Source organism: Pinus tabuliformis, chromosome X, assembly GCF_031772625.1.
Source record: "Pinus tabuliformis cultivar Carrire ecotype Pingquan chromosome X, CPIR1, whole genome shotgun sequence".
NCBI classification, from domain to species: Eukaryota; Viridiplantae; Streptophyta; class Pinopsida; order Pinales; family Pinaceae; genus Pinus; species Pinus tabuliformis.
This window is the reverse complement of record NC_142308.1, coordinates 1167799791-1167871879: the sequence shown is the minus strand read 5'-3', so window position 1 is coordinate 1167871879 and position 72089 is coordinate 1167799791. Positions and strand designations below refer to the sequence as shown.

Genomic DNA, 72089 nt, shown 5'->3' with positions numbered 1-72089 from the left:
AATATAAAATTCCATTTTTTTTTTTAATTTAAACTTATAATTAAATAAAATAAAACAAATACATTTCACCATTACACATACACTTTTATATATATATATATATATATATATATTAAATAATATAATATAATATTATTCGTGAAACCATATTTTAATCACACTTTTTATCCGACTAAAAAAATAGCAGGAAAAATTGAAACCAACCACAACCCTTCAAATCATAATATTATGACGCTGGCATTTGATCCTGATCCACAAGTCCGCTGGCATTGACATGCTTCGATCATCGAGTAAAACAATTAGCGAACCGTTGATTCAAACAATGCGGCTGCCTGAGTACGAATAGAGCAAATTGAAATCATCAGATACCCACAAAATTACGAAAATTTTGGCCATGTGAAGGCGCTGCTTCAGCGATGGAACTGTCTTGCATGTTTGTCATCGTGCTCCATTTTCCGTTCGTCGAAGGAAATTAGGAGGTTGAAATCATGTGTGAACCGTTGATTCAAACAATGTGATTGCCTGCGTAAGCGTGACGGAGCAGTCTATTTTTATTTGTATTTTTTTTTTTTGTGGGATAGTTATGAAGCCTGAATTTGAATTCAGATTCAAGATTCATTTTAATTTTTAAAAAATTAAATAATATGTTTTGAAACTAGTATAATCACATTTATATAGGCTAATAGGTTTATATAAAGCATATATACAACTGTATTTTCTAACATAATTGATATAAGTCCATAATCTATATCAACCACATTAATAATTATTATGTATATTTTTTTTAAATACCAACTATTTATTATGTGTATTTTTTAAAAACCAACAATATAAATAATAACAACTACATTCTTATATATTTATGATTATTATAATAATAATATTAACTCATAATTATATTAGTAATATTAATTAACAATAATTATTTTTGAGTTAGTATAATAATAATAATAATAATTATTATTATTATTATTATTTTAGTAAATGTGGCTCATATACTTATAAGGTTTTATTTCTATTTATTACATAATGTATAATAAAAATTATAATAATAATAATTTGTTATTCATTTTTTATCAAATGTAAATAAATAATTACTTATTTTATTAAAAAACATTAAATTTTAATATTGTTTTTAGAAAAGTATAAATATTTTTATTTTATTTTATTTTATAAGTTATAATAAAAATAATAATAATAATAATAATTTACTAATAAAAATAAATAAATAAATAAGTTAAAAAGTTAATTATTGTTAAACAATAATAATGTTTTTTTAATAAAATATTATTAAATAATAATAATAATATGAATATTAATTAATTAAAAAAAATCCTTATGATAATAATTAATAATAATAATAATTAATTCTTTGTCACAATGTGACGTTGGACCATGGTTGATTGTGGTTGGCTATGGTTGATTTTCATATTGAGACAATCTTTGTCACAAAGCGACATTTGAGCATGGTTGACTATGATTCACTATGTTTGACCCAAAGGAATAACAAACCATTGGGATTAATGAAAAAATCCAAGATTGACCATGGTTGACCATGTTTGATTCTATAAAACATGCTTGACCATGATCAACCATGGGTGACCATGGTTGACAATGATTGTCCATGATTTTTATATGGAGACAATTTTTTTCACAATGCAACATCCCACCATGGTTGGTTATGGTTGACCATGATTGATATTATAAACCCAAGTTAATAATAACCCCAAGGGAATGATATTATGAACCCAAGGGAAAAATAAACCGAAGGGATAAATACTAAAATACTAAAACCCGATGATTGACCATGGTTGGCAATCGTTCACCATGTTTGATATTATAAACCTAACCGAATAATAAACCCAAGGGATTGATATTATAAACCGAATGGAATAATAAACCCAAGGGATTGATATTATAAACCGAATGGAATAATAAACCCAAGGGATTAATACTAAAACCCCAAGGCATTATGAACCCAAGGGAATAATATTAAACCCAAGGGACTGATATTATAAACCCAAGGTATAAAAACACTAAGATAAATATTAAAAATACTAAAATAAACATGGTTGAGCATGGTTAATTTTCATATTGAGAAAATCCTTGTCACAATCCAACATTAGACCATGGTTGATTATGGTTACCATTGTTGAATAATATTAAACCCTAGGAATATGAACCATTATATCAATAAAACCAAGGGATTTATATTGTAAACCCAAGGGAATACTAAACATAAGGGATAACAATTATAAAGCCAAAGTATATAAACCCTAACATCAATATTATAAACCCTAAAATCAACATGGTTTTCCATGGTTGACTATGGTTCATTTCCATATAGAGACAATCCTTGTCACAATGCAGTGTTGGACCATGGTCAACCGTTGTTGACCATGATTGATTTGCATATCGAGGAAATCTTTGTGGGATGCAATGTTAGACCATGGTTATCCATGCTTGATTTCCATATCCAACCTTGTTTGACAATGGTTGAAAATGATTAATATTATAAACCTAATGGATTTATATTATAAACCCAAGGGATTAATACTAAAACCCCAAGGGATTATGAACACAAGGGAATAATATTAAACCCAAGGGAGTAATATTATAAACCCAACATATATAAACCCTAAGATAAATATTATAGACACTAAAATAAACATCGTTGAACGTCGTTGATTTTCATATTGAGACAATCCTTATCACAATTCCATGTTGGACCATGTTTGACCATGGTTGACATCATAATAAACCATGCTTGACTGGGGAATAATAAACCCAAAGGAACAATAAACCTAAGGGATTAATACTAAAACCCCAAGGTATTATGGTCCTAAGGGCATATTATTAAACCCAAGGTATAAAAACCCTACTATAAATATTAAAAATACTAAAATAAACATGGTTGAGCATAATTGATTTTCATATTGAGACAATCCTTGTCACAATGCGACATTGGACCATGGCTGACCATGGTTGAATATGGTTGACCATTGTTGAATAATATTAAACCCAAGGGAATAATAAACATAAGGTATAAAAAATATAAACCCAAGGTATATAAACCATAAAATAAACATGATTGACCATTTTTTATTTCTGAGACAATTGTTGTCACAATGCAATGTTGGACCATGGTTAACCATGGTTGCGCATCATTGATTTTCATATCGATATGATCTTTGTCAGAACACAAAGTTGGACCATGGTTGACCATGGACAATTTCCATATCCATATGGTTTGACCATGGTTGAACATGGCTGGCTATGATGACCATGGTTTACCATGATTAATATTATAAACCTAATGGATTGATATTATAAACCCAAGGGAATAACAAACCCAAGGGATTAATACTAAAACCCCAAGGGATTATGAACCCAAGGGAATAAGATTAAACCCAAGGGACTAATATTATAAACCCAACGTATATAAACCCTAAGATAAATTTTATAAACACTAAAGTAAACATGATTGACCATGGTTGATTTCATATTGAGACAATCCTTATCACAATGCCATGTTGGACCATGGTTAATTTTCATATTGAGACAATATTGGTCACAATGCGATGTTGAACCATGGCTGATCATGGTTGATTTTCATATCGAGACAATTTTTGTCACAATGGAACATTCAAACATGTTTGACCACAATTCACAATGGTTGACCATGTTTGATTCTATAAAACATGGTTGACCATCGTCAAACATGGTCGACCATGGTTGACCATGATTGTCCATGATTGTGAATGATTTTTATATGGAGACAAATTTTGTCATAGTGCTAAATCGTACCATGATTCACCACAGTTAACCATGGTTGGTTATGGTTGACCGTGCTTGACCATGATTGATATTATAATCCCAAGTTAATAATAAACCCAAGGGATTGATATTATGAACCCAAGGGAATAATATTAAACCCAAGGGACTAATATTATAAACCCAACATTGATAAACCCTAATATAAATATTATAAACACTAAAATAAACATGGTTTTTTCATCGTGAGACAATCCTTGTCACAATGTGACAATTCAACCATGTTTGACCATGGTTGGCTATGATTGAAAATGATTAACCAGGATTGATATTATAAACCTAAAGGAATAATAAACGCAAGAGATTAACACTAAAAACCCAAGGGATTATGAACCGAAGGGAATAATATTAAACCCAAGGGACTTATATTATAAACCCTACATATATAAACCCTAATATGAATATTATAAACACTAAAATACACATGATTGACCATCATTGATTGTCATATTGAGAAAATCCTTATCACAATTCCATGTTGGACCGTGGTTGACATCATAATAAACCATGGTTGACTGGGAATAATAAACCTAAGAGATTGATATTATAAACCCAAAAGAACAATAAACTTAATGGAATAATACTAAAAACCCAAGGGATTATGAACCGAATGGAATAATATTATACCCAAGGGACTAATATTTTAAACCCAAGGTATATATACCCTAAGTGGAGACAATTTTGGTCATAACGTGAGATCGAACCATCATTGACCACATTTGACTATGGTTATTTATGGTTGACCATGGTTGACCATGATTGATATTATAAACCCAAGTTAATAATAAACCCTAGGGATTGATATTATGAACCCGATGGAAACATAAACCCAAGGGATTAATACTAAAAACTCAAGGGACTATGAACCCAAGGGAATATTATTAAACCCAAGGGAATAATATTAAACCCAAGGGACTAATATTGTAAACCAAACATTGGTTAACCTAATATAAATATTTCAAACACTAAAATAAACATGGTTTATTTTCAGAGTGAGACAATCCTTATGACAATCTGACATTCAACCATGGTTGGCTATGATTGACAATGACTGACCATGATTGATATTATAAACCTAAGGGAATAATAAACCCAAGGGATTGGTATTATAAACCCAAAGTAATAATAAACCCAAGGGATTAATACTAAAACCCTAAGGGATTATAAACCCAAGAGAATAATATTAAAGCCAAGGGACTAATATTATAAAATCAACATATATAAACCCTAAGATAAATATTATAAGCACTGAAATAAACATGATTGACCATCATTGATTCTAATATTGAGACAATCCTTATCACAATTCCATGTTGTACTGTAATTCACCATGGTTGACATCATAATAAACCATGGTTATCTGGGGAATAATAAACCTAAACAATTGATATTATAAACCGAAAGGAACAATAAAACCAACGGATTAATACTGAAAACCCAAGGGATTATGAACCTAAGGGAATAATATTAAACCCAAGGGACTAATATTATAAACCCAAGGTATATAAACCATAAGTGGAGACAATTTTTGTCATAATGTGAGAGTCGGACCATCATTGACCACACTTGACCATGGTTGGTTATAGATGACTATGGTTGACCATGATTGATATTATAAAGCCAAGTTAATAATAAACCCAAGGGATTGATATTATGAACCCAAGGGAAACATAAACCGAAGGGATTAATACTAAAAACCCAAGGGACCCAAGGGAATAATATTAAACCCAAGGGACTAATATTATAAACTGAACATTGGTAAACCCAAATATAAATATTACAAACACTAAAATAAACATGGTTTATTTTCATAGTGAGACAATCCTTGTCACAATGCGACATTAAACCATTGTTGGCTATGATTAACAATGGTTGACCATGATTGATATTATAAACCTAAGGGAATAATAAACCCAAGGGATTGATACTATAAACCTAAAGTAATAATAAACCCAAGGGATTAATACTAAAACCCTAAGGGATTATTAACGCAAGGGAATAATATTAAACCCAAGGGAATAATATTATAAACCCAAAGATAAATATTATGAACACTAAAATAAACATGATTAGCCATCATGGATAGTAATATTGAGATAATCCTTATCAAATTCCATGCTGGACTACGGTTGACCATGGTTGACATCATAATAAACCATGGTTGATCGAGGAATAAAAAACCCAAGTGATTGATATTATAAGCCCAAATGAATAATAAACCCAATGGATTAATACTAAAAACCCAAGGGATTATGAACCTAAGGGAATAAAAACTAGAACCCTAGGGGATTGTGAACCCAAGGGAATAAGATTAAACCCAAGGGACTAATATTCTAAACCCAACGTATATAAACCCTAAGATAAATTTTATAAACACTAAAGTAAGCATGATTGACCATGGTTGATCTTCATATTGAGACAATCCTTTTCACAATGCCATGTTGGACCATGGTTGACCATGGTTAATTTTCATATCGAGACAATTTTTGTTGCAATGCGACGTTGGACCATGGTTGATCATGGTTGATTTTCATATCGAGACAATTTTTGTCACAACATGATGTTTAAGCATGTTTGACCATGGTTGACAATGGTTGACCATGTTTGTTTCTATAAACATGGTTGACAATGGTTGACCATGTTTGTTTCTATAAAACATGGTTGACCATCATCAACCATGGCTAACCATGGTTGACCATGATTGTCCATGATTGTCAATGATTTTTATATGGAGACAAATTTTGTCATAATGCGATATCGAACCATGATTCACTACAGTTGACCATGGTTGGTTATGGGTGACCATGATTGATATTACAAACCTAAGGTAATAATAAACCCAAGGGATTGGTATTATGAACTGAAGGGAAATATAAACCCAAGGGACTAATACTAAAACCCCAAGGGATTATGAACCCAAGGGAATAATATTAAACCCATGGGACTAATATTATAAACCCAAAATTGGTAAACCCTAATATAAATATTATAAACACTAAAATAAACATGGTTTATTTTCATGGTGAGACAATCCTTATCGCAATGCGACATTCAACCATGGTTGACCATGGTTGTCTATGATTTAAAATGGCTAACCATGAATGACATTATAAACCTAAGGGGATAATAAACCCAAGCGATTGCTATTATAAACCCAAAGGAATAATAAACCCAAGGTATTAATACTAAAGCCCTAAGGGATTATGAAACCAAAGGAATAATATTCAACCCAAGGGACTAATATTATAAACCCAGTGTATATAAACCCTAAGATAAATATTATAAACACTAAAATAAACATGATTGACCATCATTGATTGTCATATTGAGACAATCCTTATCACAATTCCATGTTGGACCATGGTTGGTCATGGTTGACATCATAATAAACCATGGTTGACCGAGGAAAGATAAACCTAAGCAATTGATATTTTAAACACAAAGGAACAATAAACCCAAGGAATTAATACTAAAAACCCAAGGCGTTATGAACCTAAGGAAATAACGTTAAACCCAAGGGACTATTATTATAAACCCGAGGTATATAAACCCTAAGTGGAGACAATTTTTGTCATAATGCGAGATCAGACCATTAATGACCATAGTTGACCATGGTTGGTTATGGTTGACCATGGTTGACCGTGATGATTTTATATACCCAATTTAATAATAAACCCAAGGGATTGATATTATGAACCGAAGGGAAACATAAGCCCAAGGGATTAACACTAAAACCCCAAAGGACTATGAACCCAACGGAATAATATTAAACCTAAGGAACTAATATTATAAACCCAACATTGGTAAACCCAAATATAAATATTACAAACACTAAAATAAACATGGTCTATTTTCATGGTGAGATAATCCTTGTCACAATGCGATATTCAACAATGGTTGACTATGATTGACAATGACTGACCATGATTGATATTATAAACCTAAAGGAATAATAAATCAAAGGGATTAATATTATAAACCCAAACGAATAATAAACCCAAAGGATTAATACTAAAACCCTAAGGGATTATGAACCCAAGGGAATAATATTAAACCGAAGGGACTAATATTATAAACAACGTATATAAACCCTAAGATAAATATTATAGACACTAAAATAAACATGATTGACCATCTTTTATTTTCATATTGAGACAATTCTTATCATAATTCCATGTTGGACCATGGTTGACATCATAATAAACCATGGTGACCAGGGAATAATAAGCTCAAACGATTGATATTATAAACCCAAAGGAACAAAAAACCCAAGGGATTAATACCTAAACCCCAAGGGATTATGAACCTAAGTGGATAACATTAAATCCAAGGGACTAATATTATAAACCCAAGGTATATAAACCCCAAGTGGAGACAATTTTTGTCATAATGCGAGATCAAACCAAGATTGATGACAGTTGACCATGGTTGACCGTGATTGATATTAAAACCCAAGTTAATAATAAAGCTAAAGGATTGATATTATGAACCCAAGGGAATAATATTAAACTCAAGGGACTAATATTATAAACCCAACATTGGTAAACCCAAAATATTACAAACACTAAAATGAACATGGTTTATTTTCATGGTGAGACAATCCTTGTCACAATGCGACATTCAAACATGGTTAACCATGGTTAGCTATGATTGACAATGCCTGACCATGATTGTTATTATAAAGCTAAGGGAACAATAAACCCATGGGATTGATATTATAAACCCAAAGGAATAATAAGCCCAAGGGATTAATACTAAAACCCCAAGGGATTATGAACCCAAGGGAATAATATTAAACCCAAGGGACTAATATTATAAACCCAACATATATAAACCCTAAGATAAATATTATAAACACTAAACTAAATATGATTGACCGTTGTTGATTTTCATATTGAGACAATCCTTATCACAATTCCATGTTGGACCATGGTTGACCATGGTTGACATCATAACAAACCATGGTTGACTGAGGAATAATAAACCCAAGGGACTAATATTATAAACCCAAGGTATAAAAACCCTAACATAAATATTAAAAATACAAAAATAAACATGGTTGAATTAATAAACCCTAAGAATTAATATTTTAAACTCAAGGGATTAATAAACCAAAGGGAGTATTAATATTATAAACCCATGGAACTAAGAAACCTAATTGTTTAATATTATAAGAGATTATAAACCCTAGGATTAATAGTATAAACAAAATGATTACAAAGCTTAAGATTATAAACCCTAAATCCACCATTATAAACCCTAAATCCCAAACTAAATACTATAAACGAAAATATTAAACCATAATTTATTCAATGTTGCAATATCACATTGAATAAATTGCAATGTGATGTATCATTGTGACAATGATTGCCATGTTGCTTGATGATTGTCACACGGCAACCTTGCTTGTCACACTGCGATGTTGCTTGTCCCTTGGTTGACCATGGTTAATCATTGTTGAACATGGTTTATCATGTTTGACATTGATTAACCATACTTGACCATGACTGACCATGTCCAACCATGGTTGATCATATTCAACCAATGTAGAGCTTGGAATGTTCTAGGTTTGCTTTGGTTAGCCAAGGATGCCCATGGTTATGACTATGGTTGAACAAAGATGACCACAAGATCTTGACCATGGTTGTGACTATGGCTGACCAAAGATGACCATGAATGACCATGTTTGACAAAGGTTTTCCATGGTTGAACATGATTGGATGTGGTTTCATATATCTGGGCATGGTTGACCATAATTTTCTATGATATAATATGTTTGTCCATTTTTGCAATGGTTAACCACGTTCAACCATACATATCTTGGTTTACCATGTTGGACCATTAGGGATGGGTAAAATAATAGGTTTCCTTAGTTTAAAGGGATGAGCATGGTTGACCAAGGTTAATCATGGTTGATTATAACTAACAAAGCGTGTACGCCATTGAGCATGGGTGACAATGAGTGATAATGATATTAAAAATGTTAATGTTAATATCATTATAATATTCAAACCAAGGGACTAATATTATAAACCCAATGTATATAAACCCTAAGATATATATAATAAACACTAAAATAAACATGATTTACCATCATTGATTGTCATATTGAGAGAATTCTTATCACAATTCCATGTTGGACCATGGTTAACTAGGGAATAATAAACCCAAGCGATTGATATTATAAACACAAAGAAACAATAAACCCAAGGGATTAATACTAGAAACCCAAGGGGTTATGAACCTAAGGAAATAATATTAAACCCAAGGGACTAATATTATAAACCCTAAGTGGAGACAATTTTTGTCATAATGCGAGATCAAACCATTATTGACCGTAGTTGACCATGGTTGGTTATGGTTGACCATCGTTGAGCATGATTGATTTTATAAACCCAATTTAATAATAAACCCAAGGGATTGATATTATGAACCCGAGGGAAACATAAGCCCAAGGGATTAACACTAAAACCCCAAGGGACTATGAACCCAAGGGAATAATATTAAACCTAAGGGACTAATATTATAAACCCAACATTAGTAAGCCCAAATATAAATATTACAAACGCTAAAATAAACATGGTTTATTTTCATGGTAAGACAATCCTTGCCACAATGCGATATTCAACCATGGTTGGCTATGATTGACAATGGCCGACCATGATTGATATTATAAACCTAAAGGAATAATAAAACCAAGGGATTAATATTCTAAACCCAAAGAAATAATAACCCCAAGGGTTTAATACTAAAACCACAAGGGATTATGAACACAAGGGAATAATATTAAACTCAAGGGACTATTATTATAAACCCAACATATATAAACCCTAAGATAAATATTATAAACACTAAAATAAACATGATTTACCATCATTTATTTTCATATTGAGACAATCCTTATAACAACTCCATGTTGGACCATGGTTGACCATGATTGACATCATAATAAACCATGGTGACTAGGGAATAATAAGCCCAAATGATTGATATTATAAACCCAAAGGAACAATAAACTGAAGGGACTAATACCTAAACCCCAAGGGTTTATGAGCCTAAGTGGATAATATTAAACAGAAGGGACTAATATTATAAACCAAAGGTATATAAACCCCAAGTGGACACAATTTTTGTCATAATGCGAGATCAAACCATGATTGACGACAGTTGACCATGGTTGACCGTGATTAATATTTAAAACCAAGTTAGTAATAAAGCTAAGGGATTGATATTATGAACCCAAGGGAATAATATTAAACCCAGTGGACTAATATTATAAACCAACATTGGTAATCCCAAATATAAATATTACAAACACTAAAATAAACATGGTTTATTTTCATGGTGAGACAATCCTTGTCACAATGCGACATTTCTATGATCGACAATGGATGACCATGATTGATATTATAAACCTAAGGGAACAATAAACCCATGGATTGATATTATAAACCCAAATGAATAATAAGCCCAAGGGAATAATACTAAAACCCCAAGGGATTATGAACCCAAGGGAATAATATTAAACCTAAGGGACTAATACTATAAACCCAACATATATAAACCCTAAGGTAAATATTATATACACTAAACTAAATATAATTGACCGTTGTTGATTTTCATATTGAGACAATCCTTATCACAATTCCATGTTGGACGATGGTTGACAATGGTTGATATCATAACAAACCATGGTTGACTCGAGAATAATAAAACCAAGGGACTAATATTATAAACCCAAGGTATAAAAACCTTAACATAAATATTAAAAATACAAAAATAAACATGGTTGAATTAATAAACCCTAAGAATTAATATTTTAAACTCAAGGGATTAATAAACTAAAGGGAGTATTAATATTATAAGCCCATGGAACAAATCAACCCAACCATTTAATATTATAAGAGATTATAAACCCTAGGATTATTAGTATAGACCGTATGATTACAAACCTTAAGACTATAAACCCTAAATCCAACATTGTAAACCCTAAATCCTAAAATAAATATTATAAACAAAAATATTAAACCATAATTTATTCAATGTTGCAATATGATATTGAATAAATTGCAATGTAATGTGTGATAATGAGTGTCATGTTGCTTGATGCTTGTCACACTGCGATGTTTCTTATCGCTTGGTTGACCATGGTTAATCATGGTTGAACAAGTTTGATCATGTTTGACATTGATTAACCATACTTGACCATGAATAACCATGTCCAACCATGGTTGATCATATTCAACCAATGTAGAGCTTGGAATGTTCTAGGTTTGCTTTGGTTGACCAAGGATTCCCATGGTTATGACTATGGTTGAACAAATATGACCAGAAGATCATGACCATGGTTGTGACTATGGTTGACCAAAGATGACCATGTTTGACCAAGGTTTTCTATGGTTGAACATGATTGGACGTGGTTTGATATATTTCGGTATGGTCGACTATAATTTTCTATGATAGAATATGTTTTTCCAGTTTACAATGGTTGACCATGTTCAACCATACATATCTTGGTTTACCATGTTTGACCATTAGGGATGGGTAAAAAAAAAGGTTTCCTTGATTGAAAGGAATGAGCATGGTTGACTATAACTAGCAAAGCATGTAAATCATTGAGCATCAACGACAATGAGTGGTAATGATATTAAAAATGTTAATGTTAATATCATTAATACTATCATTAATAATTTTTTAAATATCATAATTAATATTAATAATATAATTATTAGTATATAATTTATATATTTAAATTTTTATTAATTACTTGATTATTTATCTATTAATATTAATATTAAATCTATTTATACGAACCATGTTAATGTGTTTAATAAAAATATTATTAATATCTATATTACAATTTAAATGTTATTTATAATATTAATGTTATTATGTTAATAATACTAAATGCTAACCATTTTAAAAATTTATTATGATTAATAATATTATTTTTCTAGACAAATATTATTAATTTGAATGTAATTATAACTATAATGATAATTATGAGAGTGTTTATATACATAAAATTAGTGTTGGGGAGGAGCGATGGAGACGGGACGGGAGAAATCGCGCGTTGGATTAGGTTAGGGTTACTGAACCCTCTGCAGCTGCTGAACCGCGATGCCCTCCGTTTACCCGCCTTTCTCTGTTACCGCCTTTACCTTAACCGCCGTGAACCCTGTCGCTTTCGTGCTGGAAGTTTAATCGAAGGGGCGATACTGTGCCGCGACATCCGGTAACATTCTGTGGCGGTTTGGAACTGCCCTGCACGGTCTGTTAACTGTGAACTGTCGTTTTCTCCGGGTTTCTCTACTCACCGAGGTGTCCGCCGTTCCGAGACGCAGCTGGCAATGGAGGATCTAGAAGCCGTTGATTATTCAGCTGACCCGTTGGAAGGGGTCTCCATCTGGCGCTCACCCTTTGCCACATCAGAAGGTATGTTCAGTTCAGGCCTCTCCGAAAATTTCTCTCCATTTTCGCTTGGTGATCAGTCGAGGTCTTATCCTGTGGTCCTCCCGGATGTACCACCGACCTGGCCTGCCCTCTCTACTCCCCCTCACTCTCCGGCAACCCTCGGTTTCGTTTCCGGCTGCCTAAACCCTAACCCTGGTTTTGAACCTCCGGCATCTGGCTCCTTTTCTCGACCGCTACATAACCCTTCCCTGCCCTCTTCCTCAGCCGGACTCTCGGGCTCTCTTGGTCCTTCTTCCGGAAGTTTCACCTCCGTACCTCCGCTCTCGGGCCCCCCTATTGTTTCAGGCATCTGTGACCCCTCCTCCTCTCATCAGATCCCGGCACCGTTGAACGTTACCGCCCCTCCCCCCGGTCGCCCTCAGAACATTCCCCCCCCCCCCTGGGGCCCTAAAAGGAAATACAAGTGTTTCAAATCCAAGGAGGACGATATCTTTCTCAGACTGGAGGAGGACATCCAGTGGGGAGAGACAATGGATTTTGCAGATCGAGTACTGGTCGGGCGCATCAGGGGTCGAAGCTACTCGGCAGCACGTTTGAAGACCTGGGCAGCTGAAGTTTGGGGCCATCATTTGGTGGACATCCCTTTCGTGCAAACCTTCGTGAGGGGATGGTTCGCATTGAGGTTCGCTCGTGCTGATCATACCAACTGGGTTTTGTCCTCCTACTGGCACTTTGAACATGCCCCGGTGCTCCTTAAGAGATGGACTCCATTATTTGACCCCGAGACAGAACAGATAGGCATCGGACCCGTATGGATTCGGCTCCCAGGGCTACCTCTTCAATACTGGTCAGAAGATATCTTCAGGAGAATCGGCAATGCCATTGGCACCTTCATGGACTACGACAAATCCTACCAGCAGACTGGCATGATGGCTTATGCCAGGATACTCATTAACCTGGACACCAGGGGAGGACTACAAGAGTTCATTACCATTCAATGGAGAGACACGGCACGCAAACAGATCATTGACTATGAAGGCATTCCCTATCGCTGCCGTAGATGCCACAAAGTGGGACATCTATACAGGGACTGCCCACTCCTTCGGAAAGCGGTGAGGAATGACAAGGATGGAGTGGCCGATCAACCCCTGGACAACTCCCCCAGGCTGCATCCAGTGCAGAATCAAGAGGAACAAGTGCACACACAGGATGTTGGTGAACCCCGGAGCTCTCCAGAGGCAGCAGACACTGCTATAGTCTCCACTGCTCCTCCTCCTGCATCACCAGCACCTGTGCATCCAGCGACTGAACAAGCGGGCACTGCGACAACGGGTAAGTCTTATTCACTCCCCTCTCCGATACCACCTATTTCTTGCATATCATTGGGCATTTCATCTCAGTATATTATTAGCTCTGATCCTATCTCCGCTCTATCATCTCCTGTAACTCACCGTTACCCCCAGGGCTTACACCCTCACTCATCTCTCATTTGCTCCCTCCCGCTTCCTTCACCGGTGGCCCCCCCTTCGCTGATCACATCGTCCCTCGCATCCCTCTCCTTTCTTTCGACCCAGACATCCCCCCGTTATTCTCTTCGATCCCGCACGAAGGACAGAGGTCTTGATGCCGTTGGACTCGACCCTGTGAACGCTCCTATCACCCTTAAGAACTCCCGTGGTCGACCCTCCCGCATTACCAAAGCAAGACACACTGCAGATGAAGAAGTTGCCCTTGGGCGACAACAAACTATCTTCAGGGCCCTTAGAGCGAAGGATGGCCCTCTATCCCTCCCCACATGAAGATACTATCCTTCAATTGCCGTGGGTTTGCTAGTTCAGCCAAAAAACTAGCGCTCAGGAGACTGCTCATCTCATCTCAGCTGGACATTATATTTCTTCAAGAAACTCTCTGTTTGGCCGAACCTCTTATCCATACCCTCACCTCCTGGCTACCTAACTGGACCTTCCATGCACTGGATGCGTCCGGGCGATCCGGTGGTTTGGCTATTGGGGTTTGTAACAGAGCTTTGGAGATCCGGAACATTTGGGGAGGTAGGGGTTACATTGGTCTAGACATATTCGCTCACTCTGTAGCGATGGACATTCGAATCATCAATGTCTATGGCCCTTGTGCTGACCGAGCCAACTACTGGCGGTCCTTACTGGAATCTGAATTACTTCAAGCAGACAACATCATACTTGGAGGTGATTTAAATTTTTCCCTTGGATTCTGCGAGTCATGGGGGCACATGGCGCAGGTCGATTCCCTTACAGATACATTATCCAGCCTACTAGAGGAACACCAGTGGGTGGATATTCCATCTGCTAGATTACAGTACACCTGGTCAAATAACAGAAGTGGAGAACAAAGCTTGGCCAGAAGACTCGACAGATTCCTTATTAAGGAGACACTGATTAACAGTCTCCCCAGAATTCGCCAATGGGTCGGAACGGGAGGCATATCCGATCATCGGCCTATATTCTTAGAAGCAGAGGACTTTAATCACAAAATCAAAAGCCCCTTCAAGTTTAATGCCTCTTGGTTACAGGACCCCTCTTATATACAATTGGTTCATAATTATTGGCAGAACAACCTCATCAGGGAAGATGAGGATCTCTCAGCGGGCTTTGTTAGAAAACTAACTGAACTCAAGCAGATTTCTAAAAACTGGGCTCATCAAAAGCGCATCCAAGATAATCAAACTCTGAAAGAGGCGGAAAGAGTCATTGCTGAGTTCGAGGATTCATCATCTGGGACCTTCCCCACCCCTGAGAGCAAGGAGCAGTACACCTCACTTATAGCGAAGCGCTCTCAAATTCTGAAAGAAAGAGAAGAAAGCTGGAGGCTTAGAAGCAGGGCTATTTGGCTCACAGAGGGGGATGATAATACTAAATTTTATCATAAATTTGCCAATGGTCGCAAAGCCATCAACACTATATGGGAGTTAAGAGATGAACGAGGTCACCCTGTTTCATCACAACAGAACCTGGCCAGACTGGCCACAGAGCACTTTAGGGGCATATATAAAGCTCCTGGAGACATTAATATCTTGGAGATCATGAGGGTGGCTGAACTTTTCCCCAGATATGTTGAACAGGAAGAGTCAGATGATCTACTGAAGGAAGTGACCATGGAAGAATTGGAGGCTACTTTGAAATGGTTTAAAAAAGATAAAAGCCCCGGCCCAGATGGGTGGTCCATTGAATTCTACATCGCTTTCTTCGAAATCCTGGGAAACGACCTTCTGAAGATTGTAGAGGATAGCAGAAGGAGGGGCAGAATATCCTCTGCTATTAAATCCACCTTCATCGCCCTAATCCCCAAATCCAATGCCCCGGTCTCTTTCGATGACTTTCGCCCCATTTCTCTCTGTAATTGCCTCTATAAGATCATTGCCAAGATAATTGCCAACCGCCTCAAACCCATACTCTCGCAACACATATCCTCTGAACAATTCGCCTTCTTGCACCACAGACAGATCCACGAGGCTATAGCCACTGCTCAAGAACTCATGCACTCCATGCAGATTAAAAAGCAGAAGGGAATGATTCTAAAAGTGGATCTGTCCAAGGCTTTTGACAGAACAAACTGGTTGTATTTAAGGTTGCTGCTAACACATCTTGGTTTCCCCTATGAATTTATCAAATGGACGATGAGCTGCATCACCGATGTATCCTATAGTGTGCTACTCAATGGGGAAGCTACTTCATTCTTTACTTCAGAGAGAGGACTTAGACAGGGATGTCCGCTCTCACCTCTGCTGTTCTTGCTTATTATGGAAGGATTAAGTAGAGTTATCTCATCAGCTCGAGATAGGCATCTATTGACTGGCATTAAACTTGCGGATAACTTCTACCTCACTCATCTGTTATTTGTTGATGACATCCTGATCTTCTTGAATGGCAGCATTGGGGACTCCACTACCCTTCATAACTCCATTCTTCTCTTCCAGCAAGCTACAGGAATGAAGATCAATGATAATAAGTCCACGATTACTACAGTTGGCTGCTCTATTCATGAAACCGCCTTTGCTACACAGCGCTTCCCCTTCATCAATTTGAATCTGTCGGATGGTATAAAGTACCTCGGTTTTAGACTGAAACCTATTGGTTACAGAATAGCAGACTGGTTATGGCTCATAGCTAAAGTGGAAAAGAGGCTACAGGTATGGTACCACAAATATCTCTCTCGTGCAGGCAGATTGGTCCTTATTAAAGTTGTGATTGAAGCCACACCAGTCTATTGGATGGCCCTAGCCTGGATACCTAAGGGCATATTGAATAGGCTACAAAGTATTTGCTGCAGATTTCTTTGGAAAGGTCACCAGCCGGGAAGGCTCTTCGCCTGGGTCAAATGGGATACCATCGCCAAACCCAAGCGCTGGGGGGGATGGGGTATAAAGAGGCTCGACCTTTTCTCCAGAGCACTGGCAGCCAAACTTGGGTGGCAGCTTCTCACCTCAAATGGTCTATGGACTCGAGTTGCATATGCAAAATATATCAAGCCTCAGAACGTTTTGGACTGGATCTGTACACAACAAGGAACTAATCAAAACATTTCCAATATCTGGAAAGCGGTTATAGGCACCTTACCTCTGCTACGAGAAGGAATCACTTGGCGCATTAAGGAAGGTAATGCAGTGCGCATTGGTCTGGACCCGTGGGTCGGATGTGGAAATGCCCACAGGTTATCGGCTGACCTTATAAGGCACCTTCATAACAGAGGGATTACGCACATTAAGCACATTGGAGATAATGAAAACTCCTCTTTCCTCCAGCAAGCATGGACTACCGCTCAAGTGTTAGAAATTCCTGAACAGTGGCAGAACGAATGGTTGGAGTATACGGATGCACTCACACAAGCTCACATCAGGCTCACAGAAGGACCTGATGAGATCATCTGGGCCTTTGCCAAGCATGGAGCATACGCCCCGAAGCTAGGATATTTAAGGCTCATGGAACCTTATAGGCCCCCGGATATTCATCCCACCTGGAAAGCGCTCTGGAAACTTAAGTCGGCTCCTCGCACGCGATTATTAATGTGGAACATTCTATTTGACAAAATCCCTACAGGCACCAATCTCATGAAGAGATCTTTTTATGGACCTTTTCGTTGCCACTTATGCCAAGGGGAGGAAGAAAGCACAGATCATTTGTTCTTAAATTGCAGCACTACTCTACAGTTTTGGCAATCCCTCACCTCACACTATCCGCATTTGAAAAATTGGCAAGGTAATAACCTCATGGAAGCATGGAATAACTGGTGCCAAAATCACACTGGGAAATCTATCAACATTCCTCTGCTGGCCTGCTGGGCTGTTTGGATCGCGCGCAATCAGGCTATCTTTAATCTCAAAGCCCCACACTGGCCCACTATATTACACCATACGATTGCTGACTTTAACATGATACCTGAAGAGGAATCCACTGCCCCACCTCGTATCATTAGACCTGTGAACATCGACAAATCAAAGCCATGGGCATTCTTTGATGGCTCGGCACAAGATGCGGGCTGTGGGGGAGGAGCAATACTCTATCTCAATGAAATGCACTGCTACAAGATACAAATAAAACTAGGCAGAGGCACCAATAACTTTGCTGAACTGTGCACGGCTAAACACATCATACACTTTGCTATCCATAAACAATGCAGACACCTTCAGCTGTTTGGAGACTCTAAAATTGTTTGCAATTGGCTGAATGATGCATCTCATTGTCATGCATTTTCATTGAGACACATTCTAGATGAAGCTAAAAGACTGACTGCTTCCTTTGAATCATTTGTCTGTCGACACGTTTACAGGGAACAGAACACCGTCGCCGACCAGCTCTCCAAAGAGGCAGCGCACAGACAAGGAGATGACTGGTTGATCCAGGAGGAAATCGACGGAACTTACTATCAGCACTACCACAGACCTTTTGATGATCATATGGGAGATGGGCTATAAAGCCCACACACTTTCAGTACCATTTTTGTTTATAGCATGTATATATTTCTACTGTCTAGTCATGAGTACAGCTCTACTTTTTTGATATTATCAGCATATATATAGCTCTCTGCGCAGAGCATGGACACAATTTTGATCACTGCTAGTTTTACTGTTTTGATAATGCTCCCTGCGTGGAGACAACTTGGTTCCTCTTCCTAGATTTACAGACTATGAACTTGACAGGCACTGCTGCCTCCATATGAATATGCTTCGGCATCTACAAAATGTAATTTCTCAATACTAATAGAAATTACGACTTTTTCCCAGGGGAAAAAAAAAACTATAATGATAATTATAATAATAATAAAATTTGTTGATGATGATATATATCAATATTAATGTTTTAAATGATTAATATTAATGTTATATAATAATTTATATTAATATTAATAATATTTAAAGATGATTATGATTAAGCATAGTTGACTTAGGCTTGTTATGGTTGAATATTATTGGCCATGGTTTGATATATTTCAGCATGTTAATCATATTTTTCTATGATAGAATATGTTTGTCCAATTTTACAATGTTTGACAAAGTTAAATCATAGAGAGCTTGGTGACCATGTTTAGCCATTCTAACCTTGGTTGATCCTAGTTAGACAATATAATTACTACTAATAATATCATTATTAGTACATAGTTTTTAGATCTAAATTTTTATTAATAATTATTACACACTAAATATTATTAATATTATTTATCAAAACTAATGTTAATTCTACTTATATTGAAAATGTTAATGTGCTTAATAATATTGATATTATTAATTAAATCATATTAATATTATTATTGTATTTTAAATGCTGGACAATATAATTACTACTAATAATATCATTATTAGTACATAATTTTTAGATCTAAATTTTTATTAATAATTATTACACAGTAAATATTATTAATATTATTTATCAATAATATTTTTTTATTAATAATATTATATTAACAATTTTATTAATAATATTGTTTTTATTATTATTATAAATTAGGATGATATTTATTAATATTAATGTTTTCACTAATTAATAGTAATGTTATACAATAATTGATATTGAAATACTAATATTAATATTTAAATGTTATATTATGAGTTCGAAGAATTTATAATATTATTATTAATTTTATTGATAAATATAATATTATTATTAAATTTCAATATTAATGATTAAAATTAATACTAATATTAATATTAATCTTAATCTTAATAATATTATTAGTATCATCTCAATCTTAATATTAATTTTAACTATTTGAAACATAATTAAATTAAATTGTAAACCTTAAATCTTAAAGGATACTTTAAACTAAAAGCTTAAAACATAAAACCTTTGATCTCTTAATTTTCACATTACTTCAATGGCCAATTGAACTACCCTCAAAAAAATTTCAATATATAATTAATTCACTTAACTAAATAATAATTTATTATAATAATAAAAAATAGGCATAACATTATAATCACAATAACCAATATAATTAATTAACATAATTAGATGATGTTGTTTAGGTTAATAATTCATTATGATTAAAGATGAAGATGAGCAAGACAAAGTGATGACAATGACCATTTCTGTAAATAAAAAGCTACGGAGAAAGAAAACATTATGTGTGTCATTGCCTTAGCATGGACAGAATATAAGGACTAAACTATAAGCATTATTGTGGGTTTTGCATAAATAAATGGAGTTGTCATAATCAATTGACCATCATTGCTAAATGTGGTTGTGCTAGTTATTAACCAATAATTTTTTTGGTCTGTGCACACAATGAAACTTGTCCTCACTTCCTTACCCACTAATTGTACCATTTTTTCCTCTACTGTATATTGATAGCCCTGAGGAAGAGTTACCATCCTTCTCAGGGTAGGATGAGCTAGAGGGCTTAGCGGCTTCTAAACTAATCCATTGTGCAACTACAGAATTCAGGCCATCACTACCTATTACCATCTGATTCGCCTAATCGGAAAGAAAAGAAATTAGGTTAATTGTACATTTTAGAAATATTTTAAAATTTGATAAACAAAAGTTAAATTTGAGGAAAATAAATCTTTCAAATTCCAAAGTAATCTTTAAAACTATAATCAAAATTAAATTCAACCGTTACCATCAGCACCTACAATCCTACCTTAGATGTGATGAATGTTTTGTTTGTTAGCTCTAGTGTGGTGAAATGAGAACCTGCTTTTTTTATGTATGGAAACAAGTTAAGAGTTGAATCTAATACTTCCATCAAGCAAAGCTTTGGCTAGTGTTTCCATGCGCACCGGGATACCAGGTAATACATACTTGATCTCTTGAACTTGAACATTGTAATGAAATTAAAAATTAACCTCTAATTTGTTTTCTTCCCTTCCGAGGTTTGGGTTGAAAATAATTTTACATACTAATGCTAGATAAATTACCCTGTGCGGTTTTCTACGAGTTCAGCATATTTCTGGACACCAGAGCAGCCAAGTGAGAAATTTAGTGATTAATTATTATTTTTACTTTAAAAATTAAATTAATTATTAAATAATTGATTTTATTTTTATTTATTAAATTATAAAATATATAATTAAATTAATAATATTAACTTATCCATCACGCAAACAATAATTTGCACTAAGTGTATCTGACTACACCAAGAACTTTCCACGCATTGACCCATAGAATCAAGCCTGTCCCAAAAGCTAGAAACCAATCAAAGTGCCTCTTAAGGCCAATTCTGCGTGCAACCCATCCCCATATAAAATGTTGGGTCATAACTTTTGTATGCACAAACATAGTATCAGTACTGCACTATTAAGCTAAAAATATGAAATGAGGTCAGACAAACCTGTGGAGGGCAAAGGCTATGGCTAGCCCTGCAATGCCGCCTCCTACGGTAACAATATCAATTGTTTGATGTCCAGAGCAGAAAAGCAGTCCCGCGCGGCCATTTTCCTCCCACCTTTCTCCCTCCAACCTGATCTGCAACAACTTTGTTCGTGCGATCTAAAACAATGAGGTCCCAAGGGAAATATATGGAGATTTAAGGGGAATAATTCTCAAGGGATATCCAGAGACAAATTGATGACAATGATTTTCTTTGAATAAATTAATTGAAGCCAAGGAGTAGGAATTTATATACCTTGTCGCAACCTAGAATAAGGTCCTGTAAAATTTTTATGGGTTTACTCATTCTCTCTCTTCTGCAATACATTTCATAGTGTGTTAGTGGGTGATATTGAACTAAATAATTAGTGGCAATGTATTTAGCCTTTCGGCCAAGCTATGCTTGTGAGTAGCCTAACCTCTTATTGCTCTGAGATGAATGTAATCTTTCTGAGACTTGGCCTTATGTCCCTCCACCAGAATATTGGGCATGAATTCTTAGCATTGCCCCTTGAAACATGGAATATAGGGTTTGAGTTCTCCTTATGATCTTTGCAACCATTGGCACATAACTAAAATTTGGCACATATTTAAGATTTGTTGATGACTCTCCAAGATTACTATAAAACCACATATCAATCAATGCTAGAATTAAATCATAAAAGAATGGGATTAGGTATAATAAACCGCATGTAGCTTGATTGAATAAATTGATTCAACTATCATAATGTACATTAAGAAGTAAAGTCTAAAGTAAAACGCCTTGAAATATCCTTCCGAGCTGAATCTTGCACAGATGTCTCGATGACACTCTGGTTGATCGATTTCTCCAATTCATTATGAGGAATTGGAACCGACTTCTCATCTCTTGAAAGAAACCATGGGGCACAAAGAGAATATGAACAAGGGACAATTACACAGCCACATTTATGACAAAGGCGCACAAGTAGAATATTAACAAGTAGTTGTTGTAATGCCCCGGGGAAAAATGTAAATATTTGACTTTACTGTGGTAAAAGACAAACTGAATATGACATTATTAGCTATTTTAAATTTAATAATATTTCTTTTATTATTATTTCTTTTCTATTTTAAAGATGAGAAATATTTTCTTTGAGGAGCTGGCAACACCTCAAGGAGGAAGTTGGGAAAAGACAGTTGTTGTGATTGCAACCCTAACTACCTCCCCTAACTGGCAGAGCATCTAGAGAAAAGGAAGACGGGGGAGGAAAAATATGCGCTGTAAGGACAGGCAGAAGGAAAAAGAGAAAAATGGCTAAGTTTGGTGACGACCAAATAGCCAAGCACTCGGTGCAAGTGTCTTGCTAAGGACAGTGGTCCTACAAGAGAGCAAGGGGGGAGATTCTGGTCCCGAAAGATGAATCTCAAGGTCAGGTGGCAGATTGGAAGCGGGTGACATAGAGACAAGCCCAACTTCTGGAGAACTTTACGAGTCACAGCAGTACAGGAAAGTTAAAGGTGGACGGTTTTGATGAAGTATTACTGGAGCATCGAAAAACATGCACTGAAGTATAATTAAGTTTTGTGTCATTCATAGAAAATGGGAAGTTGTAGAGGTAATCTTTGTGCAGAAATGATTCTTGAAAATAATAGATTGATTAATTTTTACTTTTGCTTTTATAGAAACAAGAAACAGAGATGGGTACGTAGTACCACCTTAAGCTCTGGAAAATTTGTAAGTAAACTTTAACTACAGTGAACTTGTAGGGTTCCGAAAATGATTATGGAACATACAAAACTCTGACATGAGAACAGAGCAAATCCTTAGGGGTGATGAAAGAATATAGTGTAGCACTGCCAACCTATTAACCAAAACCCTAGCTGAGCATGTGAGAATTAGAACTACAATTACAGACTTTATGCCAAAGGAGTATCGAACAAGGATATACATACTAATAGAAGTGAATTACTGGAAGTGCTGGAGTCAGGGAAATCACAGACAATCATGGCACGCAAAGTGCGGAGGAGCTTTTCCTCAGTTTGAAAGCCAAGGATGGGCTCCAAAGTTTCACGATAGGAAAATACCCTGAATCGTGCTGGAGAGCACGTAAAAGAATATATTGAAGAATATACTTTCCAAAACCCTACGGGTAGAAATCCCATAGCACTCGAATAACCCAGAAAATTACAACCAAGAATTAGCTATCTAGACATCAACATAAATAGCAAAGAACCAAAATTAAGCATTATCACCAAGAACAATTGTAGGAATTACAGACAGATTAGTGTTGATCTCTATTCCTTGTAAACTATAAAATGACAAATGGAAAATCCTGACAGAGGCTATCATGGCCATATACGCATATCATCTGAGCAGAAAATAAGAACGGGAGAGAATCTCATTTGTATCATAAAATAGAATGTAGCATGAAAACGATAACCAACCAACAGTAGATTATAAGCCTTAAATTCATGCGAATGGAATATTTGAAAGAATCAATAAGCCTAAAACATGGCAAAGTGAACAGCTACACTCAGGTTACTTCCTAAAGAATAAGACGCTGCCAACCTATTAACCAGAACCGTAGCTGAGCATGTGAGGATTAGAACTGAAATTACAGATTTTATGCCAAAGGAGTACCGAACAAGGATATACATACTAATAGAAGTGAATTACTGGAAGTGCCGGAGTTAGTGAAATCATAGACAATCATGGCACGCAAAGTGCAGAGGAGATTTTCCTCAGTTTGAAAGCCGAGGATGGGCTCCAAAGTGTCACGATAGGAAAATACCTTGAATCGTGCTAAAGAGCATGTCAAAGAATATACTTTCGAAAACCCTACGGGTAGAAATCCTGCAGCACTCGAATAACCCAAAAAATTACAAGCAAGAATTAGCTATCCAGACATCAACATAAACAGCAAAGAACCAAAATTAAACATTATCATCGAGAACAATTGTAGCAATTATAGACAGATTAGTGTTGATCTCTATTCCTCATAAACTATAAAATGACAAATGGAAAATCCTGACAGAGGCTGTCATGGCCATATACGCATATCATCCGAGTAGAAAATAAGAACGGGAGAAAATCTCATTTATATCATAAAACAGAATGAAGCATGAAAATGATAACCAACCAACAGTAGATTATAAGCCTTAAAATTCATGCGAATGGAATATTTGAAAGACTTAATAAGCTTAAAACATGGCAATGTGAACAGCTACACTCAGGTTACTTCCTGCAGAATGATTTCCAACACATTTCCAATCCACATAGAACAACCAAATAAGCCACGGGCTTAGCCATGGCGAGTTAAGCACAGAATTACACCGGTGTGGCCACTGTAAAAAACTGAGAGCTGGAAAGACAAAACCCTCTACACGAGTACAAAACATAGGTCTTAATCACTACAGCTCTCAGCTGTTAAAATATTACAACACTTCTAACTCAGAAAGACTTCGAACTAATTATGCAACATAAACAGTTATATACTTGGAAGTCGATAAACCCCAACTCCAGATAACTAGAGGAGCCAAGCTCAACCGAAAAGAAAACAACTGGGGATAAATACCTTACTGATGAATCTCAGGCGATGAAGTCTGGCAAGGTGCCTACCACGCAACAATGATGGATAGCCCAGACTCTTTGAGGAGAACCCAGCAAGCAGAGAGCATCGCATCAAAACTTTAGCGACAAAGTTTGTGGAAAACGAATAACAAAAAAACAAAACTTCTTTGATAAAGAATTTATGCAAAACTACATTACTGAGTACTTACTGGGTTCCACCACATGATGAGGATGCCATAACCCTGCATCTGTAGACCTTCCATCTCATTTGAGACCCTGGAACGACAGACAAAGCAGACCCGCAAACAAACTAAGGGAAAAACCAGAGCTGGCGCCTAGGAGTGAAAGTGAAAAAGCAGCAAGGTACCCGAGAACTGGATAGATCTAACCCCGGGAAGATTTGGACCGTAGGATCATAACTCAGTCTATCCTCCGTTGATGCAGCGATAAGCTCGAGGGAGGTGACTGTGGAGGGATGGGCCTGCTTGTGCCACGTACAGGGCAGAGCAGGAAAATTAATAATGCAAATAAAAAAAAATAACCATACAATACAACTTGCCAGTTGAATACTTAATGAGGTTGAAAAATGTAAACATATAACTATCGAGTTTATAGATTGCAAGGAGGAGGGAGTTTTCCAAGGTGCAAGTATAGTTAATGACCAAACAGTAATGGTAGTACCAAGCCTTTAACCATCACCGCAGAAAAATATTCAGATCACCAAAACTTTATTATCGATTGGAGTAGTTAGGTAATGTATTAAGGTTGCAAAGTTAAGTTAACAAGAAGTTCACCATTATATTTTCAAGGGTAATATGTAAAAAAAAAATATTACGATTGTATCTACCTTACGTGTTTAATTATGGGGATATGACAAGTGGTATCAGAGCCAAGTTTCAAAAACTGTGGCCTCTGGAAAAAAAAAAAATAGACAAAGTGTATTCATTTTTTTTTTCATATCTACAGATAAAGAAAAACAGTTAGTGCGTTAACCCTTCTTTTGTTACTTTTCTTATGTTAAGAAACTCAGGAAAATAGAAGACAGCCAATATGAGGAGAGCAGACAGTGTCTCACATAGGTTTGTGGTCGGTCAGGGACTTGCAACAGGGCCTGAAAACAACCCAGAATTATGGGTACACCATGGAGAGGAGGCTCACAATATGAATCTTGCAATATTAGAGACGGTACAGGAGTTGAAAACTGAAATGGCCCGATTACGGGAGGATAATGCGAGGTTAACCATGGAACAGGAAAGGATTATAAAGAGCCTATCTAACAAGCAGAATCAACAACCGCTGAATCCCAGCACTAAGCAACAAAGGGTGTCAGAGGAGTAGAATCACCGCACAGAACCTGAAGAGTCAGAAGGAAGGAAGCAAGAATGAGAAGAATGATCTGATAATGCTTTTGAGAAACAGACATCAAAAAGGCGGTGGATAGAGTTGCAAGGGGAGTTTCATAAGATCAAACCACCACACTCTGATGGGGAATTGGAGGAAGCAGCCGAGGCATGGTTGATTAATATGAATAAATACTTCTAGCTATATGAGTACGATTACAACCTCAAGGCACAGTTGGCCATTTTCCAATTACAGGGAAAAGCCACCCTGTGGTGGGAAGAAGTTAAGATTGTAAAAGGTGTAAGTAAACAAAATATAACTGGGGAAAAATTTCAAAGATACTTGAAGGAAAGATACCTGACCGAGTGTTTTTATGACGAAAATGCAAGAGAATTCCGTGACTTGCAGCTAGGACAGCAAACCATGGATGAATTTATCACTCGTTTTACCTCATTACTTCGTTACGTGCCTTATATTAGAGAGGAAAAGGCTAAAGTACAGAGGTTTGTCAGTAGTCTACCTTTGAGCAAGAGGGAAAGAATTGAGTTTGACAATCTAAAGACAATGGATGAGGTAATACATAAAGCCAGGATTTGTTACCAACAAAGTAAACAAAAGGGAGAAATTCTGAGTAAAAGATGGAATAATAAGAGAAGTAGCAAATTGGCTGGAAATAATAAATGGAATCGTGGAAGTGGTAACAAGGGTTTTGCCAAGGGGCAAAACAACAGAAATTTACAGAAGAATTTTCTTAGGTCAAAGCCAACTAATGAGTCCAGAATTAGCGAACAACCTAGAAAGATGGACAGTGAAGGGACAGCAAGACCTCCGGTGCAATGTTGGGGCTGCGGTGGACCTCATTACGTTAAAAATTGTCCTCAACGGAAGGGAACGGAACAGGTTTCCTAGATCCATGAAGCATCAATAGTCGGCGATGTAGGACGTAGTTTACCGAGGATTAATGTTGTCGTGGAAGATCGTCAGGCGGAGTACCAGCGGACCATGGTGGAATTTGAAGGTAAGATCTCAGACCTTGCTGTAACAGTTTTAATTGATCCTGGAGCTACATTAAGTTATATTAGTCCTAAGGTTGTGGAGCAATGTGGATTGCAACCCGTTAAATTTAAGGACCCTTGGCTAGTACAACTGGCTACAGGGGCAAAAAGATGAGTGCTTGCTAAAGTCAATAACTGCCCTTTAAAGATAGCAGGACAGCCAGTGATGGAAGATTTAAATGTGCTTCCTCTTGGTTCATATGATGTACTGATTGGTATGGACAGGTTATAAAAACACTGGTCCATAGTTAACTGCAAAACAAAAACTATTTATTACAAAGATGACCTTGGGGTGAGGCAGGAGATGTAAGGAATCAAGTGGCCAGTGCAGATTTGGCCAATAACCGCCTCTCAGTTAGCAAAATGCATCAGAAAGGGATGTCAGCTTTATGCCATCCAAGTGGGTTATGCTAACTCGAAAACTAAAACAACCACGTTAGAAAACATTCTTCTGATACAAGAATTTGTTGATGTATTTCCGAAGGAGATTCCCCGACTGCCACCTAAGAGAGACATAGACTTTACTATCGAGTTGGTGCTAGGGGTAGCCCCGGTATCCCGAGCACCCTATAGAATGAGCACACCAGAATTGAAAGAGTTAAAAATGCAATTACAGTAGCTGTTATAAAAAAATTACATTCGCCCTAGTGTGTCTCCCTGGGGGCCCCCGGTATTGTTCATTAAGGAAAAGGATGGGACCCTCCGTATGTGTATGGATTACCATCAATTGAATAAATTTACAATCAAGAATAAGTACCCTCTACCCCGTATTGATGAACTTTTTGATTAGGTAAAAGGAGCAACAATATTATCCAAGATTGATTTGCGATCCAGGTATCACCAAATCAGGATTAAAGAAGAAGACATAGCTAAAATTGCTTTTAGAACACGATATGGTCATTATGAGTTTGTGGTGCTACCCTTTGGGTTAAACAACACCCCCGCAACTTTTATGTGTTTAATGAACAACATATTTCATCAGTATTTGGATAAGTTTGTGCTAATTTTTATTGATTATATAATGATATATTCCCGGACTATGGAAGAGCATAAGGAGCATCTCAGATTGGTACTGCAAACCCTCCGATAACAACAGTTATATGCCAAATTGAGCAAGTGTGATTTCTTCAAGGAACAAATACAATATTTGGGACATATAATCACTAAAGAAGGGATCGCGGTGGATCCCAAAAATATAAGGACCATAATGGAATGGCCAGTACCAAGGGATGTGGTAGACATCAGATCCTTCATGGGATTAGCGAATTATTACAAACGGTTTGTAGAAGGATTCTCGAGAGTAGCTTATCTTATCACTTCCTTACAGAAAAAGGGAAGAACCTTTTGATGGACCCCAGAATGCCAAAAAAGTTTTGAGCAACTTAAGCATCTGCTCACCACCACACCCATTTTAAGCATATCCGATCCTAGTAAAGATTATTTGGTGTGCATGGATGCAAGCAAGGAACGGGTAGGAGGCGTGTTGATGCAAGAAGGGAAGGTAATTGCTTACGAGTCAAGGAAATTAAAAGAACATGAGAAAAATATTCCGCTTATGACTTGGAGTTGGCAGCCATCATTCACACATTAAAAATGTGGTGACATTATCTTGTGGGAAGAAAATTTTTATTGTTGACAGACCACCACAGTCTGACCAACTATTTTAGCCAGCCCACCTTAAACGCTAGGCAAGCACGGTGGGTGGATTTCCTAAGTAGTTTTGATTTCGAGATCAAGCATTTGAAGGGGAAAGAGAACTAGGTGGTGGATGCATTAAGTCGAAAATTACAATGTCTTTATGAGATTTCTTGCAGTGAAGGGAGAGGCACCTTCGAAGGAATGATTAAGAAGGAAGCATAACAAGATATTACATATCAACAAATAAAACAACAAGTACAACAGTCAACCAGCAAAGAAAATCAGCAAGGTTATGCTGTGGATGTTGCTGGAATGTTGTATTACAAGAAAAGGTTGTATGTGCCCAATCAAAACAACATTAAGAACCTGATTTTGGATGAATTTCATAAAATTCATTATGCTAGACACCTGGGATATCAGAAAATGATCACTGCACTCTGAAAAGAATATTACTGGCTAGGTATGAAGAGGGATGTGGCTAAGTACTTGGCACGTTGTTTGGAGTGCCAACAAATTAAAGTAGAACACCAACACCCTGTGGGGATATTACATCCATTACCCATTCTGGAATGGAAGTGGGAAACCATTTCTATGGAATTCATAACAGGCTTGCCCAAGACAAAGAAAAATAACGACTCCATCATGCTAGTGGTGGACAAATTAAGTAAATGAGCACATTTTATACCTGTGCAATATACTTATAGAGCTGTACAGATCGCCCATATTTTTATGCAGAACATATTTAGGTTGCATGGGTTACCAAAAATAATAATTTCAGGCTGTGATGTAAAATTTACATCGGTCTTTTGGAAAACATTGTTTGCAGAATTGGGGACTCAGCTGAATTTTATTACAACGTATCACCCTCACACTGACGGAAAAACGGAATGGGTGAACCAAGTGGTGGAAGACATGTTAAGGGCATATGTAATGCAGCAACTAACTAAGTGGGAATATTATTTGCACTTGGTCAAGTTCGCGTACAATAATGGCTATCATACATCACTGCAAATGAGCCCATTTGAAGTATTGTATGGGTGGAAGTGTCACACACCCTCAAGCTGGGGTGGACCGGAAGACAAATTGATGTTAGGTCCCGAAATGCTTAAGGAAATGGAGGAAATGGTTAAGAAGGTACGGTCCAATTTAAAAGTAGCTCAGGACAAGCAAAAGAACTTTGCTGACTGGAAAAGGAAGTTTAAGGAGTACCAAGTTGGTGATCATGTGTATGTTAGAATTCAAGAAAAAAAGAGCACATTACAATGGAGCGGGTGCACTAAGTTGGCACCTCGATTTTGTGGACCATTCCAGGTCTTAGTATGAATTGGGCCAATGGCTTACCAGCTTGCTTTGCCAAGTCACATACGAGTCCACAATGCTCCATGTTTCTGTGTTGAAAAAATATGTTTATGATCCTAAACATGTAATCAGATGGAAAGATATACAGCTGAAAATTATCTCCGGTAAATCAGTCTAAATGTTTTTTCTTTAAAAGAAACTGATTTAGGATGTTTCATGTTGTAGGTTGAACCAGAAGGAGAAATCTTGGTCGAACCACTGAACATCCTCGACCGGAGAGAAGTAATGTTGTGGAAGCAAGCTATTACCCAAGTTAAAGCGCAGTGGCAGCACTTTGGGCCTGATGAGGCCACCTGGGAAGATGAAGAGCCCATGAAAAAAGCTTACTCGAGGCTATTCATGGTAAAAAGACATCGGGATGATGTCCAATTTCAGGAGGGGGAGATGTAATGCCCTGGAAAAAATGTAAATATTTGACTTTACTGTGGTAAAAGACAAACTGAATATGACATTATTAGCTGTTTGAAATTTAATAATATTTTTTTATTATTATTTCTTTTTTTTTTAAAGATAAGAAATGTTTTCTTTGAAGAGCTGGCAACACCTCAAGGAGGAAGTTGGGAAAAGACAGTTGCTGTGATTGCAACCCTAACTACCTCCCCTAACTGGAAGGGTTTCCAGAGAAAAGGAAGACAGGGGAGGAAAAATCTATGTTGTCAGGATATGAAGAAGGAAAAAGAGAAAAATGGCTAAGTTTGGTGATGACCAGATAGCCAAGCACTCAGTACAAGTGTCTTGCTAAGGACAGTGGTCCTACAAGAGAGCAATGGGGGAGATTCTGGTCTCGAAAGACGAATCTCAAGGTCGGGTGGTAGATTGGAAGTGGGTGACATAGAGACGAGCCCAACTTCTAGAGAACTTTACAAGTCACGGTAGTACAGTAAAGCTAGAGGTGGACAGCTCTATTGAAGTATTACTGGAGCATCGAGAAACAGGTACTGAAGTATAATTAAGTTTTGTGTCATTCATAGAAAATGGGAAGCTGTAGACATAATCTTTGTGCAGAAATGATTCTTTAAAAGAATAGATTGATTAATTTTTACTAGCACTATGTACAACCTTGAGAATATAACTTAGAAGAAACTTATACATGGTATCTGTGTTGGTGAACTTACAGAGCATAAGGTATCATAGTAGTTGCATCCTTGGCAATGACACATCTACTAGAATTTTATAGAGAACATTACAGGCCTTAACATGAGTAAAGCAAGTAAAGAAAATTCAAGAGACTTAAGGGCCATCAATTTTTAACTTCAAGAAGAGAACAAGCACTTGAAGGAGTATGTATAAATGTTCAACAAGAAGATTCTAGAGATGGTGCAAAACATTAAGAGCTCTACCAAATTTTTTCCATTTATAATCAAGTAATTTTAGCTGTTCCAAGACTCCCTCACTATAATCATGGCAGAATGGGACATGTATAAAGTGTAGCTTGTATTCCTTTTTGATAAGGCCATATAAATTATAGTTGGAAAGAATGTATACTCACTCAGATGATGGAACATCTACAATGATAGTTAGCAAAGAAGGAGGAGGCCTTGAAAAACTCCATGCCACTCGCCAAGATCTCTAAGAAGAAAGGACACCTACCATTCCTAATACCCAAGCCAACAACATAATTGACACCACTTTGGTAAGTTCACTTTCCATAAAAAATTCTCAAGAGCAACTAAATGAATTTGAAAAGAATGGAAAGAGAATTTCCATGAAACTATTAAACTAGATGAGATGTGATGGATAAAGGAAAAGAAAGAGAATATAAGGCATCTTAATTCGCCATCGTAACGACACCATGGGTCAAGCATGAAGGCTTAGGCCGTGATGGAAAGGGTGTGGAACCAATTACCAAAGACCATTTTGATGAAGGAAAAATACATATTAAAGGTGGTTTATTCAATGGGAGAAAGAGTAGTTGCAACTGAAGGTGCTAGCCCACACCAACCTCAGCCCTCTTATGTTAGATTAAAGGATGGAAGTGATAAGAAGAGCTCATGGACTCAACCTACACCTACACACAGAGAAATAAATAACAATATTAGCAAAGGCAATATGAAGAAGAAAACCAGGACGTATACCTCAAACAATACTTTCCTTGTTTGCCACCACTATAATAAGAGAGACCGTAATGCTACAAATTATTGGTATGTGGAGGCATACTCATTTTTTGGAAACAAAGGGACTAATATTATAAACCCAACATTGGTAAACCCTAATATAAATATTATAAACACTAAAATAAACATGGTTTTTTTCATGGTGAGACAATCCTTGTCACAATGTGACATTCAACCATGGTTGACCATGGTTGGCTATGACTGACAATGATTAACTAGGATTGATATTATAAACCTAAGGGAATAATAAACCCAAGGGATTGATATTATAAACCCAAAGGAATAATAAACCCAAGAGATTGATACTAAAACTCCAAGGGATTATGAACCCAAGGGAATAATATTAAACCCAAGGGAATAATATTAAACCCAAGGGACTAATATTATAAACCCAACGTATATAAACATTAAGATAAATATTATAAACACTAAAATAAAAATGATTGACCATCATTGATTTTCATATTGAGACAACCCTTATCACAATTCCATTTTGGACTATGGTTGACATCATAATAAACCATGGTTGACTGAGGAATAATAAAACCAAACGATTGATATTATAAACCCAAAGGAACAAGAAACCCAAGGGATTAATACTAAAATCCCAAGGGATTATGAACTGAATGGAATATTATTAAACCCAAGTGACTAATATTATAAACCCAAGGCATATAAACCCTAAGTGGAGACAATTTTGGTCATAATGTTAGATCGAACAATCATTGACCACAGTTGACCATGGTTGGTTATGGTTGGCCATGGTTTACCATGATTGATATTATAAAAATGTGCATTGATGAAGCTATAGGTGTTGCATCTATTGATTGTGGGGAATAGAGATGTTAAATACAAGACCAACACCATGTTTGTTGAGACAAGAATAAAGTTTGATCCTCAAGCATTTTTTCTCAATGCTCAATGAGTTTATGGTCTTCAACACTGTTTTCAATTTAACTATGGCCTTCAAGCTCATGATTTTTACTGATATTTACATAGTGACAATATGTTGAGCATCTATTTTATCAAAGTTTTCTATTGAAAGAAACATCTTATTGGATTAGTGCACATCCTTCAAAGAAAAGGGAAATGCATACATTAGTTGATATTGAAATAAGAATCATCTCTAAGTGCTCACTCACTATTACTCACAATAACCATGTTAATCATGTTATGATGAAAAATCCTAAGTTTCATTGTTTGCAAGAAATAATCATGATTTAACAACAAGATTATTATGCTTCTTATTGTTGAATGATGGTTTGATCACACTAACAAGTGTATTGGTGAGTCATTGGAGGTATTGATTTTTTTTTTAGTGTAATTGGGTTCTATGTTGCACACACATAGTTGACAAATAGAACACACCCATTTTCCGTTACATTATTCACAATTATGAGGCCTACTCAACATATTGCATAGTTGGCTACATACAATATTTCTCAAGGGTAATGTTTGCAGTGCTTTGTTGGCAACTGATCTCACATATTAATCATTGTTACTATCTAGTGGTTATGTTATGAAAGTTTCAACTAAGAGATTCAAGGTCTTGGATCTATTAGAAGATTAAAGATTCTTGTATAGGGAAAGAAGAATATAGGCCTAGTGGTTTTTTTTATTGGTAGAGCACTATGTACAACCTTGAGAATATAACTTAGAAGAAACTTATACATGGTATCTGTGTTGGTGAAGTGAGTGGGCTATAAGTCCCTCACTTACAGAGCATAAGGTATCAGAGTAGTTGCATCCTTGGCAATGACACATCTACTAGAATTTTATAGATAAAATTACAGACTTAGCAAGAGTAAAGCATGTAAAGAAAAGTCAAAAGACTTAAGGGCCATCAATTTTTAACTTCAAGAAGAGAACAAGCACTTGAAGGAGTAGGTATAAGTGTTCAACAAGAAGATTCTAGAGATGGTGCAAAACACTAAGAGCTCTACCAAATTGTTTCCATTTATAATGAAGTAATTTTAGTTGTTCCAAGACTCCCTCACTATAATCATGGCAGAATGGGACACGTATAAAGTGTAGCTTATATGCCTTTTCGATAAGGCCATATAAATTATAGTTGGAAAGAATGTATACTCACTTAGATGATGGAACATCTACAAAGATAGTTAGCAGAGATGGAGGAGGCCTTGAAAAACTCCATGCCACTGGCCAAGATCTCTAAGAAGAAAGGACACCTTCCATTCCTAATACCCAAGCCAACAACATAATTGACACCACTTTGGTAAGTTCACTTTCCATAAAAAATTCTCAAGAGCAACTAAATGAATTTGAAAAGAATGGAAAGAGAATTTCCATGAAACTATTAAACTAGATGAGATGTGATGGATAAAGGAAAAGAAAGAGAATATAAGGCATCTTAATTCGCCATCGTAACGACACCATGGGTCAAGCATGAAGGCTTAGGCCTTGATGGAAAAGGTGCAAAACCAATTACCATGAAGACCATTTTCATGAAGGAAAAATACATATTAAAGGTGGTTTATTCAATGGGAGAAATAGTAGTTGCAACTGAAGGTGCTAGCCCACACCAACCTCAGCCCTCTTATGGTAGATTAAAGGAGGGAAGTGATAAGAAGAGCTCATAGAATCAACCTACACCTACACACAGAGAAATAAATAAGAATATTAGCAAAGGCAATATGAAGAAGAAAACCAGGACGTATACCTCAAACAATACTTTCCTTGTTTGCCACCACTATAATAAGAGAGATCGTAATGCTAAAAATTATTGGTATGTGGAGGCATACTCATTTTCCTGGAAACAAAGGAACTAATATTATAAACCCAACATTGGTAAACCCTAATATAAATATTATAAACACTAAAATAAACATGGTTTTTTTCATGGTGAGACAATCCTTGTCATAATGTGCCATTCAACCATGGTTGACCATGGTTGGCTATGATTGAAAATGATTAACCAGGATTGATATTATAAACCTAAGGGAATAATAAACCCAAGGGATTGATATTATAAACCCAAATGAATAATAAACCCAAGAGATTGATACTAAAAATCCAAGGGATTATGAACCTAAGGGAATAATATTAAATGCAGGGGAGTAATATTAAACCCACGGGACTAATATTATAAACCCAACGTATATAAACCTTAAGATAAATATTATAAACACTAAAATAAACATGATTAATCATCATTGATTTTCATATTGAGACAAACCTTATCATAATTCCATTTTGGACCATGGTTGACATCATAATAAACCATGGTTGACTAGGGAATAATAAACCGAAACGATTGATATTATAAACCCAAAGGAACAAGAAACCCAACAGATTAATACTAAAAACCCAAGGGATTATGAACCGAATAGAATATTATTAAACCCAAGGGACTAATATTATAAACCCAAGTTATATAAACCCTAAGTGGAGACAATTTTGGTCATAATGTGAGATCGAACAATCATTGACCACAATTGACCATGGTTGGTTATGGTTGACCATGGTTTACCATGATTGATGTTATAAACCCAAGTTAATAATAAACCCTAGGGATTGATATTATGAACCCAAGGGAAACATAAACCCAAGGGATTAATACTAAAACCCCAAGGGAATATGAACTGTAGGGAATAATATTAAACCCAAGGGACTAATATTATAAACTGAACATTGGTTAACCCAAATATAAATATTTCAAACACTAAAATAAATATGGTTTAGTTTCATCGTGAGACAATCCTTATCACAATGCGACATTCAACCATGGTTGGCTGTGATTAACAATGGTTGACCATGATTGATATTATAAACATAAGAGAAGAATAAACCCAAGTAATTGGTATTATAAACCCAAAGTAATAATGAACCCAAAGGGATTAATACTAATACCCCAAGGGATTATGAACCCAAGAGAAGAATATTAATCCCAAGGGACTAATATTATAAACCCAACATATATAAACCCTAAGATAAATATTATAAGCACTAAAATAAACATGATTGATCATCATTGACTGTAATATTGAAACAATCCTTATCAGAAGGCCCATGTTGGATTTTGGTTGACCATGGTTGACATCATAATAAACCATGGTTAAGTGGGGAATAATAAACCCAATAGATTAATACAGAAAACACAAGGGATTCTGAACCTAAGGGAATAATATTAAACCCAAGGTACTAATATTATAAACCTAAGGTATATAAACCATAAGTGGAGACAATTTTTGACATAATACGAGAGTTGGACCATCATTGACCACAATTGACCATTGTTGGTTATGGATGACTATGGTTAACCATGATTGATATTATAGAGCCAAGTGAATAATAAACCCAAGGGATTGATATTATGAACCCAAGGGAAACATAAACCCAATGGATTAATACTAAAAACCCAAGGGACTATGAACCCAAGGGAATAATATTAAAGCCAAGGGACTAATATTATAAACCGAACATTGGTAAAGCCAAATATATATATATCACAAACACTAAAATAAACACGATTTATTTTCATAGTGAAAGAATCCTTGTCACAATGTGACATTCAACCATGGTTGGCTATGATTGACAATGGTTGACCATGATTGATCTTATAAACCTAAGGAAATTATAAACCCAAGGGATTGATATTATAAACCCAAAGTAATAATAAACCCAAGGGATTAATACTAAAACCCCAAGGGATTATGAACCCAAGGGACTAATATTATAAACCCAACGTATATAAACCCTAAGATAAATATTATAAACACTAAAATAAACATGATTAGCCATCATGGATTGTAATATTGAGACAATCCTTATCCAATTCCATGTTGGACTGTGGTTGACCATGGTTGACAATATAATAAACCATGGTTGATCGGGGAATAATAAACCCAAGTGATTGATATTATAAACCCAAAGGAATAATAAACCCAAGGGATTAATACTAAAAACCCAAGGGATTATGAACCTATGGGAATAAAAACTAAAACCCCAAGGGATTGTGAACCCAAGGGAATAAGATTAAACCCAAGGGACTAATATTATAAACCCAATGTATATAAACCCTAAGCTAAATTTTATAAATAGTAAAGTAAACATGATTGACCATGGTTGATCTTCATATTGAGACAATCCTTTTCACAATGCCATGTTGGACCATGGTTGACCATGATTAATTTTCATATCGAGACAATTTTTGTCGCAATGCAACGTTGGACCATGTTTGATTTTCATATCGAGACAATTTTTGTCACAACGTGACGTTCAAGCATGTTTGACCACGATTGACAATGGTTGACCATGATTGTCCATGAATTGTCAATGATTTTTATATGGAGACAAATTTTTCCATAATGCGAGATTGAACCATGATTCACTATAGTTGACCATGGTCGGTTATGGGTTACCATGGTTGACCATGATTGATATTACAAACCCAAGGTAATAATAAACCCAAGGGATTAATACTAAAACCCCAAGGGATTATGAACCCAAGAGAATAATGTTAAACCCAAGGGACTAATATTATAAACCCAAAATTGGTAAACCCTAATATAAATATTATAAACACTAAAATAAACATGGTTTATTTTCATGGTTAGACAATCCTTGTCGCAATGCGACATTCAACCATGGTTGTCTATGACTGGAAATAGTTGACCATGATTGATATTATAAACCTAAGGGAATAATAACCCAAGCGATGATATTATAAACCTAAAGGAATAATAAACCGAGGGTATTAATACTAAAACCCTAAGGGATTATGAACCCAAGGGAATAATATTCAACCCAATGGACTAATATTATAAACCCAACATATATAAACCCTCAGATAAATATTGTAAACACTAAAATAAACATGACTGACCATCATTGATTGTCATATTGAGACAATCCTTATCACAATTCCATGTTGGACCATGGTTGGCCATGGTTGACATCATAATAAACCATGGTTTACTGGGGAATAATAGACCCAAACGATTGATATTATAAACAGAAAGGAACAATAAACCCAAGGGATTAATAATAAAAACCCAAGGGGTTATGAACCTAAGGAAATAATATTAAACCCAAGGGACTAATATTATAAACCCAAGGTATATAAACCTTAAGTGGAGAAAATTTTTGTCATAATGCGAGATTAAGCCATTATTGACCATAGTTGACCATTGCTGGTTATGGTTGACCATGGTTGACCATGATTGATTTTATAAACCTAATTTAATAATAAACCCAAGGGAAACATAAGCCCAAGGGATTAACACTAAAACCCCAAGGGACTATGAACCCAAGGGAATAATATTAAACCTAAGGGACTAATATTATAAATCCAACATTGGTAAACCCGAATATAAATATTACAAACACTAAAATAAACATAGTTTATTTTCATGCTGAGACAATCCTTGTCACAATGTGATATTCAACCATGGTTGGATATGATTGACAATGGCCAACCATGATTGATTATAAACCTAAAAGAATAATAAACCTAAGGGATTAATATTATAAACCCAAATGAATAATAAACCAAAGGGATTAATACTAAAACCCCAAGGGATTATGAACCCAAGGGAATAATATTAAACCGAGGGGACTAATATTATAAATCCAACGTATATAAACCCTAAGATAAATATTATAAATACTAAAATAAACATGATTGACCATCATTTATTTTCATATTGAGACCATCCTTATCACAATTCCATGTTGGACCATGGTTGACCATGGTTGACATCATAATAAACCAAGGTTACGAGGGAATAATAAGCTCAAATGATTGATATTATAAACCTAAAGGAACAATAAACATAAGGGATTAATACCTAAACCCCAAGGGATTATGAACCTAAGTGGATAACATTAAACCCAAGGGACTAATATTATAAACCCAAGGTATATAAATCCCAAGTTGAGACAATTTTTGTCATAATGCGAGATCATACCATGATTGATGACAGTTGACCATGGTTGACCGTCATTGATATTAAAACCCAAGTTAATAATAAAGCTAAGGTATTGATATTATGAACCCAAGGGAAACATAAATCCAAGGAATTAATACTAAACCCGAAGGGATTATGAACCCAAGGGAATAACATTAAACCCAAGGGACTAATATTATAAACCCAACATTGGTAAACCCAAATATAAATGTTACAAACACTAAAATAAACATGGTTTATTTTCATGGTGAGACAATCCTTGTCACAATGCGACATTCAAACATGGTTAACCATGGTTGGCTATGATTGACAATGGCTAACCATGATCGATATTATAAACCTAAGGGGACAATAAACCCATGGGATTGATATTATAAACCCAAAGGAATAATAAGACCAAGGGATTAATACTAAAACCCAAAGGGATTATGAACCCAAGGGAATAATATTAAACCAAATGGACTAATATTATAAACCCAACATATATAAACCCTAAGATAAATATTATAAACACTAAACTAAATATCATTGACCATCATTGATTTTCATAATGAGACAATCCTTATCACAATTCCTTGTTGGACCATGGTTGACATCATAACAAACCATGGTTGACCGGGGAATGATAAACCTAAGGGACTAATATTATAAGCCCAAGGTATAAAACCCTAACATAAATATTAAATATACAAAAATAAACATGGTTGAATTAATAAACCCTAAGAATTAATATTTTAAACTCAAGGGATTAATAGACCAAAGGGATTATTAATATTATAAACCCATGGAACTAATAAACCCAACCGTTTAATATTATAAGAGATTATAAACCCTAGGATTATCAGTATAAACCGTACGATTACAAACCTTAAGATTATAAACCCTAAATCCAACATTATAAACCCTAATCCCCAAACTAAATATTATAAACAAAAATATTAAACCATAATTTATTCAATGTTGCAATATGACATTGAATAAATTGCAATGTAATGTATCATTCTGACAATGATTGTCATGTTGCTTGATGCTTGTCACACGACAACCTTGCTTGTCACACTGTGATGTTGCTTGTCCCTTGGTTGACCACGGTTAATCATGGTTGAACATGGTTGATCATGTTTGACATTGATTAACTATACTTGACCATCACTCACCATGTCCTACCATGGTTGATCATCTTCAACTAATGTAGAGCTTGGAATGTTCTAGGTTTGCTTTGGTTGACCAAGGATGCCCATGGTTATGAATATGGTTGAACAAAGATGACCACAAGATCATGACCATGGTTGTGACTATGGTTGACCAATGATGACCATGAATATCCATGTTTGACCAAGGTTTTCCATGGTTGAACCTGAATGGACATGGTTTGATATATTTGGGCATGGTTGACCATAATTTTCTATGATAGAATATGTTTGTCCATTTTTATAATGGTTGACCACATTCAACCATACATATCTTGGTTTACCATGTTTGATCATTAGGGATGGGTAAAAAGATAGGTTTCTTCAGTTGAAAGGGATGAGCATGGTTGACCAAGATTAATCATGGTTGACTATAACTAACAAAGCATGTACATCATTGAGCATGGGCAACAATGAGTGATAAATATATTAAAAATGTTAATATTAATATCATTAATATTTTTTTAAATATCATAATTAATATTAATAATATAATTATTAGTATATAATTTATATGTTTAAATTTTTATTAATTACTTTATTATTTATTTATTAATATTAATATTAATATTAATATGAAATCTATATATATGAACCATGTTAGTGTGTTTAATAAAAATATTATTAATATCTATATTATAATTTAAATGTTATTTATAATATTAATGTTATTATGTTAATAATACTAAATGCTAACTATTTTAAAAATTTATTGTGATTAATAATCTTATTTTTCTAGACAAATAATAATAATAATAATAATAATTGTTGATGATATATATAAATATTAATGTTTTAAATGTCCCCATGGGGTAGCTCAAGTGGTAATGGCTGTGGAAATGACCCAACAAGAGGTCTTGGGTTTGATTCTTGTGCTACCGTCCTCGGAAATGGGGTGAATAATGGACATGTAAAAGCTTGAAAATGAGAGGGTCCTACCAAGCTTACAAAAAAAAATATTAATGTTTTAAAATGATTAATATTAATGTTATATAACAATTTGTATTAATATTAATAATAGTTAAAGATGATTATGATTAAGCATAGTTCACTTAGGCTTGTTATGGTTTAACATTATTGGCCATAGTTTGATATATTTCAGAATGTTAATCATATTTTTCTATCATAGAATATGTTTGTCCAATTTTGTAATGTTTGACAAGGTTAAACCATAGAGAGCTTGGTGACCATGTTTGGTCATTCTAACCTTGGTTGATCCTATTTAGACAATATAATTACTACTAATAATATCATTATTATTACATAATTTTAAGATCTAAATTTCTATTAATAATTATTACACAGTAATATTATTAATATTATTTATTAAAACTAACGTTAATTACACTTATATTGAAAATGTTAATGTGCTTAATAATATTGATATTATTAATTAAATTGTATTAATATTATTATTATATTTTAAATATTAGACAATATAATTACTACTAATAGTATCATTATTAGTACATAATCTTTAGATCTAATATTTTTATTAATAATTATTACACAGTAAATATTATTAATATTATTTATCAAAACTAATGTCAATTCTACTTTTATTGAAAATGTTAATGTGCTTAATAATATTTATATTATTAATTAAGTCACATTAATATTATTAATAATTTTAATATTATTATGTTAATAATATTAAATACTAATAATTTTTTAATAATTTTTAAAAATAATTAAGATTAATAACATTAATAACATTATTTTCTAGACATTATGAGCATTATTTTCTAGCTAACAAAGCTTGTACATTATTGAGCATGGGCAACAATGAGTAAAATGATATTAAAAATGTTAATGTTAATATCATTAATACTATCATTAATAATTTTTTAAATATCACAATTAATATTAATAGTATAATTATTAGTATATAATTTATATATTTAAATTTTTATTAATTACTATGAGCGTTATTAACTAATAACTATATTTTAAATATTATTAATAATTTTAATATTATTATGTTAATAATATTAAATACTAGTACTTTTTTTAATAATTTTAAAAAATAATTAAGATTAATAACATTAATAATATTATTTTCTAGATATTATGAGCATTATTTTCTAGCTAACAAAGCTTGTACATCATTGAGCATAGGCGCAATGAGTGATAATGATATTAAAAATATTAATATTATTTTTATATTTTAAATATTATTAATATTTTTAATATTATTATGTTAATCATATTAAATACTAATATTTTTTAATAATTTTAAAAAATAATTAAGATTAATAACATTAATAATATTATTTTATAGACATTATGAGCATTATTTTCTAGCTAACAATGCTTGTACATCATTGAACATGGGTGACAATGAATGATAATGATATTAAAAATGTTAATGTTAATATCATTAATACTATCATTAATATTTTTTTAAATATCATAATTACTATTAATAATATAATTATTAGTATATGGTTTATAAATTTAATTTTTTATTAACTACTTTATTATTTATTTATTTATTTATTATTATTATTATTATTATTATTATTATTATTATTAAATCTATTTATATCAACCACGTTCATGTGTTAATAATATTGATATTGTTAATTAAATATTATTAATATCTATATTATAATTAAAATGTTATTAATAATATTAACGTAAATATGTTAATAACATTAAATGCTAAGCAATTTAAAAAATTATTATGATTAATAATAATAATAATAATAATAATAATAATAATAATAATCCCCGGATGTGGGTGGATAGTGAAGTGATTGGGGTTATGATCCAGTAGGCAGGCATGTGGCAACCGCACTGGGCAGCCTGCGGAAGGCCAGTGCTGGCCTCCGAAACCACTAAGTTGATGGGCCATCACCCTACACGACATTTATGTCGGTGGGGAGGCCGAGACACTAACAAATTCAGCATGAATACTCCAGCCCTCTCGCCCCTGTCCTTAGTTGAGATCTTTGGTGTTTTGGTTTGGAACTGCGGTGCTTTGCCGGTCTCCATGTCAAGGTAGCTCTTGCCTGTGGGTTCTTGCTACTCACCGGAAGCGGAAGTGCACAGCCTTCGTACCACTGTTGGAAGGCGCTACCCGCTGGCCTCCTGCATCAGTTTCATCCCTGGTTACCATCATTCACAAAACCCTTTCTATGCTCAGAGTTTCCCTGCCCTGTCTGGCTTTCGCCTCCACCTTACTCAGTTGAGGCCCTCTCTCAATTTCGCCCGCTCTCACGACCTCTGTGCTGCAATGCCTAAGCTGAGGCATCGTATGAGATGCCGCCGGGGAGGCTCCAGGCCCAGCCGCTCCCCTCCCCCTCCTCTCCCCTGTCCTCCGCTCGCAATCCCTCTGATAGTACCCCTGGTCGGCTTTGTGGAAGTGGTCAAGTTCGATGCCTTCCTCCCTCCTTGCGCAACGTCTCCTCTGCCTCCCACCATCACCATGAGCCTCGGCCTCCGTTTGTTACCTCTCCCCCGTCTTCTCCACCTCCCATTAGCACGCAGGCCTCCCCTTCAGTTCCGCCTGTCACGTTGCCCGTAGACGAAAGCCCATCTTGCTTGGCAGGTGAAAGCAGCTCAAGGCCTCTCCAGCCCACCGGGACGACTTCAGGCGAGCGTGATGCATTGGATGCCGCTCCTCCAGATCCCGTTCCGGATGACAAAGATGGATGGGGATGCCGAATTGAAGAGGAATCACCCTCGGGTGACTATGGACTCTAGCGATACTGTTACTTCTCGACATCATGCTTAGCCTTTTGAGCATTTTGCTGGTTTGGATGCCTTCATATCTTAGTTTGTCTAATCTGATCTTTGTATATAATTCAATCTCAAAACTATGTTTGAGTCGGTTTCCCCTGGTGAGCGGCTCAGTTTTTGGCTCTTTGTCATTACGTCAAGGCTGGTTTCCTCTTGCGAGGCAGCTCTCAAACGCCTTTCGGGCCGGTTTCCCCTTGCGGGTGGCTAAATTTTTTGCTATCTTGCTGACTGTATGGCGGCTTGCTGACGCCTAGAACTCTCTGTACCATATGTTTTATTAATAGATTTAAGCTTACTTAGAAAAAAAATAAAAAATAAAAAAAAAATTAATAATAATAATAATTGTTGATGATGATATATATCAATATTAATGTTATATAAGAATTTATACTAGTATTATTAATATTTAAAGATGATTATGATTAAGCATAGTTGACTTAGGCTTGTTATGGTTGAACATTATTGGCCATGGTAGCATGTTAATCATATTTTTCTATGATAGAATGTGTTTATCCAATTTTACAATGTTTGACACCTTTAAACCATAGAGAGCTTGGTGACCATGTACAACCATAGAAAGCTTGGTGACCATGTTTGGTCATTCTAACCTTGGTTGATCCTAGTTGGACAATATAATTACAATATAATTATTACTAATTATATCATTATTAGTACATAATTTTTAGATCTAAATTTTTATTAATAATTATTACACATTAAATATTATTAATATTATTTATCAAAACTAATGTTAATTCTACCTATATTTAAAATGTTAATGTATTTAGTAATATTGATATTATAATTAATAATTTTAATATTAGTATTTAATAATGTTAAATACTAAGAATCTTTTAATAATTTTTAAAAATAATTAAAATTAATAACATTAATAATATTATTTTCTAGACATTAGGAATATTATTATAATATTACTTATATTATCAATAATATTGTTTTTATTAATAATATTATATTAACACTATTATTAATAATATTGTTATTATTATTATTATTAATTATGATGATATTTACTAATATTAATGTTTTCAATGATTAATATTAATGTTATTCAATAATTAATATTAATAATATTTAATTTTGAAATATTATTAATATTTAAATGTTATATTATGAATTCCAAGAATTTATAATATTATTATTAATTTTATTAATAAATATAATATTATTATTAATTTTCAATATTAATTATTAAAATTAATACTAATACTAATACTAATTTTAATAATAATATTATTATTATCTCAATATTAATATTAATTTTAACTATTTGAAACATAATTAAATTAAATTGTAAACCTTAAATCTAAAGATTTAACTTGAAACTAAAACATTCATGCCAAAAATAAAACAAAACCTAAAATAAAAATAAAACTTAAAACAAAAACCTCAAAAACTAATATCAAAACTTTAAATTTTAAAGGATACTTTAAACTAAAAGCTTAAAACATAAAACCTTAGATCTCCCAATTTTCACATTGCTTCAATCACGAACTACCCTAAAAAAAATTCAATAAATAATTAATTAACTTAAGTAAATAATAATTTATTATAATAAGAAAAATAGACATAACATTATAATCACAATAACCAATATAATTAATTAACATAATTAGATGATGTTGTTGAGGTTAATAATCCATTATGATTAAAGATGAAGATGAGCACAAAGTGATGACAATGACCATTTCTGTAAATAAAAAGCTACGAAGAAAGAAAACATTATGTGTGCCATTGCCTTAGCATGGACGGAATATAAGGACTAAACTATAAGCATTGTTTTAGGTTTTGTAGAAATAAATAGAGTTGTCATAATCAATTGGCCTTTACAACCATATTGGTAAATGTGGTTGTGCTAGTTATAAACCAATAATTTTTTTGATCTGTGCACACAATAAAACTTGTCCTCACTTCTTTACCCACTAATTGTACCATTTTTTCCTCTACTATATATTGATGGCCCTCAGAAAGAGTTACCATCCCTCTACTACTTCTAAACCAATCCATTCCGAAACTACTGAATTGAGGCCATCACAACCTATTACCATCTGATCAGCCTAATCGGAAAGAAAAGAAATTAGGTTGATTGAATATTTTAGAGATATTTTAAAATTTGATAAACAAAAGTTAAATTTGAGGAAAAATAGTCCGAGAATCTTTCAAATTTCAAAATATTCTTTAAAACTATAATCAAAATTAAATTCAACCCTTACCATCAGCACCTACAACCCTACCTTAAATGTGATGAATGTTCTGTGTGTCAGCTCTAATGTGGTGAAAGGAGAACCTCTTTTTTATGTATGGAAACAAGTTTAGAGTTGAATCTAATACTTCAAGCAAAGCTTTGGCTAGTGTTTCCACGTGCACCCACGTAATACATACTTGATCTCTTGAACTTGAACATTATAATAAAATTAAAAATTAACCTCTAATTTGTTTTCTTTCCTTCCGAGGTTTGGGTTGAAGATAATTTTACATACCAATGACAGATAAGTTACCCTGTGCGGTTTTCTACGAGTTCAACATATTTCTGGACACCAGAGCCATTTGAGAAAACTAGTATCCCGCATAATTAGTAGCCAACTGAAATTTAATGATTAATTTCTATTTTTATTATATAAATTAAATTAATTGTTAAATAATTGATTTTATTTTTATTTATTAAATTCTAAAATATATAATTAAACTAATAATATTAACTTATCCATCAAGCAAACAATAATCTGCACTAAGTGTATCTCCTACACCAAGAACTTTCCACGCATTGGCCCATAGAATCAAGGCCGTCCCAGAAGCTAGAAAACAATCAAAGCGCCTCTTAAGGCCAATCATGCGTGCAACCCATCCCCATATAAGATGTTGGGTCATAACTTTTGTATGCACAAATACAGTATCATTACTGCACTATTATGCTGAAAATATGAGATGAGGTCAAACAAACCTGTGGAGGGCAAAGGCTATGGCCAGCCCTGCAACGCCGCCTCCTACGATAACAATATCAGTTGTTTGATGTCCGGAGTAGAATAACAGTCCCGCGCGGCCATTTTCCTCCCACCTTTCTCCCTCCAACCTGATCTGCAACAACTTTGTTCGTGCGATCTAAAACAATGAGGCGCCAAGGGAAATATGTGGAGATTTAAGGGGATAATTCTCAAGGGATATCCAGAGACAAATTGATGACAATGATCATTTTTTAAATAAATTAATTGAAGCCAAGCAGTAGGAATTTATATACCTTGTCGCAACCTAGAATAAGGTCATGTAAAATTTTCATGGGCTTACTTATTCTTTCTCTTCTGGAATGCATTTCAGAAGCATGTTAGTGATGATATTGAACTAAATAATTTGCATAATTTGCAGCAATGTATTTAGCCTTTCCGCCAGGCTATGCTTGTGAGTAGCCTAACCTCTTCTTGATCTGAGATGAATGTAATCTTTCTAAAACTCAGCCTTACGTTCCTCCACCAGAATATTGGACACGAATTCTTAGCATTACCCCTTGAAACATGAAACATGGAATATAGGGTTTGAGTTCTCCTGATGATCTTTGCAACCATTGACACATAACTAAGATTTGGCACATAATTAAGATTGGTTGATGGCCCTCTCAGATTCCTATAAAACCATATCAATTAACGCTAGAATTAAATCATTAAAAAAATATCAATTAACGCTAGAATTAAATCATTAAAAAAAATGAGATTAGGTATAACAAACCATATGTAGCTTGATGGAATAAATTGATTCAACCGTCATAACAAACATTAAGAAGTAAAGTCTCAGTTACTGTTAATTGAAATCAACTTGAAATATCCTTTTGCGCGGAATTTTGCACATATGTCTCGATGACATTCTCGTTGATCGATTTCTCCAATTCATTATGAGGAAATGAAACCAACTTCTCATCTCTTAAAAGAAACCATAGGGTACAAAAAGAATATGAACAAGGGGTCATTACAGGGCCACATTTAGAATATTAACGAGTAGTCCTGGTGTGAGAAAGATGGGGCACGAAAATTAACACGAAGTCCTAGTAACATTTATGAGAAGGATGGGGCTAAGTGTTCTCTTGGTAACATTTATGAGAAAGATGGGGCATGAAAATTAACACTAGTCTTGGTAACATTTATGAGAAAGATGGGGCAAGTGTCTTCTTTATACGTTTCAGAATGCAAATTCCTTATATGTTTTAGAATGCAAATAGATATCAGTTTCAACGCGTGTTTGACATTTTTTAATTTCATTTTTTCTAATTCCACATGTGGAGATAAATAAGATGCACATTAATTTTTTAATGATCATTTGGTAAAAAATTAATTTAAGTAGGGTTTAAACACTTGATTTAGATATGCAAGGAGGTTATCACTTTAAATTTCATTTATTGATGGAGCGTCTACAACAAAAATATGTGGACATCTTTCAATTTACACGGCCAGATCAAAAAGATTAATTAACAAAATGATTAAAATGCTCAATTCCAATTAAAAAAACACTTATCAACATATATCTATATATATATATATATATATATATATATATATATATATATATATATATATATATATATATAAAATTCATTAATACATTTTATTTCTTATTTTTATATTTAAATTATTTAATAATTATAAATAATATACCAATTTTAAATAATATATTTATATATAAAATCTATTTATTTATATTTTAAATCTTAGGTTCAAATTCCTTCCTACGGCTTTCTGAACGTTCCACACATTCAAAGAATAAAAAAAACAAAAAAAATAAAAAAACGAATTTTCTAAATAAATAATTATCTACCCATACTTTTACTACTACCCGCACTCGATCCTCACATGCTATTCTATACAGGTTTGTCTAGATAAACTACGAAATACTCCATTAATCTATTATACGGACAATCGAATCGAATTTCATCCAAAATATTAGGTGTACTAATCGAACTACAGAATTTTCGTAACTCTAACCGTCGTTTTCTAGTTTTCTTTCTTCTATACTTTTTTTAAATAAGTTTTTAAATGTATAATTGGATTTAATATTTTGCAAAAAAATTGGACATTATATTCTTGCAAATTAGAAAGAGATTTATTATTTGAAAAAATTTATTGAAGATAACACACATAATTGCACTTCACTTATTTAGAACTATCTCCACTTGTATGGCATAGTTAATTGAGGACTGCATCGTCACTATTTTTTTTTTCCAAAAGAAAAATGTATTTTTATTATTTATAAAAATTAAAAGATCAATGTCTTATTATCACAAATTTTGAAGTTTGAATTTTGAATCTCCCTAATACTAAGGATACTAAAAAAAAAAAAAGGCAAAACATCAAAACAGAAGGACAAAGAAATGGGATACCACTTGATTATCTCTCAATTCTGTAATCTCACCAAAACCATTTCCCAACAAAATTGTCCGTGTTGATAAGAAATCAGTGAAACCATTTGATTCCCTGAAATGTGATAAATTTGGGCTTCATCAAATTCTTCTTGCAAAACTAAAATTTTAGGTTGTCAAGCCTCAAGAGGCAGACAATGAAATCAAAATCTTTTGTTTTCCCATTCAATGTTGTTTTTGAATTTCCATAAACTTTTATCCCCTTTATATTCTTCAATAAGGCAAAATGTAGCAGCCCCAAAGACTAATCAGCTCTGCCTTTTGGTTAGTGTCATTTCATAAACCCAACTTTAAACAGAAAATGTAAAAAGATGATAGATGTAGAATCATCCTTGCTCCACAATGACCTTACAAGCTCCGTGAAACATGACCACTTAGTTAACTATGACTATCTCTACTTACATGAGATAATTAAATAATAACTTCAGTTAACTAAAATTACTGAACAGTTTACTAAGATTACTCGTATGTTTAATTAACTAAGATTACTTGTATGTTTAGTGTAAATTTAGTTACAATTTTACCAGTTTTTGAAAATAAATTATATATATGAAATGAAATTACATTGCATTACGATATAGCAAAATTTACCGCCATGAGAAGTCGCTACTTTGGCCATTGAACTGCCTCCTATGTTGGTCATCCTTCATCTTCCCAAAAAATACCATCTTTCATCTTCCCAAAAACAACCGTGTAATCGTGTACAAGCGGATGTCTCTCGCTGTTGGGACAAAAAAGCAATCTTATTTTCTTCCTTTTACCATTAATTTCTTTGCGTGTGGAACCTACTTGCCAAGTGATCATTGCAAAAACAATGCCATCGCCATCACCATCACCACCTTCCAGAAACTGACGTTAACAATGAGTAGGCAAAGAGCTTCAAAATATCATCGCGACTCTGGCGCAGTATCCGATCCGACCTGCTACAGGGCCTTCTCTACAAAGAAGTGGACTCCAACGCTGTTTTGCTACTATCGTGGCATTCCACCTGGCAAATTTTTTTTGCGTGTAAGCTGCTTGGAAATGTGAATATCAAATTGAAACCGGGCTTCATCATTTTAATACAACTAGAACTGGTAGATATTGCTAATTCCAACCATTAAGGCCGCCTAGTAGTTTCGAGTTTGCCTATAAAATCTGTGCCCTCTCCTTTTATACAACATATCTGTTTCTAGGTCTGGAGAAAGATATTTCTGCCGTTTTCAAAGCACACTCGACATTTCTTTCAAGTTTCTGCTAGATGGGCGCGCTGGATTATGTATCGAGTTTCTTCGGCGATCGCAGGAGACACGTCAAGCAATTACAGTTGCAGGTATACTGCATCGCCCACATTTATTAATTAATTATGATGTGTATTTCATTAATTTCCAGTTTAAATGAGCATTTGATGATTTTCTGTGCTTTCCTTTCTTTCTCTTTTTTTTTGCTTTAGGATTGATTAAGAATTTGGAATGGATTTGTTGTAATTTTTAATGAATGTTATTAAATTAAAAAAAATTAAGATGCTGAATCTTTATATACCCGCAAAACTACATTTTAAACGACAAATTATTAAATTTTTCTGAAACTTATTCCACCCAAAACTCTGTAAATTTTATCTTATAAAGCCGTAAATTTTATCCTATAAAGTTGATCATTGTTTTAATTTTGGAACTGTTGTAGACTGTCATGTTGAGAGTCCGCAATATAGATTGTGACGGCTGTGAGAAGAGAGTGAAGAGGTCAATCTCGTCCATGAAAGGTGAGCACTGAGTTTTCGGTGTGGTTCTTTAACTGGGTTTGTTCACATGGTGCATCGCTTTTTAGTATTATAAATCATATTAAGATGTTCTCAGATATTATTATCAGTTGTACAATACTTCTATCATAAATATAAACCTTAATGGTGATTGAATCATCTCTTAGAGCACCTTATCTCATGTGATGAATGTCACATGCGCAGGCGTGCAATCGGTGGACGTGAACAGAAAGGAGCAAAAGTTAACGGTAACTGGACACGTGGAGGTATCCAAAGTGCTGCGGAGGGTGAAGCGCACCGGTAAGCCCACAGAGATTTGGCCTTACGTACCTGCCGAAATGGCATACCATCCCTACGCTGCTGGGACTTACGACAAGAAGGCTCCTCGCGGCTACGTTCGGAACGTGGACCCGAGTTTCCTCATGAACCCTAATCGCACAGACGAGCAGTACACTGACATGTTCAGTGAAGACAATACGAATTCCTGCACCATCATGTAGCTGCAGCGGCCGTTGCCTGTACAGTCAACTATTTATTGGGGCGGCGGCAGCAGAAGAAGCTCCCATCTTTTTCTCAACCCCCACCGTTCTTGGTGATTGGCGGTGTAGGTCGGCTTCTCCATCTTTATAATTATATTTCTGTGACTGGAGCCCTTTTCGATTTAATGGGCTGTTCAGGAGAAGGAGAACAGATCGTGAACATGGTTTGAAAATTATGAGTCTTCATGAATATTTCCGTCGTGCAAAAATATCAAAAGCAGAAGAGAGGCCATAAGCGACACAACGCGAACAAATAGTGATCGTGTTGAGAATCCTTGACCAATTCCTTTATTTGTCAGTATACATGCATTTTGTATTATGACCCTCATCGTTCTTAAGAATACAAGGACTAGTCAAAAAATGACGTGTATTCCCATGAGTAATTGTGTGATTTTTTCCATGATATATGTACGCATAAGGTCATTCATTTTAGGAAGGTTTCAACCATTTACTTTACGGGGTAAACATACCATATCTTCTTTTATTTGGAGATTTGTGGTTTTTGAGAAGCAAATATATGTTTTTATGTTTTAGTTATTAAATCCACTTAAATGGTATTAAACATTAAATGTTATAATGATAAAAACAAAATCAAAATATATTAGTGTATTTATATAAATTAAATAATTTATAAATATCGATAAATATTAATTTATGAAAGGCAAAAATATATTTATTTATTATTATATATCATATTACTCATATTTAAAAAAAACTAAATTAAAATATTATTTTAAATTATTACTACTATTAATTATAAAACCATAAAATGAACTAAATTATAATATTACTTTAATTTATTATTACTATTAATGATGTGGTTAGATATATGTATTTTGCTATAGGGTGTTTTTCAAGTTTAATTTAATAATTAATCATTTTTAGGTAGATGGTAAAAATTTAATCTTCATAAAATATTCTTAGCAGTGTACACTAATGAAATACTGAGAATTATTTTCAAAATAATTGTGGTTTTTTCGTCTTTTTAATCAAATTCATTAAAAAAAAAAAAATTGCAATATGAAATGCTTTATGGTATTTTAGGCATGTGTTATTGATGAGTCATGGTATTGGGTCATGGTATTGTAACAAAGTCTATTTATAGATTAAGAATCTCCATAATAAAGTGGAGGTGAATCTCCATGGTTAAGAATCTTCTCACATATTTAAAGTTATAATTTAGTTAATTCTTATAATTTTTTTAATTTTAACAACTTGATAAAGTAAGTATTTTGATGCTTATTATGACTTGATGCTTATCATCATTTCCCAACCATTTAAACATATATATATATATATATATATATATATATATATATATTTAATAAAAACATGTAATTAAATTCTTAACCCTAGAGATTCACCCTTATTTTACCATGGAGATCTTTTAACTTGTAAATAGACTTTGTTACAATACCATGACCAATACCATGGCTTTAAAAAAAGGGACATAACTACAATATGATTACTACTAAAAATATTCTATACCAAATTAGTGTATGAGACCTCCCACTCAGCTAAGTCTACAAAGGCATACATACTCTATACTCTTGAACCTTGGAATTCTTAGGAAAAACACATGGCCTTAATCATTAGGCCCAACTAAAAACATCTAAAATTTCAAAAATAAAAAAATAAAAATAAAAACAATAAAAGTAAAATAAAAAATAAAAAATAAAAAAAATCATTAAACCATATAAACCTTCTCTAAACAGAGTTTTAAAATTAAATTTCAAAATTCATAAACCGAGTTTTAAAATTAAATTTCAAAATTCATAAATTTAAACTCTTCGAATTGTTAAATTACAAATCTTCTAGACAAACATCATATTAAAATACATCCACAATGCTCCATCAAATTATCTTATAACCACTGTAACAATATCATTCCCTAAATTCATAGATGAGCGAATTATCTAAATGTTAAGCTAAATCCTTTATATCTTTATTTCATTTTTGTTATATTTTAAATTTTTCCTTACAACTTTGTTTTAATTGTTTTTAAGTTTATTTTATTTTATTTTTTTAATTTTTGTTATGCAAAGTTTTTCTTCTTCTTCATTTTTAACTCGTTCAAAAGTTATATATATAATTTTTTACTTTATTATTAGAACTAATTTAGCATATAACTCAATACTTAAAATGCAATTAAGTAATTAATAGAATTTAAGTAAATATTGGAAAATAAAGAAAATGTAAATGTTGAATAAGTCAAATTGGGAGAGTGAAAAAGAAATTAATGAAAAGAAAAAATAAATAAAATATGAAAGAAAACTAAGGAATGGGATATGAAGGGTCATAGCTATTTGCCTTCTCTTTCCCCTCAATTTCTCCTTATTTCTTTGTTTTCCTTCATTTTCAATGGGAGTTTTGGCCAAAAGAGGAAGAGGAATAGAACTAGGAAAACAATGTAGCTAGAGATTGCTACAATAAATTAATTCATCCCCATTCAAAGTTGGTTTTCCCATTTGGCCATATAATAGTCATACGAGATTCTCTCTCTCTCTCTCTCTCTCTCTCTCTCTCTCTCTCTCTCTGCATATCGATTAATTGTTGGGTATTCCATTTCATTGTTGGATGTTTTATTTGATGATTGGAAGTTCTCGTAGTTTTTTTAGCATTTAAATCACCTTCTCGTTGATTAAAATTGTATGTTGGATGGCTTCCTTAATTGTTGGATCAATCTTAATATCTATCTGAAAATTTTCCACACTCCTACAAACCATACACTGCAATTAAAAATTACCACCTTGAATTCCACATTGGTCTAGTCAAATTCCTTGATTGAGTAAGATTTGTTTTGGTTTGGTTGCTTTACCTCTAAAAAGGTCGACTTCATAGTGGTGTGAGATTACTTTCAAGTTCAAAGAATGAAGAAGCAATTACAGGTAGAATAAGAAATAAAATTCTAGGATGAGCACATTCCTTCTTCATAGGATGCAACCAAGAAAGTTGTGGGTTATTTCTCTAATAAAAATTAGACTCATTTATAAAAATGTGCATTGATGAAGCTATAGGTGTTGCATCTATTGATTATGGGGAATAGAGATGTTAAATACAAGACCAACACCATGTTTGTTGAGACAAGAATAAAGTTCGACCCTCAAGCATTTTTCCTTAATGCTCAATGAGTTTATGGTCTTCAACGATGTTTTCAATTTAACTATGGCTTTCAAGCTCATGATTTTTACTGATATTTACATAGTGACAATATGTTGAGCATCTATTTTATCAAAGTTTTCTATTGAAAGAAACCTCCTATTGGATTAGTGCACATCCTTCAAAGAAAAGGGAAATGCATACGTTGGTTGATCTTGCAATAAGAATCATCTCTAAGTGCTCACTCACTATTACTCACAATAACCATGTTAAACACGTTATGATGAAAAATCCTAAGTTTCATTGTTGCAAGAAATAATCATGATTTAACGCCAGATTATTATGCTTACATGGTTCTTATTATTGAATGATGGTTTTATCACACTAACAAGTGTATTGTTGAGTAATTGGAGGTATTCATTATTTATTTTTAATGTAATTGGGTTGTACGTTGCACAAACATAGTTGACAAATAGAAGACATACATTTTCCATTACTGTTGGGTTGTGTTATATTCTTTCCACGACTAACCCACGTAGTGAACCGGGGGTTTAGAAGGGGGGCGGAGACCCCCCTTCGTTGCGCCGATTGTGCAGCGGGGGTTTGAGGGGGGCGCGTAGCCCCCCTCTACGGGGTCTGGGGCAGCGCCCCGGGAAAAAGTTTTTTGGACCCTATATTAGGTTGGGTGAACCTACCTATGGTTTTCGGTCCATGGTTTTGGACGCGATGGTTTTCGGTCCATGGTTTTGGACGCGATGGTTTTCGGTCCATGGTTTTGGACGTGATGGTTTTCGGTCCATGGTTTTGGACGCGATGGTTTTCGGTCCATGGTATTGGATGCTTCGGCATGTATAAATATCTATTGTAACATTGAAAGGAAAATAATGAAAAATCAAGCTGGTAGTCCCGGTTTTGGGATCCAGGGGAAAATCTCTGTGTATATGTGTTTTATGTGTTATGCTCTCGCATTGTTTATTTTCTGTGTTTTAGAATTCGTATGTAGGTAATTTCTGTACAGGGTTAAAACCTACATTTGGTATCATAGCTGTTTTGGCTTCAAGGGGACGCCTTTGTTGCTGAGGGGTTTCACTTCGGCCTGTGGTAGACCCTGTTCAGTGGGAGATCTGCGAGATCAATTCTGGTGGTGAAAGAAGATGGCGAGCAACGAAAAGATAGAGATCGAGAAGTTCAATGGTCAGAGTTTTGAGTTGTGGAAACTCAATATGGAGGATCTGTTGGTGGATAAATATTAGTGGATCGCAGTAGATCCAGGTACTAAACCAACGGGAGTGACCGATGAAGAATGGAAGAAGTTGGATCGGAAGGCAAAGAGAACAATACGATTGTGTGTCTCAGATTCAGTATTGCTGAATGTATCAGGGGAAGCTACAATGAAGGCTTTGTGGGACAAGTTAGGGACTTTGTACCAATCTAAGTCTCTGGTGAATAAATTGTTCCTGCGGAAAAAGCTGTATAACCTGAGGATGAAAGATGGAGACTCGGTGACAGAGCATCTGAATGCATTTAATACTGTGGTAAGTCAGTTAGCGTCTGTTGATATTAAAATTTTAGATGAAGATAAGTGCATCAGTTTGTTGTGTTCTCTACCAGATTTGTGGGATAGTCTGGTTATTGCAATAGGTAGCAATGCAACTGCTTTGCAGTTTGATGAAATAGTCTCAGCCTTGCTGACGGAGGAGATGAGACGGAAAAATATGGAGAGCCAGAATGGTGATGCCTTGTCTGTACGAGGACGGTCCTAGAATAGAAAAAAAAAAATAAGTCATTGAGTGGGAGATCTAAATCTAGAGGGAGATCTAAATCTCGAGGAAAACCAGTAAAGGTGGTGTGCTGGAAATGCGGAAAGGAAGGGCACTTCAAAAGGGACTGTAAATCTAAAGCTCTTGATAAAGGAAAGGGATCTGATGATGCTCCTTCTGCAGAGGCGAAAACCACCTCAGATGAAGGTGGGGATGTGTACTTGGCTTCTTCAAGTACACATGTAGATCATGAGGCATGGTTGATTGACCCAGGTGCATCCTTTCACTTCACTCCCATAGAGAGTGGTTTTACGAGTATGAGAAATACGATGGTGGTGATTTCTTCTTAGGAGATGATAGGAAGGTTAGAATCATTGGTCGCAGAAAAGTAAAGTTGAAGTTGCAAGGTGGAAGGGTTAGAACACTTACAGGTGTTCTGCATATTCCTGCATTGGCCAGAAATTTGATTTCTATAAGAAAATTAGATGATGCGGGTGTAAAAATAGTGTTCGAGAAGGATACATGCAACATGCTTTGGGGAGCACTGGTATTGATGCGGGGAGTTTGGACTAGAACTCTATACAAGCTACAAGGTAGCATTGTTGTTGATGGGTGCAATTGTTCTATGGTTCTTGAAAGTGGAGCTGAAAATCTAGTGGTCTCTGGAGAGAAGACCATGCTGTGGCATCAAAGGCTTGGACATATTGGAGAGAAGGGCCTTCGAATACTTCATGGTAAAGGTATGGTAGAAGGTATGAGTAATAGCTCTCTGGATTTTGATTTCTGTGAAAATTGTGTATATGGGAAGCAAAATCGGGTGAGTTTCCCCTCTGGTGCTAAGAGGGCAAAACAAATATTAGAGCTTGTGCATAGTGATGTGTTTTGACCTGTGAAGGTTCCATCACTGGGTAAGTCTATGTACTATGTATCGTTTATAGATGACTTCTCAGGGAATACATGGATATATTTCCTTAAGAAGAAATCTGAAGTCTTTGACAGGTTTAAAGAATTTAAGGCTCTGGTGGAAAATTAGACAGAGAAGAAGATAAATGTGATGAGGATAGATAATGGTGGAGAGTTTTGCAGCAAGGAATTTGAAGAATTTTGTAAGAAGTGTGGTATAGCACGGCAGAAGACTACTCCATATACACCTCAGCAAAATGGAGTCACAGAAAGAATGAACAAGATGTTGATGGAAAGGGCAAGAAGCATGCTCAGTGGTGCCGGTTTAGGATAGGAATTCTAGGCAGAGGCGGTGGATACTACATGTTACATGGTTAACAGGTCACCTTCATCAGCGTTGGAGGATAAGACTCCAAAAGAAGTATGGACTGGTAAGAAGCCCTCTCTTTCACATCTGAGGGTATTTAGATGTGATGCATATGTACATGTTCCAAAGGAGAAACGAACCAAGTTGGATAGTAAATCTGAAAAGTGCATCTTTATTGGGGATAAGGATGGTCTAAAGGGTTATAAGCTTTGGAACCCAGTCACACGGAAGGTTGTGGACAGCTGAGATGTGGTGTTCAGAGAGGTAAAAGATGTTATTAAACATGAAGTCCAACCAAAGGAGCCTGAGAAGATAGAGTTTGAGCTAAAGAAGGAAGAATCAAACTCTGCAGTAGAGGAGGAATCAGAAGATGAAGAGCCACAAACTCCGGCTGTGAGAAGATCAGTTCGAGAAAGAAGGCAGCCAGAAAGGTATAGTCCTTCTGCTTTCTGTTCAAATTTTGCTTCGTCTATTACTGATGATGATCCCAGAACTGTGAAGGAAGTAGTAGATTCAGAGGATGGAAAACTCTGGAAAGAGGCCATGGTTGATGAAATGGCATCTTTGCACAAAAATGAGGCTTGGGATCTGGTGGAGTTGCCGGCTGGAAGGAAACCCATTGGCAGCAAATGGGTGTTCAAAAAGAAGACACATGCAGAAGGGAAGGTGGAGAAATACGAAGCTCGGTTGGTAGCAAAAGGTTATTCCCAGGTGCCGGGAATTGATTTTGGTGATATTTTTTCTCCTGTTGCCAAGGTAACTTCTATTAGGTTACTTTTATCTGTCGTTGTTGCTTTTGATTTTGAGGTAGAACAAATGGATGTGAAGACAGCATTTCTTCACGGGGATTTGGAAGAGGAAATCTACATCAAGAAACCTGAATGCTTTGCGGTGAAGGGTAAGAAAGAACTGGTATGCAAGTTAAAGAAGTCTCTGTATGGGTTAAAACAGTCACCAAGGATGTGGTATCAGAATTTTGATACATTTATACGTGGACTTGGCTTCACCAGAAGCAAAGCAGATCACTGTGTGTATTTTAAATTAATTGGTGACTGTGTTATTTATCTGGTCTTGTATGTGGATGATATGTTGCTGGTTGGAAATGACAAAGAAATTATCCAGGATTTGAAGACCCAATTGTCCTCCAAATTCAACATGAAAGATCTTGGTGCTGCTAACTATATTTTGGGCATGGAAATTAAAAGAGATCGGGCAAAGAGAAAGCTTTGGTTAAACCAGAGGAAGTATGTCGAGACAATACTGCAGAGGTTTAATATGCAAGATAGTAAACCGGTGAAGGTTCCTATTCCTGTAGGTGTGAGTTTATCTGTTGAACATTGTCCCAAGACACAAGAAGAGGAAGAGAACATGTCCTGTGTTCCATATGCGAGTGAAGTCGGTAGCCTGATGTATGCAATGGTCTGTACTAGACCAGAAATTGCACATGCAGTGGGAGTATTGAGCAAGTTTATGTTAAAACCAGGGAAGGAGCACTAGACAATAGTGAAGCGGGTTTTCAGGTATTTGCGTGGCACTAGTGATTATGGTTTGTGCTACCAAGGAAGACCAAGATTGGACAGAATGTTGCATATTCGCGGCTTTGTTGATGCAGACTGGGCTAGAGATCTGGATCAGAGAAGATCTACAAGTGGGTATGTGTTTAACCTATTTGGAGGTGCAGTCAGTTGGACGAGTAAGAAACAGTTTGTAGTGGCACTATCAACTACAGAGGTAGAATACATGGCAGCCACTCATGCAAGCAAGGAAGCATTTTGGTTGCAGAGATTGTGTTCAAATATGGGGTTGGTACAGGGAGCTTTAAGAATAGACTGTGATAGCCAAAGTGTAATTTTCTTGGAAAAGAACCTTGCTTATCATTCAAAGACAAAGCACATTGATGTTAAGTATCACTTTGTGAGGGATATGATAGAAGACAAAAGGGTGTTGCTGGTAAAGGTGGACACTTTGAAGAATACTGCAGATGCATTGACAAAATCTGTGAGCTCTGAGAAGTTCTCTTTGTGTACAAAAACAATGGGCATTTCAAGGCTGGAAAAATGACTAAGCTCTTGTGTGGCCCTGTGTGGAAATAAAACAACAAGTGGGAGATTGTTGGGTTGTGTTATATTCTTTCCACGACTAACCCATGTAGTGAACCGGGGGGCTAGAGGGGGGTCGGAGCCCCCCCTTTGTTGCGTTGATTGCGCAGTGGGGGGGTCACAGAGGGGGCAGTAGCCCCCCTGTCCAGGGGGTTTGAGGGGGGCGGGGTCCGGGGTAGTGCCCCAGGAAATTTTTTTTGGACCCTATATTAGGTTGGGCGAACCTACCTATGGTTTTCGGTCCATGGTTTTGGATGCGATGGTTTTCGGTCCATGGTATTGGATGCTTCAGCATGTATAAATATGTATTGTAACATTGAAAGGAAAATAATGAAAAATCAAGCTGGTAGTCCCAGTTTTGGGATCCAGGGGAAAATCTTTGTGTATATGGGTTTTATGTGTTATGCTCTCACATTGTTTATTTTCTCTGTTTTAGAATTTGTATGCAGGTAATTTATGTACAGGGTTAAAACCTACATTTACATTATTCACAATCAAGAGGCCTACTTAACATATTGCATAGTTGGCTACATACAATATTTCTCAAGGGTATAATGTTTGCAGAGCTTTTTTGGCTATTGATCTCACATATTAATCATTGTTACTATATAGTGGTTGTGTTATGCAAGTTGCAACTAGGAGATTCAAGGTCTCGAATCAATTATAAGATTAAAGATTCTTCTATAGGGAAAGAGGAATATAGGCCTAATGGTTTTTTTATCAATAGAGTACCATGTACAACCTTCAAAATATAACTTAGAAGAAACTTATACATGGTATCTATGTTGGTGAAGTAAGTGGGTTATAATTCCCTCACTTATAGAGCATAAGGTATCATAGTAGTTTCATCCTTGGCAATGACACATCTACTAGAATTTTATAGAGAACATTACAGACCTTAGCATGAGTAAAGAAAGTAAAGAAAAGTCAAAAGACTTAAGGGCCATCAATTTTTAACTTCAAGAAGAGAACAAGCACTTGAAGGAGTAGGTATAAATGTTCAACAAGACGATTCTAGAGATGGAGTAAAACACTAAGAGCTCTACCAAATTGTTTCCATTTATAATGAAGCAAATTTAGTTGTTCCAAGACTCCCTCACTTTAATCATGGCAAAATGGGACACGTATAATTCTAGCATGTATGCCTTTTTGATAAGGTCATATAAATTATAGTTGGAAAGAATATATACTCACTCGGATGATGGAACATCTACAACAATAGTTACCAAACAAGGAGGCCTTGAAAAACTCCATGCCACTGGCCAAGATCTCTACGAAGAAAGGACACCTTCCATTCCTAATAACCAAGCCAATAGCATGATTGACACCACTTTGGTAAGTTCACTTTCCATAAAAATTTCTCAAGAGAAACTAAATGAATTTGAAAATCATGGAAAGAGAATTTCCCTCAAACTGTTAAAGTAGATGAGATGTGATGGATAAAGGAAAAGCAAGAGAATATAAGGCATCTTAATTCACCATCGTAATGACACCATGGGTCAAGCATGAAGGCTTAGGCCTTGATTGAAAAGGTGCAAAACCAATTACCATGAAGACCATTTTCATGAAGGAAAAATACATATTAAAAGTTGTTTATTCAATGGGAGAAAGAGTAGCTGCAATTGAAGGTCCTAGCCCACTCCAACCTCAGCCCTCTTATGGTAGATTAAAGGAGGGTAGTGATAAGAAGAGCTCATAGAATCAACCTAAACCTACACACAGGGAAAGAAATAAGAATATTAGCAAAGGCAAGATGAAGAAGAAAACCAAGACATATACCTCAAACAATATTTTCCTTGTTTGCCACCACTATAATAAGAGAGACCGCAATGCTACAAATTATTGGTATGTGGAGGCATACTCATTTTCTAGAAACAAAGGGAATCCTAAGGCATCATGCTAGGAGAAGCAAACCATATTCCACAAACTTGAATGTTTTCATGGGAAGAGGGACAAGAAGAATTCTCTATAATAAAAAATTCAAAGGCATTGGAAGAAAAGGAATATCTCAAGCAGTCTATACCATAGTGCTAGGAACCTTTTTCTACCATTGTAAATTGAGTGAACACTAAGAAGAAAAGTGTTGGTAGCTTCACCCAAGAAATCACACAGCCAAGAGAAGAGTATTGAGAGTGAAGATAGAAGAGTTTCTTGCAACTCTAGTCTAAGGAGTAGAATATAGTCAAGAAATATTGTAGTAGAGGAGGACAGTGACACAAATAAGATGGATAGTAGATTGACGCCAAGGGAAGCCACATTTCAATGGTTATTTTGTATCTTGTATCATAAGAATTTTTTCTTAAAGATATTATAGAAATTAGTGCACAAAGGTCAATGACCTTGGAGAAGTTATTTAGAACTCCATGATATGCTTGCAAGCATAGAGATTTGTTTCCATGCTAAGAAGAAGTTAATCATAGAAAGAGAAGGAAAGCTACACTTCCTTTTTTAGGATTGATATGTCATGTCAGTGATAGGGTCACACTAAACAAGACTGGTATTTGATTTTATTTTTCCAAGATGGACCATCTCCAAGACAAATAGAGATGGGAATGAGTGTTGAGTCTGAAGTTTGGATTTGAAGATTGTTCATATCTTAGAGCCAATGAGGAGACTTCTATGTTGAGGAAAAAAGTGAGCCAACAATTAGAGATAAAGCCATAGTTAGGGACCAAAGCTAGTGGCTAGTTCATTGAAATAGATACAAAGTCAGAGCCACATTCCAAACAAGCATACAAAAGGCACATTAATCCAGATTAATTTCTTTCAAGATTTTGGAGGCCAAAAATACTCTCAATGGGAAGGTATGATCCAAAATGGATTTGACCTGATACATGAATGTAAGACTTAGTACCTACAATGAAATTCGGAAATTAGAAAAAGTTAAGCAAACATTGTAAAATAAAAAAAATGTGAAAGTTTAAAGAGACAAATGTGAGAGGAAAGAAAAAAATAAATTAATGAAAAAAAGAAGATAAAATAGGAGAGAAGGCTAAGGAAAAGGAAATGTAGGGTCATGGCCATTGGCATTCCACTTAACCTTCCATATCTCCCTATTTTCTCCTTCACCTTCATCCTTAATGGGATTTGGCCAAGAGAGGAAGGCACATAGAGCTAAGAAAAGAATTAAACTAGATATTCCCAAGAAAGTTAGACTCATATTAAGCTATTTTTCCCATTTTGGTTTCAAAGGTAAATATGGTGCTTAATGTGTCTTAATTTGATCTTAAATTTCTTTACGATTATGTTATATGTTATCATGTGTTAATTTTACATTTTAATGTCCACTTTGAGGATTTTAATAGTTGTTGTGTTAATTATTTAGCTTAAAACTCAATTATCTGTATATTATGGAAGTTTTCCTTCTTGTTGCAGCATTTTCATGGATAATACCTTTCCCAACAACTCTTTTTCGTCCATTGTTAGGAGATTTTGGAAATTCAAAATAAATGGCTCCCATTTTGGAGCTATTGCAAAGAAAGTGGGAGTTCTTAAGTTAGTTTTAGAAGTTGTTAGTGTGTTTATTATCTTTGATTGACTATGCCTACACTCAGGGATCATTAGCTCCATATTTGTGTTATTCATGTTATTTCCCCTTAGCTAAACGAATTCCACATTGCTCTTGGGCCATTTTATTATACATTTGGCAACCGAAAAAGGCATACCCCTTCTGGGCAAACTCATAATGAGGAAGGAAACATCTAATAATGTATTTGATGTTTATCATGCAGATTAGTTGGGAAACTTAAAATAAGGAAGGGAAAATCTAATAACATTTTTTTTTCCATGCAAAACCATTTCTAATCAATCTATTAAGAAGGTGCCTTGCTTATACAAGTAAACCTCTACCTCATAATAGAATGGTGATATTATATTTAGGATCTTATTGTTTATCTTTCTGTTTTTTCATTGTGTCATGAATGACTAATAATTTTTAGATTTTCATGTAGATCAATTGGTATCAAAGCAAGTTGTTTCTGAACATCAAGGAGTAGACGTGAATCTATCCATCTATTCAAAGAATTTTTATTTTGTTTTAGACTTATGGGTCAATAGTTCCATTCGCTCCATTGTTCAATTCCCTTCCTAATGTGCCTTCCTCAAGGCAGTTGGAGTCATCTCATCATTGAGATCTACATTTTGATTCATTTGGGTGGATGAAAATCATGCTACCTTACAAAGAAACCTCATATGAGGACTCACCAATCCAAGATTTAGACATGGCTCTCCACGAGCTAATGAATCTGCAACAACAAAGACACCCTCAAGGGTACATGTTGTTGGATATGCACTTTCAATTGCCCAATTTGTTTGGCGAAATGAATAGAGATGTTGTCAATTCTTAGATCTATAGTCCCTCTACCTATTTTAAAACATGTCCCAAGATGGCAAAGGACATGAAGCTTCAAATTGATAGCCTACATTTGGAAATAATGGTACAAGTGTGGTAGGATAGCCTATTAGAGAATATATCCTTGGTCATTGAGCTTAAAGAGATAGAAGAGACCAGCATTGCTCACATATAATCTTAGGATGGCTTCTACCAGGAATTAATACCATGCTTCTATCACCCTAGATATCTCTAGAATCTACTTGAAAAATGGTTGCAACTCTTCCAAAGACTAATTCAATTGATACAAGCCTACATTGAGGTATTCTTCAAATTGCGCATTTAGCTACATATCTCTGATTTGGAAGAGGTACTCATTGTCAAATTTAATTCAAGTTTGTTAATGGCTTTTCATCGATAAGTTGAACTGTTCAATATTCCTTCCTTCGAAAAGTCCTTTCTTTGAGCCTTGGTCAGGGAACGTAAATTGGCTCCTCGAATCCAATCTCCTCCACCCAGATATGGTCCCTCCTACTAGTCTTGCTCTTGCTGGTCCTTCTTATTGTGACCCATGTCTCATCCTCCACACCTCACAATACCCCATGGTGTAACTTCCATAAGACAAATTTGTATACTTCTCCCGATTGTCGAGCACTTAAAAATACTCATTTTACCAGGTCAAGCAACCAAATTTCCCTCCTTCTCCTGTAGTTGTTTCTCTTGACAGTCCTATCGAAGCAGACCCCTATCTCATCCTCATAACTGCTAATGAAGTCGGCACCTACAGTGCACCTTTGTTTACCCATAATTGTCAAGTTAAGCATGAATTGGATGCTCTTATCCTCAATAATGGGATTCAAAAGAATATTGCGTCGAGAGATTTTGTTAAATTCCTTAACATTCCCACCACTCCACACCTAGCCCCATAGAAACTCAGTTTGGTACAAAAGGAAATCCCTCCTCTTACTATCTCCTAGCATTGGGTAGTGACATTTGTTATTGGCACTTTTCAAGATATTATGGTGTATGATGTTTCTCCTCTCAATTATGTTGATTTATTACTCAAAATCCCATATCAACAGGCTAGGCACACTATTTATCATGATAAATATCATGAATACCACTTGCACCATGAGGGTTGCACCTATGTGCTCACATCCTCTTCGCTCAAAACAACACAAACTCATATTGGCAAAGCTCTCATTAAGAAAATCAATTTGAAATAATGTTTTTCTTTGTGTTCAGTTCGCCTTGTCAAACTAGATAACCTCACTAATATGGTACCCCTTAATATGGTTCCCCTACTTCAAGAATTTGTAGATATATTCACACAATCGACGGGGTTACCCCCAACATGCTTTATTGAAGACACAATCGATATTATTCTTGGTGCTTTTACCAATGCCCCATCCTATCACCTCACTCCTTAAGAGGTAGCTAAGATAGAATTCCAACTTGCACAACTATAGATAGCAAGCCATATTTACCATTCATCCTCTCCATGTGCATCTCCTGCTTTGATTATTCCCAAAAAGGATGATTCTAAATGGAGTCCAATGACATCTTACAGTGCCTTTAATAAAGTTATCGTTAAAATTCGCTATCCCCTACCCCAGATTACAGATTTTTTGGACCACTTACAAGGGTCTTGCTTCTTCACAAAGATGGATTTGACATGCAGCTACCACCAAGTTTGCATGCATGCAGTAAACACATGGAATGCCACTTTTAAGACTAATTTTGGGCTTTTTAAATGGTTGGCCATGCAATTTTGGTTAACAAATGTGTCATCCACATTTATGAGATTAATCAATGATGTGTTCAGGCCACACCTGGGTAAGTTTTCGGTCATTTATGTTGATGATATTTCAATATTTAGTAAATTTTAGGTAGAAAATATATAGCATGTCCACAACATACTTGAGCTATTGCAATCACATAACTTTAGGTAAAAGAGAATAAATCCTATTTTGGACAACCATTAGTTCAATATTTGGGATTCATACTTGATTCAAAAGGAGTTTGACCAGAATCCTCTTGGGTACAAGATTTGGCACAATGGAAAGTGCCTTTAAATGCTCATGACCTCAAGAGTTTCATGGGAGGTATTAATTTCTACAGAAAATTTGTCTCATTTTTCCCAGTTGGCCTACCATTTACACCAATTGTCCAATCAAGCAAAAAAAAATTGGGATGTCAAGGTTGAGTGCCATTTTCCTAATCTCAAGAATGCCTTATGCTATGCTCATGTTCTTCATTTGTTGAATATGCATCAATTATTTGAAATAGGAACTGATGCCTCTCAGTTTTCCATTAGGGTTTTTCTTAAATAGGGAGGTCACCATGTATCATACTATTCTAAGACTCTTATAGAGGCCATGCTTATATACAATACCTATGACAAGGAATTTTACAGCTTAGTGCAAGAATTGAAGAAATGGTTTCATTATATTCTTGGTAAAGAAATCATACTCCATAAGGATCATAAACCACCAATATTCATCAACTTGCACATGAATATTCAAGAGCAACCCCATGTGAATTGGGATGCTCACATTCAGAAGTTATATCTTGTGATTAAATATAAGGAGGGTACAACTAATAAAATGGCTAATTTGTTAAGTTCACCACCTACGCAGGTCTTACACATTCTATAGGTTTGTCGTGCTTGCTTTTTATGCATAAAAAGACTTGTATGCAACAAATATTGTATTTGGTGGAGTATGGGAAGCTTTGCAATAGCCTATAGTTATAAACTAAAATCCATTTCTTAATTATATCATCTGTGATGGTTGGTTATATAAACTTAACTATATATGTCTGCCACAATATGATGATCATCTCCTTCTCATTTGTGAAGCACATGCCTCTTCATGCGGGGGAGAATTTTAGCATAGTCAAGACCATTCTCAATCTCTAGCACCACTTATACTGGTATGCCTTACCCAAGAAAGTAGAAAAATGCATTCAAGCATGTTCACTCTTTTCACAAATCAAGCCATCGAAACATAAGCATGGTTTGTAGCAGCCTTTACCAATGCCCTCTCGTCCTTGGGAATCCATTTCCATGTACCTTTTTAGTGGTATTCGTACTACTTTCCACAAACATGATGTTATTTGGGTAGTGGTATGTCATTTTTCTAAGATGGTTATATTTCTTCCCTATCATAAGACTACCTATATTTCTCAAACAATAGATATCTTCTTATGTCATATTTGGCCACAATTTGGATTATCGAGTAGCGCTATTTTTTATCAATATTCTTGTTTTCTCGGTATCTTTTAGAATACTTTATGGTCTATGTGGGGCTATCAACTTTGTTTCTCCACTGACTTTCGCCCTGTTGTAGTATTCAAAAACCCCCATTTATTTTTATTTTAGTTATATAATAAATAATGGGGACCCTTATTTCATGTTAATAAAGATAGGAAATTTTTAAGTTTGCTGAAAAATCTCTACAACTTGAAAATTTCCCTCATCAGAAATTTCTTATCAGAGGCTCAACCCTTGTAATTTTATGATAAATTAAAATCCCGATAGGCCCTATTTTTATGGAATTGATGCATTATTGGAAGGTTTTTAACAGGCTCTCACTTTATCATAACTTTCCTTTTAATAAAGTTATGGTAAATTTAGTCCCTCATAAAGCTTTCCCGATGATTAATTTATTCATTAAAAATCTTTTTGATAAAAATATTATATAATTCATGCACCCCCTTTTTAATCAATATTATAAGAGTCGCCAGCCCCACATCTGCCACTTGGCATATCAGCCCTTCGCAATATCTTAACTTTCTAAGTGTGCCACTTACGATACTCAACACTTCTAATCTCCCATCTCTGATGCCTTCCTCCTTCGATACCCAACATATCTGATATTCCCCTCTTACAATATCACGAAACTTTTGATATTCTCGTCTAAAACTATATCGGGACTTTCATATTGGGAACTTGCACTTTAAAATTCCAATATTCCACCGCCGATATGGAAACCCTGATATCATTTCTTGCCTTTACTTATAGACTTTACTTCAAATATAATTTATTAGAAGTTACCAATATTGTAACGTTCTAATGCACCTATAATTGGTTTCTCTAATATTTTTCTTCCGATACGCTGATGTGGGAAAACCCACGTGAATTCACATTTTGGCATTTAATATTTGAAAGTGGTGAATTTATGATTTTCAATATTATAATTGTCCTCATTCATTATAATTTGATTCTATCATAATTATCCCTTAAAAACAGAGAATGTTGTGTGAAATTTGTTATTTATGGTAAATCTTTCATGTGAAGAAGTTATCGCTCAGACCTGTGCTTTTCATGACAAGCTAGTCCTGACAAGCGTAACTCTGAAGAAATGTCTAAATCGGCAAAAGCTAAGAATAAGCCTATTGCTAAACACCAAAATGTCGCTCCTTTAACTAAATATGTTGATACACCAGGATTATTTTCTAACATAGTCTATTCTCTAGATGTTGGAAGTGCCTCTTGGGAATCTATCTATAAAATATTTGAGGATGAAGGGCCTAGGGTTACCCAAGGAACAACTACGACCAGGGATTCTACCCCAAGTCTCCAATACTACTTACAATGATGTGGCCAATTCATTCTTGCATAGGATTGCGACCTAACCCAAAATCCTTCCTTATACGAACATGGTTTGATGGGTCGTTGACAACTTTAGAATTTCAAAAAGAAGATCAAGACATAGAAGCATACAATCATTGGATCATTCACCAATATCGATTTCAGTGCAATGTATCATTTGCCAGAGCTTCAATGCAAATATAAAAAATTATTTGTGGAGAAATTCATGAGAAAACGTGACCATGCATCAGAGCCTATTAGGGCATGGAGAAGAGATCCTAACAAGCATAAGTGAGAGGAAAATAGTATGTATGTAGTTGACTCTCTTATTGGTCCCTATTTCCAAATAGTCATTATGATATGTAGAACCTTTGCTTACTCTAATACATAGAAATTTTCTTATCAACATACACCACTAATTGATGTTTCTTTAGAAGGTTATATCTTTATATTGGGGAAATATATTGTTAGATAACCTAGCTACTCATATCCTGAATTTCAGGAGTAAGCATAAGGTTTCAGAAAATATAATTCCTCCCTTTTCAATGAGTGCCTATGTAATGGATGCCTTGTGTTTCGATATGGATTTGACCTCTATGGTGTGGAAGTGGACTTTAGAAGACCCGACCCCTATCCATATATATCATGATTTTCTTTGGGACTCAAATTATCAGCCTCATTTTTATAAAATATTCCATGGAGTAATGTTGCATATTTACCAAATCATTTTTGTCAAGAGAACTCCTAAGATTTCCATAGAAGTCGAAACAGACTTGCTCCGGGTTGGAAACTGGTTCGGTGAGACTTTATTTACCTATGTCTGAGTCTTTGGTAGTCTTTCTAACCCCCAAGTCTTACATCTATATGTCTCTGAAAAACTTCTTGCTCGAGAAATAGCATACTAGACCATAGAGAATGGTATTTCAAAAGTATTAAAGGAGTCCAGTAAGAAAATGTAGCTTGCTTTTCCTCTTTAGTGCGGTGTATATGCTTTAGATAATTTCAGGCATGCAGCCATTGAAATTAATTCTATATTAGAATTCAATTTCCCCACTATCCCTAACAGACAGTATGATCCCCATCAAACTGTCAAGAAGGTTACCACACAATCAAGCATTAGGAAGTTTACTCATGAACCAGACAAGTTCAATGACCTATTTGAAAAATATTCTACCTATTCAATGGTTACGAGACAAGTAATAGAAAAATTGACTCCATAAGAGATGATTCAATTCACCCAATACAAAGTCATAAGGCTAGCTAATTTTCCTATGAATTCAATAAAGCTTCATCAAGAAAGCATGGTTTAGGGTGATGTTATAGTTGTTGGTTCCATACAAACTATTGATATGCCTCAAACAAAAGAAACGGGTGCTTCCTCGTCTTCTCAGGTTGAAGGTCTTTTAACTAATACTAGGCTTAAGGAAATATGGGAACAATATAACTGGGTTTTAAAGGCCATGGAACCACAAGTTTTGAAGACTCACTTGCAAGAGAAGATCCCAAATACTTATAAAATTATAGAACAGACTCTAGTCACAACAAAGGCCTTTGACAAGGCTTTAAGGGATGAAGATATTGAAATTATACCAGCCTTCCCAACATCCGAGGTTGTATAAAGGGTTGAAGAAATTCCTCCACCTTATGTATTTTACATTATTGAGCATAAGGTTGTTGTCAAAAGATAGAGGAAGAAAAGAAAAATCGATCAGCCCCAGGCTTTAGTTCCTAGAAATGATTCTTTCGAAGTAGTATGGAAAGGCTCTTTTTCCACTCCTATAGAGGAGCGGGGAAGGCTCACTCAATTCACGGGAGCCTATGCTTCAACAACCATGGATAAAGACACTAAAGTACACCATTTGTTGAAATAAAAGGAAGACATAATTGTGCAGTTAGAATACAGTTTCAATATTGAGAAACAAAAGATTGTCGATTAATAGCAAAGACAAATTATTGAACTCCAGAACAGCTTTGGTGTGCTTAAAGTTCAATATGACACTGATTTACAGGCACAAGACACTTAGATACAAGGATTACAAAACAAGATAGAACAACTAAGTGTTAATCCTGAATTGACAGAGTTCAACAATGAAGCAAGAGAGTTAAATACTCTCCTTGCTCAACATAAATTGTGTTTTGTCAAAATTTTGACACTATTCATGATTTTTGTCATACATCTAGTTCCATGGTTGATCAATTATCAGATATCAAAACTTATTTTGATGATATTGAAGAAAAAATTGTAGGTTTC

The 72089-nt window shown here is 34.9% G+C and overlaps 1 protein-coding gene across 1 annotated transcript; it reads left to right on the top strand.

Annotated features, from left to right (window-relative positions):
- Window positions 1-51516: 51516 nt before the first annotated feature.
- LOC149144060 (heavy metal-associated isoprenylated plant protein 20-like) lies at window positions 51517-53140 on the top strand. Its single transcript, XM_089449722.1, has 3 exons — window positions 51517-51721; window positions 52072-52150; window positions 52352-53140. Exons 1-3 carry the CDS (start codon window positions 51650-51652, stop codon window positions 52645-52647), a joined length of 447 nt encoding a protein of 148 aa, XP_089305848.1. The 5' UTR covers window positions 51517-51649; the 3' UTR covers window positions 52648-53140.
- Window positions 53141-72089: the final 18949 nt, after the last annotated feature.

What these genes read in the sequence shown, in the direction of transcription:
- LOC149144060 (XM_089449722.1), top strand. Translation starts at nt 51,650, where the DNA reads ATGGGCGCGCTGGATTATGTATCGAGTTTCTTCGGCGATCGCAGGAGA. An exon ending in TCAAGCAATTACAGTTGCAG is followed by an intron (nt 51,722 to 52,071) that starts GTATACTGCATC and finishes GAACTGTTGTAG; the next exon opens with ACTGTCATGTTGAGAGTCCG. An exon ending in GTCAATCTCGTCCATGAAAG is followed by an intron (nt 52,151 to 52,351) that starts GTGAGCACTGAG and finishes TCACATGCGCAG; the next exon opens with GCGTGCAATCGGTGGACGTG.